Raw genomic sequence first — 72089 nt, forward strand, 5'->3', positions numbered from 1 at the left:
CCGTGATGATCTCACAAACTTTCTAGGATATGGAGAAGGACAGCTGTATCAGTTTGAGATAAGGGCCCCTGTACCGGAAACGAACGAGTCGAAAGTTATAAGCGAAAACCGTTCTGATACCTCTGATAGTGGGATCCATGTACTGGTACTGTTGTTGCTAAGACTGTAGAGTGGGTAACTTTCAGAGGTGGTAGTATGGGCGCTACGAGCACTTGACCAATAGAAGTGTTTCACAGTAGTGAAGATGAACAAGTGCTGATAGCTTGTCAGGTATGTATTTTAGAGCCCATGGTTACTGGACATTTTTTCATTGTTTTGGTCCACACTACCACCTCTGAATGTAGATACCCTACACTCTTAGGAACAACGGCATCGGTACATGTACTCCATTTACAGAGGTATCAGAACGGTTTTACCTTGTAACTTTCGACTTGTTCAGTACAGTCCTTACCTCAAACTGATACGTTTATACTTCTCCACAACCTAGAATGTTCGTAACATCATCATGAAATCGCCCTCTATATACATACTTACATTTACAGACATCGATGCTTATGACTTTGACGCTCAAGCGTCGTTGGATGACGTTTCTGGACATGGGTTCCAACGTAAAACTTGATCTATTAAGCTTCCTCTACAACCTCTAGAAGTGTGTAACACGAATTGTGACAAATTTTGTAGATATTCCGCTTTTGAAAACACAGAATTCCATATCCTCCCATTTTTTTACGAGAACGCCAGAAAAGTTTGAAAATGAATCTATCTGACAAGTTCCAATCCACCTCTGCCGATGCAGACAGAAGACTGGTTAATAATTTTTCAGAAAGTTGTCAGTGGTTATTTTGTTCTAGGAAATATGTCTAGTACTTAAAGATTCTCGCTGACATCACGCTGTAATTCCAAATGCTTGGCGCTTTTCGTACGACTAACTTCTGTCTCGAGAATCCAGCTCGTCCAGGTTGATATTCTCCATTCACAGCCGGCCGAAGTGGCCGTGCGGTTAAAGGCGCTACAGTCTGGAACCGCAAGACCGCTACGGTCGCAGGTTCGAATCCTGCCTCGGGTATGGATGTTTGTGATGTCCTTAGGTTAGTTAGGTTTAACTAGTTCAGAGTTCTAGGGGACTAATGACCTCAGTAGTTGAGTCCCATAGTGCTCAGAGCCATTTGAACCATCTCCATTCACAAAAAATGACAATGTTACAGCAGATGCGGAACTAATGTAGGAAGACCGTTGTGTGCCAGATCGCTAGGCACAGCAACTCTGTACCTGCGGTTCACACGATTACGCAAGACCGCAATAAAGGAAGAAAACCTTATCCTTTTTGGACCCATATTCCTTATCCGGAATTGATAAGTGTGCGTTGCAGAACATTGTTAGCTTGATATTTAGCTGTATCCATGTATCGAGAGGGGTGAGCAGGGAGTGAGCAGGGTGGACCGCGTTCCCTTCATTAGCGTACCTGATTGCCGAAGTATTGTGCTTGTTGGGCACCGGCGAACTGTTTGATCATGAAGTACACAGGGAGAAGCTGAAGAACCACATACTACAACACACTCTGATAAGTAATTACTAACGGCAAAAAAGATGCACTGATTGGCGTTATTTTCAAATGATTAAACAAATGAAACTGTCTCACAAAATTTTAACATAAATTGGTAGTGCAGTAATCGGTATAGTTTTGGAACAGTAAACAACAGGAGAGCAATGAGAGACATGTTTGCAGATGACAAATACGCAATGAACATCCCTTACAAGAACAAACCATAATATTTTTTTTAGAAATAACAAAAAACAGAAACAGTACTAATTGCAAAGTTGTCTATAGACTGCACTAAAAAAAGTCTGGGATGAAAATGGTGTGTTTCATACAACAGCTAAATAACTTTATACAACGTAAAGATCGCACTAAGCAAAAGATCCGTTACTGGTTTCGGATGACTGTAACCAAGACCTGACGTGGGAGAGGTGTCCCAGTGCGTTTCGGTGTTTAAACAATAAGAAATAGCACACTCCACAATCGTTCGTTAACAACTCGTCTCATCTAAGTTAGATTGTTACATCAAATGAACTGGTCAAGCAGCTCAACTGCTACAACAGTTTATCTCAAACGTGACGAGCTGCTAACAAACTAGACTGTTTCCTAACGTCGAAGTGATGAGTCTCAATCAGCCTGCGAGCAATCCTCTTAGATTGTTTGCAGATGATGCTGTCCTTTACCGTCTAGTAAAATCTTCAGAAGATCAAAACCAATTACAAAATGACTTGGACGCGATATATGTGTAGCGCTAAAAGTGGCAGTTTAACTAAGAAATAGTGTGAAGTCATCCACATGAGTACTAAAGGAAATCCTTTAAATTTCGGTTACACAATGAATCACACAAATCCATAGCCTGTCAATTCAACTACGAGGGTTGTAGCTTCAATAGTGGCAACTAGCCGGCCGAAGTGGCCGTGCGGTTAAAGGCGCTGCAGTCTGGAACCGCAAGACCGCTACGGTCGCAGGTTCGAATCCTGCCTCGGGCATGGATGTTTGTGATGTCCTTAGGTTAGTTAGGTTTAACTAGTTCTAAGTTCTAGGGGACTAATGACCTCAGAAGTTGAGTCCCATAGTGCTCAGAGCCATTTGAAGTGGCAACTATTTATTTACAGCTCGTACAAAATAGATACGTGTTTCAAAGTTTTACTGACCTTCAGAGTAGTCACCAGCATTCTGTATAACGCGTTGCCAGCGATGTGGAAGTCATAGGCTAAGCAGTGCCAGTCGTGTTGACAGTTCGGGCGGCGCGGTCTATAGCCCGACGAATTTGTAGCAGTTCTGAAGCGAATGCCGTGAAGTGTTTCCTTCTGTTTAGAAATCGAGTTGAACTCACGAGGGCTTAAGTCAGGGGAGTTCAGTAGGTAGCATAGCACTTAGCAGCCACATCAGTGAAACAAATCAGTAAAAGCTCGCACTGTGCTTGCTTGAGCATTGTCCTGCAAAATGATGATCAGGTCCTGCAGAAAGTGTCATCACTTCTGTCTCTATGCTGTTCATTTTTGGAACACAACCTACGACCAGCCTGGAGGCAGAAGTGATGACACTTTCTGCAGGACCTGATCATCATTTAGCAGGGCAATGCTCAAGCACGTACAGTGCAAGCTGTTACTCATATGTTTGACTGATGCGGCTACTAAGTGCTATACCACCTACTGCACTCCCCTGACTTAAGCCCTGTAAGTTCAACTCGATTCATAAACTGAAGGAAACACTTCACGCCATTCGCTTCAGAACTGCTACAAATTCGTCGGGCAATAGACCGCGCCGCTCGAACTGTCAACACAAATGGCACGGCTAAGAGTATCCTATGACTTCCACATCGCTGGCAACGAGTTATCCACATTGCTGGTGACTACTTTGAAGGCCAGTAAAACTTTGAAATACGTATATTTTGTACGAGCTGTAAATAAATAGTTGCCACTATTGAAGTTCCAAGCCTCGTAAATACCTAGGAATTAGAGTTACTTACAACTTTACTTGAAACTATTACACAAATAGTGTTGCGGGGAACACAAACTAAAGACTGCCTATTATTGGTAGAACATTTAGAAGACGCAACAAGTTTGCTGGAGAGACTGCCCACACTACGCTTCTCCGTCATCTGCTAAAGTACTGCCGTGCTTTATCACATCCTTACCAGATAGAATTGACGGAGAACATCGAAAAAATCCAAAGAAGGGCAGCTCGTTTTGTACTATCGCGGCACAGGGGATAGTGTGTTACGTATATGATAAGCGAGTTTGGATGGCAATCATTAAAAAATGGCGTTTTTCGTTGTGGCGGTATATTTTCACGAAATAACAATCATCTAGTTTTCCCTTCGAGTACTAAAATATTTTTTTGGCTTCTACCTACATAGGGAGAAACGATCATCGTCATAAAAAAAAGGAGCTCTTACCATGAGTTAAGCGTTCATTTTTCTCATGCGTCGTTAGAGTTAGAAACGATAAAGAAATACACTGCTGGCCATTAAAATCGCTACACCACGTAGATGACGTGCAAAGACGCGAAATTTAACCGACACGAAGAAGATGCTGTGATATGTAAATGATTAGCTTTTCAGAGCATTCACACAAGGCTGGCACCGGTGGCGACACCTACAACGTGCTGACATGAGGAAAGTTTCCAATCGATTTCTCATACACAAACAGCAGTTGACCGGCGTTGCCTGGTGAAACGTTGTTGTGATGCCTCGTGTAAGGAGGAGAAATGAGTACCATCACGTTTCCGACTTTGATAAAGGTCGGATTGTAGCCTCTCGCGATTCTCCAGATCTCTCAGCAATTGAAAACATCTGGTCAATGGTGGCTGAGCAACTGGCTCGTCACAGAACGCCAGTCACTACTATTGATGAACTGTGGTATCGTGTTGAAGCTGCATGGGCAGCTGTACCTGTACACGCCATCCAAGCTCTGTTTGACTCAATGCCCAGGCGCATCAAGGCCATCATTACAGCCAGAGGTGGTTGTTCTGGGTACTGATTTCTCAGGGTCTATGCACCCAAACTGCGTGAAAATGTAATCATATGTCAGTTCTAGTATAATACATTTGTTCAATCAATACCCGTTTATCATCTACATTTCTTCTTGGTGTAGCAATTTTAATGGCCAGTAGTGAATCTTTTGAATGATACTGCCTCCATTTGACTGTAATAATTTCTATTTTATTGTTATACGATCCAGATTTCGTCCTTAGCGCATTAACAAGTACAAAAACTTATTTATATGTCAAAGCAATATCAGACTGATATGAAATACAAGTCATTGACAGAAAAGTATATCTTGTCATAAAGGCCAGATCTGTCATTAGTAAAAGTGAGAACACCTCTGAAACACTGAAGTATGTTGCACACTTTTATTTCTGGACCCTATAGCTGAGCTGTTATATGAAACTGCTAACTAATAAACAGGCATAGTTGACGTTCAGACACAATAGTGTAGAGCATACCTGTTTATTGGTTAGCAGTTTCTTGTAACAGCTGAGTTATAGGGTCCAAAAATGAACGTCTGAAACATATTTAGCCACTCTTGAGATGCTCTCACTTTTACTAATGTCAGATTTGGCCTATTTGACCAGGTATGCTTTTGTGCCAAGGATTTGTATTCCATACCAGTCTGATGTTTCTTGACTTATAAATAAGTTTTTACGGCCAAAATTTGGACCGTACAAAAACAAAGTAAAAATTACTGCAGTCAAATGGCGGCACTATTATTCAAAAAATTTACCACGACTTTAGCTCCAGCCAAAATAAAAATTATCGATAAAGAAATAGTCTGAAGGTGGTTCGATGAATCCTCTGTCAGGCACTTAAGTGCTAACTGCAGAGTAGTCATACAGATGTAGGATGTGGAAATTTGTATTTGGACAAATATTCACATCAGAAGACTGCTATAGTCATCTGGTATCGGTAACGTGTGTGTTACCCAGAGGTATCGTGTCCGCGAATAAAATTATTTATAAGAAGCTGAAGGTGACGAAAGGATGTACATAGAAAACGACACTGTGCAGTTTCGCAGCTTTCCTTACCGGCGACTGTGTGTGAAGTTAGAAAGCTTCAGGGAGGATGCCCAGACGGCAGCTTCGGCAATCCCAGAACGCCGGAACCTGCAACAGCGGTGGAGCGGCGACAGCGGCACGGCAGCGACTGTGGCGGGGTAGCCGCGTCCTCCAGTTTTGAGCAGCCCCGCGCCCTATCTGCGTCGTTAGGCCGCCGATAGCTGCGACTCCACCAGCTGGAGCGTATCCGCGTTCTTTGCCGAACGTGCCTTCGTTCCCCGGGACACGGAACCCCCATCTTAGCGGAACACCACTCTGTAATGGGTTACACTTCTCCTTTTTCTTATTCTTTTTTTCGTAACTGAGGTATGCGTCGTTCGCTTTTCACTTCCGGCCTGTCAAGAAGTGTCTTTCTATCACACGACTGCTCATAACATACAACATTATTCAAAAAGTATCACATACACGGGGTGTTTCACACTTCAAATGGTCATACTCGTTCAGAATACGTCTAGAATAAGAACAACTTACTCATCACAAGAATAATGACGTTGTCTATCCTATGGGAACCTGTCATTCGACTCTTATTACCGGCTGATGATATCATGTTGTATGTACATCAACAAGTACTATAGTCCGATTAAAATTACCTGATAGATGACATCTGCCACTTGCCACTACAGTATTGCCACATCGGCTGCCGGCTACCACAGGGTTATAGGTGACGCACAAACACGACGAGTCTCTTCAGAAATGCTGTTCATCGATAAGGCGAGGTATGACGGAAATGGAAGAATCTCTGTCATCAACTGAATTTAAGTGATCAGTGACTGTACTGCGGCAGACGACGCATTTTTGTAGCCATGAATTCTAACTCGTGTCCTAACTTAACCACATCTCGTGATATGAAATGTATCTGAGAAAATGGCGGTCAACAGTCAGCGGCCGAGCTAAAATCACGATCTCTTTGTTCCGGCCTCTAAAGCTTATTAACTCTGGCAGCTAAGTCAAGACAGAAAAATTTCACTTTCAGCGCTAAAAACTTAACTGTAATTTCTCGCTGTCATTCGTTGACTGGCTACACGAACTGCCGCTTTACCAGCCGATGAGCACTGCTGGTTGGCACTTTGTTGTAGATTATAGACGATATAGGCAGATTTCAATCGAAAAAAGAACGACAGGAAGAAAAATAGCAACAAATGCCGGCCGGAGTGTCCGAGCGGTTCTAGGCGTTTCAGTCTGGAACCGCGTGACCGCTACAGTCGCAGGTTCGAATCCTGCCTCGGGCATGGATGTGTGTGATGTCCTTAGGTTAGTTAGGTTTAAGTAGTTCTAAGTTCTAGGGGACTGATGACCTCAGATGTTAACTCCCACCATAGTGCTCAGAGCCATTTGAGCCATTTTTAGCAAACAATACAAAAGTTAATACGATAACGAAAATGACGCGACAAAGTATTAGAAACCTAAAAACTGCATTTAAATTAATTAAGTGAATAAAAATAATAATGAAACTCTTTTGATTAGATTTAAAAATAAAAAAAAGTTCTTGCTATGTTTGAACTTATTGCTATCCACTGCACTATCGCTATCCACTGCACTACGACACTATGCTGCGTAGAGTTGTTACATTTACGACTCTGGTATCCCAGTAGCAACGATGAATTGCAGCCTTCAGAAATTCGGCTTCATTAGTGTTTCGCGAAACTTACCTGATGTACTCCGATCTCTGTGATTATAGTAACTGCATATGTGATGCTGAATCGCGTCTAGTAGTGTTTGGTTAGTGCTGCGTTTAAAACGGGTGTATATCGTTAGCATCGTTATGTGTGTGTGTGTGTGTGTGTGTGTGTGTGTGTGTGTTTGTATGTGTGTGTGTGGCCATCTATTTCTGGATATCGTGAATTCGTACCTGAGGTATGAATTTACGTCATCCAGAAATAAGCAGCTGCAGCATGCCAATATCGATAATTTTTTAGAGGTCCATATGGGGCCTGAAGATGGCATATCGAATTGCTGAATCGTACCGAAATTGAAATACAGTAACTTCTCAGTTTGCACGGATGTTTGGCGAATTTTTTTAAAATAAAGACACTCAGTTCATTTCCTCCTCCTCCTTAGTAAGAACCTTCTTCCGTTTCAAAGTACAAGATGGTAAGCGATCGACGAAGTATGGCTTAACCGTCTACTGGTTATGTAACTAGTTTCCAAAATATTCAGGATGTTACCCTCCACAAAACTCTGTAACCGATGAATTAACAATATCCTCCAGATAGCTTTAATGTATTATACAGCACTTAAATATGTAGAACTAGTAATATTTAAAACACTGCACAAATCACAACTACAAATACAACAGGAAATGCGCAGCGCGGGATTAGCCGAGCGGTCTAGGCGCTGCAGTCATGGACTGTGCGGCTGGTCCCGGCGGAGGTTCGAGTCCGCCCTCGGGCATGGGTGTGTGTGTTTGTCCTTAGGATTATTTAAGTTAAGTAGTGTGTAAGCTTAGGAACTGATGACCTTAGCAGTTAAGTCCCATAAGATTTCACACTAATTTTTTTCAACAGAAAATGCCGGAAACTGTTTATCGCGTTTTCTAGAAATCATTCCTTCGGGTGATTCTAAAATCAGTCACTAGACTGAAACAGCGAGCAGGAAAAATCATGCGTTTCTAGGTTCACTACCCTCCAGTTACAACACTCTCCCGTACCGACGAAAGATGCATTTTTTTACGCTCAAAACAAAATTCTGCGTGATTGTAGTAGCAGATCAAACAGTGAATTACATGTTATTAATTGCAACACCATCTTGAGCCAAAACTATAAACAGGTTACCCAGATGTACAGGGTGTTCCACAATTCCTGTTACAAGTTTCTGGGGGGTTGCAGAGGGGACTTAGTAGATCAAGTTTTACATAGTAACCCATGTCCGGAAACATCATCCAACAACACTACAGAGCGTCAAAGCTTTAAGTGCCAGCGCCTGTGAATGTAATAATGTTACAAACTTTCTAGGATGATGTAGAAGAATGATTGAATCAATTTGAGGTATGGGCCCCTTTATCGGAAAAGAGTCGAAAATTATAGGAGAAAAGCGTTCTAATACTTCTGACAGTGAAATACACGTACCGGTGTTATTGTTGCTAAGACTGTAGAGTAGGCAACTTTCGGAGGTAGTAGTGAGGACCAAAACAAGAAAAAAATGGATAGAAAACACGGGCTCTAAAATGCATACCTTAAGGGCTATGAGCACTTGTTCAGTACCAATGTTTCACACTAGTGAAGACGGACAAGTGCTCACTTCTTGTTTTGGTACATACTACCACATTTGAAAGTTGTATACCCCAGTCCGCAGCTCGTGGTCGTGCGGTAGCGTTCTCGCTTCCCGCGCCCCGGTTGCTAGGTTCGATTCCCGGCGGGGTCAGGGATTTTCTCTGCCTCGTGATGACTGGGTGTTGTGTGATGTCCTTAGGTTAGTTAGGTTTAAGTAGTTCTAAGTTCTAGGGGACTGATGACCATAGCTGTTAAGTCTCATAGTTCTCAGAGCCATTTGAACCATTTTTTTTGTATACCCTACATTCTTAGCAACAACAGTTCAGTACATACGATGGTCATACAATAATTAAAGAGACAAATAGGTCTGGAGAAAAAAGCGTTTATTTTTGCAAAACAATACTTTTTCTACTTTTCAACATAATTCCCTTGAACATTTATGCACTTGTTCCAAAGGGCTACAAGCCTTTTTATTCTGTCTCCAAAGAACTTATTATCTTGATATTTGAACCAATTTCCCACAAACCTTTTCACGTCCTCGTTGTCCTTGAACCTCTTCCCACGTAATGCCTCCTTCAGTGCACCAAACAAATGGAAATCACTAGGTGCTAAATCAGGACTGCAAGGGGAATGAGGCAGTACTTTCCACCCATTTTGTCGATAGTTTCACGGGTTATTTGACAATATGTGGACGTGCGTTGTCTTGCTGGAGAATTACACCTTTCCTCTGAGATCCACGACGTCTCTCTCTCTTTCTCATGGCTGACTTCACCTGGTTTAAAAGCAGATCCGAGTAGTCTTGACTATTCATTGTACGCTGCTCTTCGAGATAATCACAAAAAACTGGACCTTCAGCATCCCGAAACACTGTCAACGTGACTTTTCCTGCTGATGCTTGAGTTTTGAATTTCTTCTTGACTGGTGAGTTCATGTGCTTCCACTCCATGTTTTGTCTTTTTGATTCTGACTCGTAATAATGAACCCAAATTTCAGCACAAGTTAAAATTTTGTTGGAGAAGTGCTCACCTTCTCTTTCATAACTTTCCTTTAGCTCTGTGCACACTCTCAACCTTGTTTCCTTATGTAGCCGTGTCAGCTCCTTTGGGACCCATCTTGCACATGTTTTGCAGTACTTCAGCTTTCTACAGATAATGTTATGAACTGTACCAGTACTAACTTGAACCTTATCAATTATCATTTCCACAGACACAAGGCAGTCGGCACGAATAATGTCAGCAATTAGACTTTCAAGTGAGGGAATTGAAACTGCAACTGATCGGCCAGAACGGTGTTCGTCAGTCACTGAGTCGCAACGATTTTTGAACTGCTCTACCCACTTGAAAAATTTGCAAGACTCATACAACCCTCACCATAAACTTCAAACATTCTATAGTATATACTCACTTGTTTCTCGCCTTCAGCAAGTAAAAAACGAATAACAGAACGTTGTTCAACTAATGCAGACTTTCAAGAGGACTCGACATCTTGAAATGTATTTTTGAGATTATAAAAAAAAAAACAATGCTGATACGTCAGCTGACGAGGGCTCATCCCAATGATGCCAACTTAAAGCTATAAAAGTACCAAACTTGCCCTACTAACAGTTTTTCCCCAGATCAATCTGTCTCTTTAATTATTGAATGAGCCTCGTATATTGCACTGTAAGAGGTATTAGAATGATTTTCGCTTGTAACTTTCGACTCGTTCATTTCCGGTTCAGGGTCCCTTACCTCAAATTGATACATTTATCTATCTACATCATCCTTGAAACTTCGACGCTCCGTAGCATCTTTGGATCAACTAAGTCCCCTCTACAATCTCTGGAAGCGTGTAACATGAACTGTGAAACGTCGTGTTACATATATGCAAAATTACTTTTACTGAATGACTACATCTGTATCTTCATGATTTCTCTGCGATTCACAGTTAAGTGTCTGGTAGAGGGTTCTTCGAACAACCTTCAAGCTACTTCTATACTGTTCCACTCTCGATCAGAGTGCGGGAAAAACGTACACTTAAATTTTCCCCTGCGAGCTCTGATATCTCTCATTTTATTATGATGATCATTTCTCCCTATGTAAGTGGGCGCCAGCAAAATATTTTCACACTCTGAGAAGAATGTTGGTGATTGAAATGTCATGGGAAAGTCGTGCCGCACCTTTTTCTTAATGAAAAAACACCTTTGTCTCAATGACTGCCACCAGCAATTCGTATATCATATTAGTGGCGCTCTTTTTCTCTATTTCACGCTAATACAAAACGAGTTGCTCTTCTTTGAAGTTTTTCGACGTCCTCCGTCAGTCCCGTCTTATGCGGATCCCACGCCGCACAGCAATACTGCAGAAGCGGGCGAATTAGCGTAATGCAAGCAGTCTCTTTAGTAGACCTGCTACATTTTCTAAGTGATCTGATAAGAAATAGCAGGCTTTGGATTGCTTTCCCGACAACATTATCTATGAGATCGTTCCAGTTTAAGTTATTCCTAATTGTAATCTCTAAGTATTTAGTTGAGTTTATAGGCTTTACATTTTTGTGGTTCACCATGTAACCGACTTTTAGTGGGCTGATTTTAGTACTCAGGTGGATGACGTCACATTTATTACGTCACACTTTCATTATTTAGAGTCAATACCAATTTTTGCACCATACGTATATCTTGTCATAATCATGTTGCAATTCGTTCTGATCATCTGATGACTTTACAAGACGGCAAAAAACAGTATCGTCTGCAAACAATCTAAGAAGGCTGATCGGATTGTCTCATAAATCGATTTTGTAGATCAGAAACATCAGAAGGGCTATAACACTTACTTGGGGAACGCCAGATATTATTTTTGTTTTAGTCGAGCCGATGTCTTTCCGTTTGTTATTATGAACTGCGACCTTTCTGACAGTAAATCACAAATACAGTCACACAGCTGAAACGATACTCGTTAGACGCGCAATTTGATTAGAAGTCGCTTGGAGGAAAGGCGTCAAAATCCTTCTGGAATTCTAAAAATATGGAATCAATTTGGGGTCCCCTGCCGGCAGCACTCATCAGTTGTGTGTTTCACAAGAGCGATATTTTCTGAATCCTTGTTGGCTGTTTGTCAATAAATCGTTTTCTTCAAGCACAGTATCTGTTCCAAAATCCTACTGAAAATCGACGTTAGTGATGTGAGTCTGTAATTCAGGGGATTACTGCTATTGCCTTTCTTGAATTTGATATGACATGCGGACCTTTTCGGTCTTTGCCAACGGGTCTTTTTATGACCGAGCGTTGTACATGATTACTGATTGTGGAGCTATTGTAACAGCAAACTCTGAAAGTAACCTGAATGGTATATAATCTGGACCGGAGGCCTTGCTTTTATTAAGTGTTTTAAGCTGCATGCTTTACATACGACCAGAACCTCTCTGGGTTTTCTGCCAAATTTCGAGAGTTTGGTTGCGGAAACTACTAAAAGCATATCTCACTGAAGTTCGTGCTAAATTTCGAGCTTAGCTTTCTTTTAAATTTGTTTTGCTTTTTTCGTTGCTTCTGCAATAGTTTTCTGACCTGTTTTGTGTACCACAGAGGATGAGTACCATCTCTTATTAATTTATTTAATCTATATCTCTTAACTGCCGTCGGTACTATTTCTTTAAATTCAAACCACATCTGGTCTACGCTTACATAGTCAGCCTGGAAGAAGTGAAGACTGTCTCTTAGCAAAGTGTCAACCGAATTTTTATCTGCTTTTTTAAAAAAATATATCTAATTTGTGTTTATTTTTGGTGTCTTTGGATGTTACGGTGTTTAGTCTCGCTATACCAACCTTATGGTCACTAGTCCCTATATCAGTCAGGATTATTTGCTGCTAAGAGATCAAGTAGTGTTTTCGCAGTTATTTGCTCTTCGAATGGGCGCCTGAATTAACTGTTCAAAACAATTTTCTGAGAAAGCAATCAGTACGATTTCAGACGACGTTTTATGCCAACCACTGTCTTTTCGCCAATATACAGAGGGTACAGCGAAGTCACCACCAATTATAATTGTACTCGTGGGGAAGGAAGAAAGAAAAGAATGATGGCCGTAACGATCCGTCAACATCGAGGTCATTAGAGAAGGAGCACAAGCTTGTATCAGGATTGGGGATGGAAATCGACCATGCCCTTTCATAGGGATCATCCCGGTACTTGCCTGGTGCGATTTAGGGAAATTATGGAAAACCTAAATCTGGATGGCCGGCCGCGGGTTTGAATCGTCTTCCTCTCGAATGCGAGTCCATTGTACTAACCACTGCGCCACCTCGGTCGGTGTATCGATGGGGTACATTCGCTGCATTTGAAATAAGACTTAAGCTTCCTTTGACCTGTTCATGTCACAGTGCCTCATGCTTGAAAATATGTAGCTCCGCCTTAACTGTGCAAATAAGTTGCAAATGTACGGTGTTCGTAACCCAGTTCTTACATAAATTTGTAACTATTCATTATAAGATATCCAATATGTTTCAAAAATTGTAAATACATCCACTTGCGAGTTGTAAAACAAACACGTAAAAAAAATTCTGTGCAGCGTTTTTGTGTACGATTTGTGGACGGGAAAAAAGATTTGTGTGGACAAAATAAATTTGAAAAATACTGGTTTTGTTAGTAGGGCCTTATTTGAACTAGAAGATAGTGTCTTCAAAATTTAGTTGCTGCTGATGGTGCAATCAGAATACAGTCTCGTTACGAATCGAGTTAATCTTAGGATTATTGTTAAAACAGTAGAGGCGCGGTGAATGTGGACACGTTATCGGAGTGAAGAAGATAGAATTCGCGAATATTTTGTCCAACATCATTCACAAATACATTATGGCTGATATGAATAGATGAGAATAAGCTTTACACATGTAATGATTTTGAACTCTTTCATGATGAAGGGCTTTTTGCCATCATATGGAGTTTTACCAGCAGATTTACGTGAAACTGGCCAGGGCCATCTCCATCATAATTTCGAGATCCACTGTATTCGAGTGTACTAGTTACAAAACGACGGAAAATATCTATGAACTCTATCAGAGTAAAAGCTTCAACTGCTGTAACGACAAATATTAGAGGCAATAAGTGTACCAGTAGCTGATGCACTGGAAGAATAATTTGATGCGAAAAGCTAAAGATATTATCAAACTCACTTAAAGAAAAACACGCTGCCACAAACCACTACTTTACAACAATGTGTAATGGTGCAGTTTCATAGGTCACAGGATACAAGTCTACAGTTTACTACTGACATTATGAATGTTTACAGTGATTGGTCTACCCAACTTACGTCACCATTATCAATAAACCCGGACTTTTATGTAATTACATATTCATTCCCTTTGCTCTTATGCACATGAACAGTATAAATGTTCACGAATTACGTTGCTAGTGTTGATATATTTCATTTTATCTTTACTAAACTGCTAAGGTCGGTATTACACTATCATATCTTTGACAAAGAAAAATGATCAAGTACTCGTCAAATTTCTTTAACAAAGTTCTTTGACGTGGCGCTAAAAGGGGTTTTACACTGTCGCCATATTTCTCGTCAAAGATCCAGATGGCGGACAACAACAACCTGTTACTATGAGCTGAAGTCGCTTGTACCACAATTCCATTGTGCGTGCCTTTGGAAGAGAAGCGGCAGCGAAAAGAAAAAGAAAACATAGTTGGTTGACGCCGTGGGTTTTACGTCGAAGTAATAAAAGTGTTCAGCAAATTTTTTTTACGAGAGCTGCAAGTGGAGGACGTCAAGTCTTATATAAATTACCTACGAATGGATGAGAGTGCATTTCAGTATTTGGTCAGTAAGGTGGCTAATATTACAAAACAGAATACTCAGTTCCGAAATGCTATATACGCACAAGACAGGCTCACTATAACTCTGCGATTTCTTGCTACAGGAGAGCGCTATTCTAGCTTACAATACAGCGCTCTAATATCACAGAGCACATTAACCAAAATACCTGAAGAAACGTGTGAAGCGATTTATATAGCAATGAAGGAGGAATCATCGTCATCATCATCATCTCAGCCTTTTCCCACGTCGTGTGGGGTCGCCGTTGCTTTGCTGGATCCTTCTCTTCCATAACGCCTATACAGTGCTTCTTCTCCGAGCCATCCTTTCTCCCGTAGGTCCCCTGCTACTTTGTCCTTCCATCTCAGTTTCGGTCTTCCTCTGCTTTTTGGTCCTTCGATTTGCATGAAGGAGGAATTTCTGAAGGTAAATAAATGTTTAGTATACACAACATGGACAATAAGAACTATTTTTATTTTTGAATAATTTAATTAACAGAATTAGTGTTCCAACAACTACAAACATAGTAAAAAGTACGAAACAGATGAAGAGCATTTTAAATTGTGGCATCCAGAGTTCAAAAATAGACAAAGTAGAGTGGAGACCTACGAATTTTTATGTTAGAGTGTTTCCATCTCCACTATTCCGGCTTGCTGAAAAGCTGCCTGGATCTTTCCAGAAGTAGAGGTGGATGGCTGCAGCTGTGACTGCATTTGAAGTCGCCTGCAGATATCCCACCTGCCCATTAGCATACGATTAATAGCGTGCGTGTCCCCTTGCTCAACCCCCCCCCCCCCCCCCCCCCAAGCAAGGTTATTAAAAAGAGTCGAAGGAACATACGACCTAAAGTCGAAGGAACATACGAACTAAACTTTGCAGTTATGATTACAAACACACTACAGACGTCAAATAGCTGTAGCGATGCAAGAGCGCTCCAAACGGGTATATGTCACGCTGCGGTGGACGGAATACAGACGACTTTAATGTCAAATCTTCTGTGAGGCCCTAGATTTGGCCAAATTTATTTGACGAAAGGCGAGCTTTGGCAAATTTCCCTATTACACTATCAAATTTCTTTGTCATAAGTATTTGACTTATCAACTTCGACAAGAAATATGATAGTGTAATACAGGCCTATCCCGGTGCACGGTTACCCGGTCACTATTGCAGTTTACTTATCTAAACGCTTCCAGGGGCAACAGAACCCAAGGTTTTCAATGTTTCGTATAATTACTGACCGAATGTAAAAATTTAAAATGCTGTCATATGCTCATTAAGAGATATAATTTTATGTTTTCGGTTTAATACAGGAAGACAGACTTTATTCTTCCAGCATTTGAGAATGAAAGCGCTTGGCGACTTCCAACAAACTTTTCGCAGCCATGTTTAAGATATTGAAACTTCAAACATAATTTCAAGCATTTTCTAAACTTTTTCTTGTTTACATGCTTAAGGTCAAATAACTAAAACATCAACTCATTTGTCAAGTAATCAAAAGTTTGAAGTTGTTTTGTAAATGGAAGCTCGATTATTTAAAGCATTTTTTACATATTTCACTATAATTACAAGTTTTGATGCTTCACAAAAGTCCACATTATTTAGTTTTTATTCTTCTTCATATTTTCTACATCCTCAGTAGTCCGCTCTACCAGAAAAAATATCCTGTCATAAAAGATTAGGATAGGAAATAAATCTATTTAGTGCTGTCATGGTCGCCTTTGACTGCAAAATTATTTATTTGAAAAAACCACAATTGCAGTTTTGACAGTGTTGCCAGTACCAAGTGGAATATTGCGTAATGGTCACACTACAGAAATTACGATAATGTGTTTCACAATCAAACACTTTTGCAGTGAGAGGCGACAGTGATGTCTTTTAAAAAATTACGTACTTGGGAACATCAGATACGAGAAGTTATTAAGGAAGTAAATCATCTCTGAAAATCACGTTCTTGCGCAGTAAAACTTTATTAATTGCATTCTGACTTGGATTTTGAAGGACGTGTTCCTGCTTAATTTTCTATGATTCGTACCTTCAGTTCACTAAAGCAAAGTAGATACAACAAAAACACCTGTGTGTAGGCCCCTAAAGTAGATGACATTCCCTCAGAAGTGCTGATATCCTTGGGAGAGCCAGCCATGACAAAAATATTCCACCTGGTGAGCAAGATATATGACACAGGAAATACCCTCAGACTGCAAGGAGAAACTAATAATTCCAATTCCAGGGAAAGAAGATGCTAATGCTAGCGAGTGGGAATATTATCGAACTATTACTTTCACAAGTCATGGTTGCAGGATACTGACACGAATTCTGTACAGAAGAATAGAAAAACTGGTAGAAGCTGACATCGGGAAAGATCGGTTTTTGTTACAGAGACTTGTTGGGACATGCGAAGCAATGCAGTCCTTACGACTTATCTTAGAGGATTGGTTAATGGCCGCGCGGGATTAGCCGAGCGGTCTAGGCGCTGCAATCATGGACTGTGCGGCTGGTCCCGGCGGAGGTTCGAGTCCTCCCTCGGGCATGGCTGTGTGTGTTTGTCCTTAGGATGATTTAGGTTAAGTAGTGTGTAAGCTTAGGGACTGATGACCTTAGCAGTTAAGTCCCATAAGATTTAACACACATATGAACATATGATTGGTTAATGAAAGATGAACCTATGCTTATACCATTTGTTGACTTGAAAAACGTTTTTAACGACATTAACTGGAACACAATCTTTGAAATTCTGGAAGTAGTAGAAACAAAATACAGGGAGCGAAGGGTTATTTACAACTTGTACTGAAACCACATCACAGTTATAAGAGCCGAAGGGTATGAAAAGGAAGCAGTGGGTGAGAAGGGAATGAGACAGGGTTGTAGCCTATCCTCGATGTTATTCAACATGCACATTGAGCAAGTGGTAAAGGAGGCCAAAGAATAATTTGGAGAAGGAATTAAAATTCAGACAGAGGAAATAGAAACTTTGAAGTTTGTCGATGACACTATAATTCTGTCAGAGACAGAGGACTTGGAAGAGGTGTTGAACGGAATGGACGGTGTCTTGAAAGGAGGATATAAAATGAACATTAACAAAAGCAAAACAAAGGTAATGGAATGTAGCCGAATTAAATCAGACGAATTTTTCTACACTACTGGCCATTAAAATTGCTAAACCACGAAGATGACGTGCTACAGACGCGAAATTTAACCGACATGAAGAAGATGCTGTGATATGCAAATGATTAGCTTTTCAGAGCATTTACACAAGGTTGGCGCCGGTGGCCATACCTACAACGTGCTGACATGACAAAATTTTTCAACCGATTTCTCATACACAAACACCAGTTGACCGGCGTTGCCTGGTGAAACGCTGTTGTGATGCCTCGTGTAAGGAGGAGAAATGCATACCATCACGTTTCTGACTTTGATAAAGATCTGATTGTAGCCTATCGCGATTGCGGTTTATCGTATCACAACATTGCTGCTCGCGTTGGTCGACATCCTGCAGAATATGGAATCGGTGGGTTCAGGAGGGTAATACGGAACGCCGTGCTGGATCCCAACAGCCACGTATCACTAGTAGTCGAGATGTCAGGCATCTTATCCGCATGGCTGTAACGGATCGTGCAGCCACGTCTTGATCCCTGAGTCAACAGATGGGGACGTTTGCAAGACAACAACCATGTGCACGAACAGTTCGACGACGTTTGCAGCAGCATGGACTATCAGCTCGGAGACCATAGCTGCGGTAACCCTTGACGCCGCGTCACAGACAGGAGCGCGGCGATGGTGTACTCAGCGGCGAACCTTGGTGCACGAATGGCAAAACGTCATTTTTTCGGATGAATCCAGGTTCTGTTTACAGCATCATGATGGTCACATCCGCGTTTGGCGACATCGCGGTGAACGCACATTGGAAGCGTGTATCCGTCATCGCCGTACTGGCGTATCACCCGGCGTGATAGTATGGGGTGCCATTGGTTACACGTCTCGGTCACCTCTTGCTCGCACTGACGGCACTTTGAACAGTGGACGTTACATTTCAGATGTGTTACGACCCATGGCTCTACCCTTCATTCGTTCCCTGCGAAACCCTACATTTCAGCAGGATAATGCACGACCGCATGTAGCAGGTCCTGTACGGGCCTTTCTGGATACAGAAAATGTTCGACTGCTGCCCTGGCCAACACATTCTACAGATCTCTCACCAATTGAAAACGTCTGGTCAATGGTGGCCGAGCAACTGGCTCGTCACAATATGCCAGTCACTACTCTTGATGAACTGTGGTATCGTATTGAAGCTGCATGTGGAGCTGTACCTGTACACGCCATCCAAGCTCTGTTTCACTCAACGCCCAGACGTATCAAGTCCGTTATTACGGCCAGAAGTGGTTGTTCTGGATACTGATTTCTCAGGATCTATGCACCCAAACTGCGTGAAAATGTCAGTTCTAGTATAATATATTTGTCCAATGAACACCCGTTTATCATCTGCATTTCTTCTTGGTGTAGCAATTTTAATGGCCAGTAGTGTATTTGAACAATAAAGTAACTGATGAGTTTCTGAGTAGGGAGGGTATCAAAATGTACACTGCCAACGTCAAGAAAAGCGTTTCTGAGGGGAAATGCTTTAACTTTGATTATTAATTTATATAATTTAAGTGTCAGAAGTCTTCTCTGAAGGCATTTGGAGTGCAGCCTTGTACGGTAGTGAAACATGAACGATTGGACGATAAGCAAATCAGACAACAGGTGTATGTATAGTAGTTTCTCAGTTGTGGTGTCACAGTAGAATGCTGAAGTTTATATGGATAGATCGCGTAACTAACGAGGGAGTGCTGAGCAGAACTGATGGGAAAAGAAATTTTTGGCATAACTTGAATAAAAGAAGGGATAGGTTTATAGGACATATGCTGAGACACCAAAGAATCGTTAATGTAGTATTGGTGGGAAGTGTATGCTTGGGGAGGGGGGGGGGGGGGGAGGGTTGCAGCGAGCAGGTTCAAATCGATGTGAGTGGCAGTATTTATTCGGAGATGAAGAGGCTAGCACAGGACAGACTAGCGTGTAGAACTGTATCAAGTCAGTCCGAAGATCCTGAAGAAGAAAAGTAAAATATTACAGTAGCCATTATTCCGTGTAGTAAAGGACTTCGTGTGCTGTCGAGATTGTCTGTAGGGCAAACTAAAGAGTAGCGATCCGAACTTTTCCATGAGCGACTTTTACCGATTCAGAATAAGGAATGCGTGCAACCGAATGGAAACACTTGATTCAGACGTTCTTGGAAAACAGTCGACTCCTTCAATTGTAATTTCATGTATCTGTTGAATTATTCGTTCTTTATTTTATTGAAAACAGTCTATGGGAGCAACCAAATGAAACCTTGAGTGAAATCAGTCCATGGGAACAACCGAATGGAAACAATCAAATTTCGGTTATAGTTTTACATATACGTGTGACTATTATTCATTCATTTATTTCGAGTGAAACCAGTCTGTTAGCGCAACCAAATGAAAACAGTCGGCTGAGTCCGACGCTTTCGTTCTGAGCGGACATATTCCATCCTTTTTCTGTTGTTAAATCATGTCTGTGGGAGCAACCGAGTGAATACACTCTATCGTCGGTTGCATTTTTACATATACGTAGGGCAATTATTTATTCATTTCTGTCGAGTGAAACCAATCCGAGGGAGCAAACAAAAGGGTACAGTCGATGCAGTCAGGCGCGTTCAGTCCTGAGCAGCTGCATTCGATCGTTTTGCCATTGTTAAATCACTATTTTTGACGGCAATAGGCTATCGCCTATAGTCACTGTTACTGTCGTTCGGATATTTCCTGTTTATTGAGTGCCAATAAGTAGCTTTTAGTTCAGGTTTTCCTCCATGTTTATGAGTAGACGTTTTATTGATAGAGAATTTTGTGACTGAACCAGAATGTCGTAAAGGCCTGTAGTGTACGACTGAAAGGAGACATGACTGGATAAAAATGATCTTCAAGATAAATTCAGCTCGATGTGCAGTATGTGCAAGAATGATTCATATTATCAAACTAAATTAAGGAAATTGAAGGAAATTAAACAAATGATCACAAATATTTCACGCAAAGAATAAAAAACTGCAGCCAATTGACAGTATATGAGTATACTTAGGGAGCAAGTAATGAAGTCACCAAACAATTTTTTTAAAATGTTCCTTGTATGGTTTCTGTTCACGTCACCTTAGCACTTACCTAAATTGAGTTATTGGTGATGCGTGCAAACCAGCGGAAATACAGAAACAGAACTTCAATCGATTTAAGCAACGTAATTGTTCCCTTATTTAAACCTAAATTTATAAAGAGGTACCAGTTATGAACCTTTTAAAACCAACCAGAAACATATATTTAATGGCAAAGGTACGAAAAATACGCATGTAAACAAATAATTATACATTTTGAAGATACATAATTTTTAGAAATATACTTTAACTCACTTCTCCTTGAAATAAGATACATTATTCGTCTAAAAAAAAATTCACAATTCTAATGAATCACCGAAAAGGCTGAAAAAGTGTGATAATGAAGTCACTCAAACCCAGAGACTGAGTGAATGAATGTCCTGTGACTAGGGCCTCCCGTCGGGTAGACCGTTCGCCGGGTGCAAGTTTTTCGATTTGACGCCACTTCGGCGACTTGCGCGTCGATGGGGATCACATTATGTCGACTAGGACAACACAACATCCAGTTCCTGAGCGGAGAAAATCTCCGACCCAGCCGAGAATCGAACCCGAGCCCTTAAGATTGACATTTCATAGCGCTGACCACCTTTTTTTCCATTTTGTTCGATGTAGTTCATTGTGTTTGGTCTGGGCGGACGTCACAAGACATCCGTTTAAATTGATCGTTGATTCTTTGACTCAGTTTTTTTATTACAGAGAGCACGTAGTCCTCTGACCGAACACGTTGAGCTACCGTGCCGGCAGTGAAACCACGCAAACAAGGAGAAGCGAATGAGAAAATCCATATAGCTGACATAGCTGAAACTAGTTTCATTCGGTTGTTTCATTCAAATAGAGAAACCGACTGAACAAAAAACAACCAGCTGGCCAGTCGGTTGTTGAAACCAGTCGACTGTCCCATCACTACGTGCGCCAAGAAAAGTTTGTCAAATACTACTTCTTAAGAGTTCATGGTGCCTGCTGTTACATCATAATTATCATCTAAATCAATAACTTGGCTTACGACGGACGAAGCTTTAACTAGTAATGGGAAGTGTTTTTGTTGAGCGTGCAATAAGCAGATCGGATACACTCTGAAGTCCCAACTTCAGCAACGTATACAAAAGCAATTATTATTGATACAGATGCAAAAGACTCCAAAATGAATTTTTTTATTATATCTATTTGCTCCGCTGCGAGCGTTCCATGGTACAAACATCAAGTTCCTGAAAATCGTTCCTTCCTACAAAAGTATTGCGGTGAACAGTTTCCTTACGAATCGACATTAAGGAAAAATTACTTTGTTTTCAACAGAAGATTTCAAAAAGAGTGTGACGCTATGTAAGTAACAACCACTATAGGTAGCTCTTGGCAAACTCCACGGCGAAGAACCATCAATGCCATTATTGATACATGCAAAGTGTTAGTACGCGTAAATCATGCAACAGTAGTTCGTTTTGTAAATGAATGTCTTAAAGCGCTATAGCCTAAGGGAATTCAAGAATAAAAAGTTCTTGTTATGTACTCTAATGCTGTGCCCTAGATCCTGACTGCAGCAGCTGTCCTATGTGCACCGTACCCGCATTTAATCCACTTCACCTGTGTGTCCCCTACAATGCAACGTATCGCCAAAGAAGTAAGCGGCAGCAATCCAGAAGTAAATCAGTAACGATTTCGGAAACCAAGAAAGTTTTCCTCAAAGCACACATCGTATGTTGCTCTATACAGATCTGATGGTTCAAATGGCTCTGAGCACTATGGGACTTAATTTCTGAGGTCATCAGTCCCCTAGAACTTAGAACTCCTTAACCCTGACTAACTTAAGGACATCACACACATCTATACCCGAGGCGGTCTCGGGGTTCCAGACTGTAGCGCCTAGAACCGAACGGCCACCCCGGACGTCCTATACAGTTCTGAAATCACTATAGTGTATAACTAACGAGGAATTGCTTTACTGGACATCACTTACACTATCGATTTGCTTATTAAACAGGCAGATCCCCATAACTAAATAACTAACTGGATACTAACAATGTAGTTTCCGCAGAAATAGCTCCAAATTAAATCATATATTCACTCTAAGACAAATAACTGAGAGGGCATGGAACTTCAATGTAGATGTATGGATATTATTTCTAGATTCCTAAATGGCCTGTGACTGCATTTACTGACACTCCTTTACGCACTGATGAGTCAGAACATTTGATCACAGCCTATAGCAATGTTGGATGCCGCCTGGTGGCGTTTGTGCGCACTTGATGTGCTACCAAAAGTAATTTAATCAGAGCAGACTCGAGGGATCACGCTAGCAAAGATATGGGTCGTAAACGGGAACTTCATTGGCATAAGCGCCTTTAGAAAGGGCATATTATTATTATGCAGTGCCTGTGAGTGACTATCCCGAAAACGGCGAAGCTAGTGGACTGTTCACGTGCTACCGTCGTGAGCATGTACGGAATGAGGTAAAAGGACAGTGGAACTACCACTGGGCGCTAAATGGTGTGGCGTCCACGACTCTTCACAGAACGTGGGATTCTGAGGCTTGTCTGTTCTGTAAAGTAGGGCAGATGGTGATATGTGGCATGTAGTGAAATACCCTAAAAACTTATCAGTTTAGTTAAAATGTGTATAGAGGAAGATTTATGTCGCGTAAATACACCTTTAGGAGAAACTGAAAATTTTAAGTTGTAAACTGGGCGGGAACACGTGGACCCCATTTCACTTGTTTTATTTAACCTCGTCTAAGAGAAAATCGTCAGAGAATCTACTAAAACAAATCCACAAGGATCTGACTGCAGGGGATGACCATTCCGAGAACTGCCTACACAAGTTAGGTAGCATTAACATGTGGTTCCAAAACAGAAATAATCAGAATGATGCAAAATTACATGTGTTATAAAGTCACCAAGAAAACAGGATGACATGTTAACGAAGAAGAGAGAAAATTTTTGGTGCTAAGTAAGAAAATAAGAAGTTATGCACCTTTGGCACTAGATGGTTTCACTTTTAAGGTTTCTAGTTTATTTTTTGTGTTCAAGGAATGTGATGTGAGCTCTGTGTTTTCATTCGATGCGCCATACTTCGTGTCTGTACTTTGGATACTTTAGAAGCAATAGTCTTCGCCATGTTACGTCACAGACGTTCTGAGCTGCTAGTAGCATTGTCGTTGCTGTAGTATTCTGTGAGAGGTGAGCGAGTGGGGTGTTGGTCACCCTGCTGAGCGTTCGGGGAATAGTTTGCAGAGCACAGAGGTAAGGATACAGAATTTTGGGAATTTGATTTGGTAAAGATTAATTTGAAAAGTGAAGATTTTGAGATAACTTTGTCGCTGCATAGCTTGCCAACGCATAATTAATGATGTGTTTGGAAAACGAAAATGTTGTTAGCATTCTCCTTTATTGGTCCGTTTCAATTACTTCAGTTATTGAGATCTGATTAAGTAAAGCTATCTCTTCACATAGCTTGCACTCCGAAGGTATAGATATACCACACCTTAACCTTTTCAGTAACTAATTTCATGACTGGGTCATTGTTGTAATCAGAAATAGTTCTTAAGACAGGTATAAAAGTTTCAAAATAGTTTTTGAATGCTAGTCTCTTTACATTATTCGGTAAATGCAATATCCTCCACCGTCTGCTCACGTATGTTATTTATTGGCTGTGTGTTGCACAGCACTACAGAGTGGAACACAGTTGCACAAAAGTAAAGCTCGAGCTTAATGTGCTTAGGAAAGTTGCACGTCCTTGCATTGCACTTGCGCAAGACTTTTCTTTTTTAAGCTGTTTGTTACTGCCCTATATTTTAATGTTCATCACATGCGTGCAGCATCGAGTTTCCGTTGCCACAGGCAAGCCATATAAAAATTAGTTAAGCCCAGTTCAACATCACAGTCGAACAATTAGCGTTGCGTTTAAAAATTGTTATCATGATCAGTATAGGCAAAAATCAGTTTAGATTTCGTTTCTTATCCAGACAGACATATTCTTTCAGTGCAATATTACATTTGCATGTGCGTTAACTAGCGTTTGGAATTTTATTTAGTTACTTGCTTACGTAGATTCACAAGGCATTTTTGGGAAACATTTTTCGTTACTTATTCTTTCAAAATTCCGTTTGCAATTTCATGAAGCATTTTTATTATGTTAATTTTGTTCGCTGGAATTGCAAGTCACTCACTGTAGCCCTGCCCATTGCGGTACACATAACAGAGCTTCACAGGACAGTTTATTTAACATACTGTTTTACGTTTTTTAATTAATTTGGTAAATGTAAATTCAAATACAGTTATACAGTTTGAGATACCTTTGGCGGTCCATTCTTATTAGACAGCGTTTCCATAATTACACCACGTGTTTTGTTCAGGGTTACAACACGGACGCGCATTAAGCGTAAGATAGGAAACTAGTTCAGTCCAGTACTGTTATTGTTCACAATATTCAAATTATTATTTATTTTTTATTCAGAAAAGTTACACACTTTCAAGACCGTTGGCCCTTCGAGGAGTTAGGGAGTTTAAGTGACAACTATAGAACGGAAATAGAAATAAATGCCCGTATAACAACAGTGAACAAAACACTCTTTAGTTGTTTCATCAATATCTTAAGGAGATCACTTAAAATTAGTACAAACTTCAAAATTCGCTTGTTGCAATCGACTGTTACATCGGTGACGTTGTACGGATGTGAGGAACTAATACAATGACGAAAACAAAACAAAATCGCGACACCCAAAAATAATTAGTTACAGTAATGAAATTTCTGCTATACGTTTGTCAAGGTAACACATTTTAGTGATTAACATTGCTAAATTATAGGTTAACGGGAGGGCGATACAAGCCATTGCAAATGTGAAATGCTGGTACAATAATATCTAGTGTACCGGCCAGAATGTTGAACACAAGCATGCAAACGCGCATGAGTTGTGTTGTACAGTTGCGGGATTTCAGTCTGTGAGATGGAGTTCCATGGGTGTTGCACTTCATCCGTCAATACAGGGACGATTAATGCTGGCTGTGGATGACGCTCTCTGCATTCCTTAATGATATTGTTTCCTTTGTCAATTTCCATTTTAACTTGCATAGATGTTTCGATCAGGTTACAGTCTTGCATGTTGAAATATTGTATCTAACTCTTCAAATATGACGTTTGGCTCAGGTGCATTTCTCGTCAATTTCCATTTTAACTTGCATACATGTTTCGATCAGGTTACAGTCTTGCATGTTGAAATATTGTATCTAACTCTTCAAATATGACGTTTGACTCAGGTACATTTCTCCTTTGTTCCTTGACATCTTGTTTCCCAAGTACGATTGTGATTTCCCAGTTTCTTTTGCGTTAACTTACGTCTCACTCTGTCTATTTCCTACAAATACTAACAAGGAGATAGAGGGGCTGGCCAGTACTTCAAATGGTTCAGATGGCTCTGAGCACTACGGGACTGAACATCTGTGGTCATCAGTCCCCTAGAACTTAGAACTACTTAAACCTACCTAACCTAAGGACATCACACACATCCATGCCCGAGGCAGGATTCGAACCTGCGACCGTAGCAGTCGCGCGGGTCCGGACTGCGCGCCTAGAACCGCTAGACCACCGCGGCCGGCGGCCAGTACTTACCTCAGCTCAGTACAGCCGATAGATACACAAAACAGAACAAAATTTACGTTCGTAGCTTTCGGAACTTTGTTCTTTCTTCAGGGAGGAGAGAGGGGAAGAAAGGGAAGAAGGGAAAGTGGATTTAGTTACTCACAACCCAGGTCTCTGACAACCATGCCTCCATCCTTGCTACCCTCCGTGTTTACCTTTTCCTGTTGCTTCATAACATGGATTGTGAGTAACTGAATCCACTTTCCCTTTTTCCCCCTCTCTCCTCCCTGAAGAAGGAACAAAGTTCCGAAAGTTAGGAACGTTAATTTTCTGTTCTGTTTTGTGTATCTATCGGCTGTACTGAGCTGAGGTAAGTACTGGCCAGCCCCTCTATCTCTTTGTTAGTATTTGTTTCAAATCTTTATATGAGATTTTCCATTAATTATTCGGTATATTTCCTCTCTATTATTTCCTGCCATCAGAATATCATCAACACAGGGCACAATGATGTAAATGTCAAGTTCCTTTAAAATAATACAGTAAAGACATTTATCTGTTTCTGACTGAATGAATCTTATAGAGATAAGAAATGTGAGAATAGAATGATTCTATGCTAGTGGTGCCTATTTTAAATCTATAAAGGACTCTGTAATGCGTAAACCAAACCAATTGTGTTTTTCAGTTCTTCAGAAATACCTGCTTCTTCAGGAATAACCATGTATATGTTCTCCTTGAGTAATCCATGAAGAAAAGCATTGTTGACATCAAATTGTTCCAGAACCAGTCCTTGTTGGATTGCAATAACTAGCACTATTCTAGCAGTTGCAAGTCGAGCTAAAGGTATTAATTTTTCCTCGTAGACAAATCCTGTTTTCTGTGAACATCCTTTAGCCACTAGTCTAGTCTTGTTTCTTGTGATATTTCCATCTGAGTACCCACTTATTGCTGATGGCCTTCCTTCCAGGATGTAATTTAACAAAGACGCAAGTCTTGTTTTCCTTTATAGAGTAAGTTTCATCCAGCATAGCTTTATGGTAGTATTCCGTACTTGAAAAGTTTCAATTTTCTTGCAGCTTTTCAGTACATCATCAACAGATGATTCAGTGTTCAGTGCAGGAACTGTGTAGTCATCCAGGTATTTAGGAGGGTGCCTCTTCCTGATAGAATGTTGAACAGCTTCCTTTTAAGTTTCATCTTTCTCACTGATCAGTTCTGACATATGTAAGGGAATTCTTTCACGGCCCCATCATGTGATGTAACATTTTTTTCAGTGAATTGTCCTTCATTATCATCTTTGTATTCCTTCTCTGAAGATTCCTGTACATGTTCTGGAATCCAGTCCTCAGTCACTGTACTTTCAAAGTCAAATCTTTGTTCATAGAAAACATTGTAGCTTCCTGTGACTATTTTTCCTTTCTCTGGACATCAAAGTCTGTAGCCATAGGAAAATAGCCAGAGAAGTAGCACTTCAAGGACTTGCTGTCATATCGTTCTCAGTTCCTTTGGTACCAGATAATAAGCAATACATTCAAATACTCTCACTTTACTCAAGTTAGGGTTCTCAAGGTACCACAAAGCTGCAGGAATCTTTCTTTCCAAAGCCATAAAATTATGATTCCTGTTAAGTAGGTATGTTCCCATATACATATAAACCCAGATTTGAATTTGTTGACTCACAGTTATTGATCTCTGCACCTGAAATATACTTAATTAATGCTATAATGATGCAGGTCTTTGAAATTCACCATTGCTGCAATCTTGAGAATGCTGGAAGTTAAATACTTCAAAATATATGGAACTGTCCTGAATAAATGTGGAGGGTACTACTATAAAAATGACCTATAGTGTTCCCAAAATACAAACACTTCTACTACTGCTCACAACTATGTGCTGTAGGGAGAATCACATAAAACGGTATCTGTAAGACTGTATCTGTCAATTTGACAGCTTGAAGCTTCCCAGGATAGTGAAATACATGCTTCAAAAAGATTTCTTTGTTTGCTTTTATCATTTTTCCTGTTTTTGTGGGCTGCTCTTTCTATAGGGCTGATGCCCTTTGTAATCTACCCCTTCCTTCTTTGTTGTTGTTAGGCCTACTGTACTCTACGGTAAAGTCTTTTCAGAAGATTCGAGAGGAGTAACATTTACAATAAATTTTTTACTTATCTTTCCTCGCACAGTTGGCTCTAGGGCTTCATGTCTAGGGGTCTGATTCTTGAAGCTGAAATTCTCACAGTTTAGGTTCTTATGTTTCAATTGATCTAAATAATTTTTAAGAATGTCATTGCAGAATTTCTGTTTTTATGATAATTTATTGTCTAACATTTTACTATGTCACACTGTCTTTTGAATTTTTTAACATTAACAAAGCTGAAATTACATTGTTCATACAAAATACAAAAATATGTCCCATCACATCAGAGGCATGCTTAATACTACTTTACTCTGAGGTAATAACATTATTCCAAAGGATTTACAATTTTCCTGAACAAAAGAATTCCTATTAGTTTAGATTATTATTTTATAAATGAATCCAGAAATAAACATAATAAACAGTAATTGATTGCATAGTCAATAATATAAATTCGTAATTTCAAATGTTTCTAAGAAAAAAACAATTTTAACTGTACATTCAGAGCTAGTACATATTGATTGTAACAACGAAAGTAAAGTAATTCCTTTTCATAAATTTCAGCTTGAAATATAACATATTGTGTATAAAATTATATGAAACTTTTCAGAAAAACAGCTGAGATAACACTGACCTATCCAAAATGTGAAAAATTTACTGGTATCGACTACTACTGTTGAGGAAACGTAATGCTATATGAGGATGTCCCTTTATAATATCTCCCTCATATAATATCGAAACAATGTGTTAACAATATTTTGTGACCTACTATGAGGTTTGCCAAATGGTGTACAAGTGATGCCAAAAGATAGAAAATATAAGTATCTGATACATAACTAATTAAAAAAAAGGAAGAAAAATATGTACCACATAAGTCATAATTTGTGCATATACACACAAGTTTTGCATCACCTCAATTCTGAGAGTTTTGGAACCTGTACAAAAAATTGGAATAGAGATCAACATAAACATCATTTCTGCCTTTTTAATTGCTCTATAAAACCACACATTGCATGTTGTACTGCCATAAAGCAAGATTTTCAGAGATGGTGGCCCAGATTGCTGTACACAGCGGTACCTCTAATACCCAGTAGCACATCCTCTTGCATTGATGCATGTCTGTACTCGCCATGAGATACTATCCACAAGTTCATCAAGGCATGTCCAGATTGTCCCACTCCTCGACGGCCGTTCGGCATAGATACCTCATAGTGCTTTGTGGGTCACATCATCCATAAACAGCTCTTTTCAATTGAAAGGCAGAAACTGATGGGCAGTGCATGCGCCGTGTACTGAACGGTGGCCTATACAGTAAGTTGATTTGCAACCTGGCGTCAGTTCTTAGCGGGACTCGTCAGCATAAGCAGCATTTTCCTGAAGGTGGCGAACAGTTGGATCGCCGAAATATCGAGTCAAGTTGATTTTAGGATCCGGCAGCAAACCCGAAGAGACTTTCAAGACTTATTACGCCGGGAAAGCCTACGTAATCACATATCCCAGGCATGTTTGATAGGGTTCGTGTCTGGAGAACATGCTGGCCACTCTAGTCGAGTGATGTCATTATCCTGGAGGAAGTCATTCTCAAGATGTGCATGATGGGGATGCGAATTGTCATCCATGAAGACGAATGCCTCACCAATAGGCTGCCAATATGGTTGCACTATTGGTCAGATGAAGACATTCATGTGTTGTACAGACATTATGGCGCCTTCCATGACCACTAGTGCTGTACATCGGCTCCACATAGTGCCACCCCAAAACAGCAGGGAACCTCCACCTTGCTGCACTCTCTGGACAGTGTGTCTAAGGTGTTCGGCCTGACCAGGTTGCCTCCAAACACTTCTCCTACAATTGTCTGGTTGAAGGCATGTGCAACAATCATCAGTGAAGAGAATGTGATGCCAACCCTGAGCGCTCCATAGGCATGTTGTTGGGCCCATCTGTACCACACGGCATGGTGTGGACCTTGCCATGGACGTTGGGAGAGAAGTTGCACATCATGCAGCCTATTGTGCACAGATTGAGTTCATAACACGACGTCCTGTGGGTACTTGAAAAGCATTATGCAACTTTGTGGCATTTCTGCCAGGATTCCTCCAAGCCTTAATCCATAGGCAGTGGTCATCCAGTGCAGTAGTAGCCCTTGGGCAGCCTGAGCGAGGCATGGCATCAACAGTTCCTATCTCTCTGTATCTTCTCCATGTCCGAACAATATCACTTTGGTTCACTCCGAGAGGCCTGAACACTTCCCTTGTTGAGAGCTCTTCCTGGCACAAGGTAACAATGTGGGTGCAATCAAACCACGGTTTTGACCATCTAGGCATGGTTACAAGCTGTGTACCTCCTTCCTGGTGGAATGACTGGAACTGATCGGCTGTTAGACCTCCTCCGTCTAATAGGCGCTGCTCATGCAAGGTTGTTTACATCTTTGGGTGGGTTTAGTGACATCTCTGAACAGTCAAAGGGACTGTGCCTGTGATACAATATCCACAGTCAACGTCTATCTTCAGGAGTTCTGGGAACTGGGCTGATGTAAAACTTTTTTTGATGTGTGTATGAGGACAGGGGATTCAGATTTCAGATCTGTATAACATTCTGCCACAAGACAAACGATACAAAGTCAAAACTGCAACATTACAACACTAAATTATAGAAATAAGTGCAGAGACAATGTAAATTACTAGAATTACAAATTGGAAGTTTACATCTATAAAGTCACACCTTCAAAATCATCAAAAGAGAAGAAAAAAATTCAGAACTCAAGTGTATGATGAGTGAGCTGACTTGAAAAACTCACAATAACAGGTACAGACCAGAAGAATGTGCTCAACCATGAGTAGAAGTATAGCACAAAATCAGCCACATAAACCAGAGTATGCAAGGATATGTTGACTCATGAAAGGAAAAAATAATGAAAAAATATTAGTGCCTAAGCTTACGAAGAGGGGACCTACCCATGAATCCAAACTGCACTGGGTACACATCAGCAGAAATCTTTTGACACAACAAAACAAATAAAGTTCATAATCATATATCAATAAGTTCAGTCATATGTAAAATAATTTTAGGGAGCATCTAGCCTCAATAAGTAGTTGCACACTCTCTTTGAGTACACACACACACACACACACACACACACACACACACACACACACACACACAGTCACAATGACCAGGGGTACCCAGAACAGAGTTAAGCATGAGTTTGCCCACAACTCAAGTTCCAACGAGATACAATAATGCAGTACTCAGGATACATACAGGTAATCAGAGTCATAAATAGCTTTGAATGATGATATAATCGAATAGCCTGAGGATCAAAATCAGTGGGTGAAATCAGAAATGCAAACATCTTGTTATACAGTCTATACTCATAAATGTCTTCCACACTAAGATTTGCTAATTGTTCATGCAAAGTAACCTACATGCATAGAAGCCTAGAAGATTCATTTACAATTGATAAAAAAACACATACTGAGTTTTGAGAAAAAAAAATTCTTTGAAATTTATGACTATTAACCTAATAGTGCTTAATTTTATCAGATTCTGATAATTATTTACAACATGGTTCATAGAATTAACTCTTGAACTTTTTAAACTCTCACATAACTAATTATCAGTCATATGACATCAACCTTTCACAGCATTATTTAAAGTAACATAGTGTATTAGCCTCTCCCTGATGTTATTCAGTCTGTATATTGAGCAAGCAGTAAAGGAAACAAAAGAAAAATTCGGAGTAGGTATTAAAATCCATGGAGAAGAAATAAAAACATTGAGGTTCGCCGATGACATTGTAATTCTGTCAGAGACAGCAAAGGACTTGGAAGAGCAGTTGAACGGAATGGACAGTGTCTTGAAAGGAGGATATAAGATGAACATCAACAAAAGTAAAACGAGGATAATGGAATGTAGTCGAATAAAGTCGGGTGATACTGGGGGAATTAGATTAGGAAATGAGACACTTAAAGTAGTAAAGGAGTTTTGCTATTTGGGGAGCAAAATAACTGATGATGGTCGAAGTAGAGAGGATATAAAATGTAGGCTGGCAATGGCAAAGAAATCGTACCTGAAGAAGAGAAATTTGTTAACGTCGAGTATAGATTTAAATGTCAGGAAGTCGTTTCTGAAAGTATTTGTATGGAGTGTAGCCATGTATGGACGTGAAACATGGACGATAAATAGTTTGGACAAGAAGAGAATAGAAGCTTTTGAAATGTGGTGCTACAGAAGAATGCTGAAGATTAGATGGGTAGATCACATAACTAATGAGGAGGTGTTGAAATGGATTGGGGAGAAGATAAATTTGTGGCACAACTTGACTAGTAGAAGGGATTGGTTGGTAGGACATGTTCTGAGGCATCAAGGGATCACCAATTTAGTATTGGAGGGCAGCGTGGAGGGTAAAAATCGTAGAGGGAGACCAGGAGATGAATACACTAAACAGATTCAGAAGGATTTAGGTTGCAGTAGTTACTGGGAGATGAAGCAGCTTGCACAGGATAGAGTAGCATGGAGAGCTGCATCAAACCAGTTCAGGACTGAAGACCACAACAACAACAGTATATTGGGAAGTTAATCCCCCTACTTGAAAAAACTTGCCTTTACGTAGAATAACACTGTCAATAGCAGTAACGACTTTTCTAAACAAATAGTTTCGTGAATTCTTGATACAGGATAATTTCATGGCTAACCATTTACAAATTTCAGTCACAACACTGATGTAGTTGACAGGTGCTCGAGTGCATTACCCATGTCCTATGATCTCTTGTAAGTTGACTAGACCAGCAATGGTGCAGCCATACAGGCATGTGAGAGTGGATCCGCTCACATCTGTCAGTTTACCCCCTAGGTTTCTGATCTCACACTCCAATCGATATGTTACTTTCTGTCTAGCTTTCACATCAAATCCTGAAACATTGTTTTGTTTGCTAAGTCTGCTGTTCAATACCTTCATCATATCGCACAGCATATGTTTTGCCTATCTACAATGAAAAAATAAGTATACAGGGTTTATGTCAGAATTGATTAAAAAGTGTTCACATATGGAAATTTAATAAACAGAGCTATACACAATGGAAAAATGAACTATTAACGTGATACACACAGATATACTAAGATACTATTCCTAATTTTTATAGTACATGTGAATAAAATGAGTCTTCATTCAATTTACCACAATACCCATGACTTCATCCAAAACAGTTTGTGACAAATTTAATTGTTCTCCGCAGAATACATAGGAATAATAGTAATATTTAACACTAATAGTATTCTAAGATAAGAAAATTTATTTCAGTTATTTAATGCTGTTTTCCCATTTTAGAACTGTAAAAGGATCTATTCATTTAGTCACATGGCATATATTCATCAAAGTCTAAAGCACAAGTCTATCACAAAACAGAATTATATAGCCATTGGAACCTGCAAATATAGTGTGGCGTAGATATAAACTCAGTCAGTAGATAAGACAGAACTTTAGCAACCACATCTTACATACTACATTCCTGACAAACAAAACAGACTCATATAGCTGCTTGAACCTGCAAATATCATCATCATCAGTTATCTGCTGTATTAGCAGGTCCTTTGCCTCTCCATTTCCTGCAATCCATTGCTTCCTTCTTAAGGCTGCTGTATGTTGTACCGTCCATTATGTTATCCAGTATCTGGACTCTCTTCCTTCCTCACTTCCTTTTCCCTTCTACATAACCTTCTAAAACTGTTTTGATCAGTCCATCATTCTTTCTTAATATATACCCAATCCAATTTCTTTTTCTTCTCTTTATTACATCTAGTATCTGTCTTTTCTCTCCCACTCTTCTCAATATCTCTTCATTTTTTACTCTGTCCATCCAACTTATTCTTTCTCAAAAGCCTCCAGCCTTTCTCTGTCTTTCTTCCTCATAGTCGATGTTTCAGCGCCATATAGAAGAACACTCTACACAAGACATTTTATGAGTCTCTTCCTGAGTTCTCTGTCCAGACCACTGCAGAAAATTCTCCTTTTCTTATAAAACGCCTCTTTTGCCATTGCTATCCTTGTTTTAATTTCTGTGGTGCACTTCCAGTCGACATCTATCCTGCTTCCAAGATACTTAAAATTTTGCACCTGTTCTAGTATGTCTCCATTCAGCATAATTTTTATTTCCTTATTTCCTCCTAGTGCCAATACTTTTGTTTTATTTGTGTTAATTTTCATTCCATATTTTTTCCGTTAGTTTCAATGGTGTCCACCAAATCCTGTGATTCTTTTTCCCCTGTGGCTAGAAGGACCATGTCATCAGAAAACCTCAAACACCCTTCTCTTCTTCCTCCAACTTCTATGCCTTTGTCATCTAATGAGCATTGGTCAATCATGTTTTCCAAGTAGAGGTTGAAAAGAGTAGGTGATAGACAGCATCCTTGTCTTACTCCTTTTCCTAGTCCAATCCAGTTTTTACTTTCTCCTCTCACTTTAATTGAAACTTTTTGATTAAGATATAATGAGTTTACAAGTTTTCTGGTTTTCCAGTCCACTCTCTTTTCCCTCATTATAGTTGCCAGCTTGTCCCAAACCACATTGTGAAATGCCTTTTCTAGATCGATGAAGCATATATATACATCTCTTCCTTTTTCAATAAACCTCTCTCCCAAGATTCGTAGGAGCCCTATTGCATTTTTGGTGCCGGTATTCCGTCTAATGACAAACTGCTCCTCGCCAAGATTCTCCTCCATTACTTTTTCGAGTTTTTTATTAATTATTCTTAACATCACTTTGGCTGCATGTGAAATGAGGCTGATTGTCCTGTGATCGCTAAATCTCTTGGTTCCTTGTTTTTTCGGTAATGTAATCATTACTGTTGTCAGAAAGTCCTCAGACCATTCAACACTGTCATATAATTTATTACATAATCTCAATATTTCTCTTATTCCATCTTGGTTCAAGCATTTTAATGTTTCTCCCAGTATCGTATCTATACCTACCGCTTTGCCATTTTTCATTGCAGCTATGGCAGACTTTACTTCTTCCATTGTGATGGTTGGTCCTTTCTTGTCATCACTTACACTGTTGTGTGATTCAAGTGCCAGAGTTTCTGGTTTGCTATTTGTGTCATATAGCTCTTTTAGATATTCTTCCCATCTCTGGAGGAAATCATCACGATCTTTGTTTTTTTTTATTTATTTATTTGGTATGCGTATTCCATAGATCCGTACATGCGAGTGATTCGCCTGGATGTGGGACGTGTCAAGACAATTGTGCAAATATAATTAATGCTACAGAATAGTAATATAATACAATGATATAGATATTAATAAGTATCACTTTTTCTCATTTACAAGCGGTCATTTAACCAGCATAGCAATTCTCAATATAACATTATAACTATAACATTAACACTATAACATTAACATAATATTGTATCGTCCATCTAATAACTAAGAGACTAAATACATCTATTATTAAGGGAGGACATTACTTCTGGAAAAGAATTCATATAACGAGTACAGTGGATGGTCAAGCAGGTATTTTTTTAATGTACCTTTGAACAGCGTTTCATTTTCTCTTGTACATTTAATATAATTAGGCAATGCATTAAAAGTCTTTATAGCAGCATACTTTACTCCCTTCTGTACAAGTGTTAAATTTTTTAGTTCAACATGTAGATCATCTTTACCTCTAGTATTGTAGTTATGGTATGAACAATTTGAAGCATACTGAGCATAGTTTTTATTAACTACATTCATCAGAGAGTGTATGTACTGACATGTTGTGGTCAGAATACCTAACTGTGTAAAACGTTTTCTACATGAGGTTCGTGGAGGAACCCCACACATGATTCTGACTGCTCTCTTCTGAGCAGTTAAGATTTTTTTTGAGGCTGGTGAGTTACCCCAGAATATTATGCCGTAACTCATTAATGAGTGAAAGTACCCAAAGTAAGCTGATTTTAAAATGTTGATGTCCCCAAAATGAGTAATGATTATTGGAGCAAAAGTTGCTGATGAAAGCATTTTTAGAGTAAGGGACACATGCTGTTCCCAGTTGAGCCTACTGTCAATGTGAACCCCCACGAATTTAGTGGAGTGCACCTGTTCTAGTTCCTGATTGTCATGAGCAATTACTATATTTTCTAGAGTTATATTTTTTGTGTGGAACTGTATAAAATTAGTTTTTTTTAGTATTGACTGAAAGAGAATTAATTGAAAACCAAGCTGTAACTTCTCTGAGTATATCATTGACATCAGTCTCCAGATCAGCAGTAGACTTACCATCTACAGCAATGCTTGTATCATCAGCAAACATTGTGAATTCACAATTTTTACTAATGGACAGGGGTAAATCATTAACATATATTAAAAACAGCAAGGGTCCAAGCGCAGATCCCTGGGGAACTCCATGTTGAATTTTGCCCCATTCAGAATCCACTAGATTAGAAGATCCTTTGTTGCAGCCATTTAGAACCACCTTTTGTTTCCTGTCTTCAAGATATGATTTTAGCCATTTACCTATAGGCCCTTTGATTCCATAATGATAGGCCTTCTCCAAGAGTATCTTGTGGTTTACACAATCAAAGGCTTTGGAAATATCACAGAAGACACCAACTGGTGACTTCTTACTATTAATAGACTCCAAGACATCATTTGTGAGTGAATATATGGCACGCTCTGTGGAAACCCCTTTTTGAAAACCAAATTGTCTGTGGTTAATAATATTAAGTTTATCAAGATGTGCCACAATCCTGTTATACACTGCCTTTTCAAGAACCTTTGAAAATGTTGTTAAGAGAGAGACAGGACGATAATTTTTGACATCTGTAGCATCGCCAGACTTGAAAAGAGGTCTCACAATGGCATATTTCATTCTCTCTGGAACAACTCCCTCATAAAGAGACATGTTGCAAATGTGAGCAAGTACTACACTTACATCATTACTGCAGGCTTTCAACAGTTTACTGGAGATGTTATCTACACCTGAAGATCCTTTACTTTTCAATGAGTGAATTATTTTTTTAATTTCATTAACAGTTATGGGTCTAACATTTATATCATTAAAAAATTGTGGGAGGTTAAGTTTCAGAATATCTGCAGCTTCCCTTAGGTCACCACTGCAACCTATTTGAGAGGTGACATTTAGAAAGTGGTTGTTAAATGTGTCTGCTACCTGTTTAATATCAGTTATTTCCAAATCGTTAATTTTTAGGACAGCAGTTTTTTCATTGTCAGATGGTGCAGTACCTGTTTCCCTCTTTATTACATTCCAAATTGTTCTAATTTTATTGTTTGAACAGTTAATTTCAGATTGTATGCACATACTTTTAAATTTTTTAATGACTTTAGTTAAGATTTTGCAGTATGTCCTATAATATTTCATTTGGAGGGGATTATTGGATTGTCTGGATATTATATACAGTTTTCTTTTTCTCTGGCATGATATTTTTATGCCCTTGGTGAGCCATGGTTTTTTGCTTGATTGCCTGTTCTGTAGTCTACAGACCTTTTTTGGAAAGACATTTTCAAATATACCTGATAATTCATGAGTAAATAAATTATATTTTGTATTAACATCATTTGCAAGATAAACATACCTCCAGTCAGTCTCCCGAATGCATAATTTGAATTTTTGGATATTTTCCTCATTCATGTTTCTAATGGTTTTCCACTGTGCACTAGCTTTGTTCTGATTTGTATTAAAGTTGTCAATTGTGAGTATTTGTCCATCATGATCAGAGAGACCATTTATGACTTTTTCAACTTTGATGTGATTAGTTTTACTCATATCTACAAAGATATTGTCTATTAGAGTGCTGGAAGTGGCAGTGGTTCTTGTGGGAAAACTGACAGTGGAGACAAGGTTGTAGGTATGCATTAAACTCTGTCTTAGAAGATGAGCTTTCTAGGAAATCTATATTAAAATCTCCAGTCACTATAATGTCCCTATTTTTTCTTGTGAGATACGATAGCACAGAATCTAATTGTTTCATGAATACTTTAAAATTACCAGATGGAGCCCTGTATACTGCTACGATTACCAGTTTCTTGTTAGCTTCTACTATTTCTGTGACACATGCGTCAAAGTCTTTCTCTACACAATATTTCTCTACATCTATTGTATTAAAGGACAGGCTGTTTTTCACATAAATAACTGTCCCACCTTTGCAAATATGCTTTCTACAAAATGTGGTAGCTAAAACATAGATTGGTATATTGAGCATTTCGATGCCAAAAGTGACATGGTGTTCTGTCAGACAGAGAATATGAGCACAATTTGCGCCTGTTGTTTCATCAATATTTACAAGAAATTGGTCTAACTTACAGAGCAGGCTTTGAATATTTTGGTGAAAAATTTTGAGCTTATTTTTAATTACATGATTGGTTGTGGTGCTGCCACTGTTGGGACTGAGTTTTATTTCTTGTGACATACCAGTATTACAGGAACAGTTTTCTGCAGGGAAGAGGGAGCTGTTGTGCTGGTAACACCCACATTTGTTGTTATTAACTACATTACTTACATTCTGATTGGAACTTTCCCCCTTCTGCCCCACTACCATAAAAAATCCCCATTTGCAGCTGAGGACTTTCCTGATCACAGGCACATCCTATGTGGAGCAGCTGCAGTCACTACTGTGCTCCTTTTTGCCATAGAGGGTGGATCTCCTGTTGGTGAGGTTTCTACACTGCCAGCTTGTACACTTGATCCTGTGGGGGTTGGTGCTGCTGTTTCTGCTACTGATGGCTGTTCTTCCTCCTTAAATGCTGCTGCATCACACGTTGGTAGTGGACGAACGTTTCCCACTTGAGTTGTAACTGCTGATGCTGTCTTGCTTTTGTATAAAAGACCTGTTTGTGTTGATTCACATACAGGTGCTGCTGCATATGAAGTCTTCCCTTCAGCTGTTCCATTAGGTTTGAAGGAGTATTTTGATGATACTGTCTGTATTTCTTCCAATGGTACAGTTTCAATGGGCGCAGGTGCTTTTAGAATGATTGGAGGAGTGGTATTTTCAAATAGTTTGAATGTTTCTGCTAATAGTGCTTCAGCGAGTACACGTTTTCCTAGCCAGTTCCTGTGCATTCCATGTCGAGTAAAATGGTTTCTCTCTTCAGAATTACTGTCCAAAAACTTCACGTCCTTGAATGCTTTGCATACCTTTTGAAACATTCTGTTTGTGAATTTGTATTCATTATTTACACATGAACTGTTTATTAGGTCATGTCTATGTGGGATGCCAACGACGATTGTTTTTCTTGGCGAGATTCTTTCCAGTGCATTTCGCAATGCTGTGATTGGATTTTTCGACTCATTTTTATAAACATCGTTAGCTCCAGCAATAATTGCACAAACATCGTTTGGTTGAGGGCTTAAATCTTTAATTATTTGCTGGAAAGGAGCCGCGGGTTTTACTGTGGCAGTAAAGGAAAATTTAGATTGCATATACGTAAGAATAGTGGCTAAATCTCGTCCATGGCTGTCTGCAAAGATACAAACTTTTGGTTTTGTCTCGTCTTCTCTCAATAATTTCATTTGTCGGTGTTTCTCTTGTGCAATGGGCGCAAACGAGTTTTTCATAACTATAGCAGATATTGGAGCACTTTGAATTTCAATAACGGTTTCTTTGAGAGTGTTGTAGTTTTCACTTTGTACATTTTTCACACAAGGATTAAAATCGACATTCAATGAATTAATTAACGATTCGATGTCATTCATATATTTTTTAGCTATTGCGAGTTCTCCTTTCAGCACATCAGAGATGAGTTCTTCAGTACCAGCATTATACATCTTGACTGCACTTTTTCGACCACTGCACTGAACTTTTCTCTTCTTCATACACGATAGATGGATCCATATATGTGAGAAAGAGCACAAACGGATACCGCTATGAACACTGTTTTGGCAGACTATGCACTTTAAACTAAATGTAATACGATTTTCTACGGCGCGATTTACTACTGCTTGCATACTCGACGCCATCTTAAACTTCGTCTTTACTCAAAATTTCCATAGTAGCACTTCCTGCTCTGTTTTGTTCTCATGTCATAGTCTTTACTCTGTTGTATAGTAAGTCATATCTTCCCTTCCTGCCCAGTTCTTCAATTTCATCACATTCCTCTTTTAGCCATTTTTTCCAAGCCTGCTCTGTTTCTCTTCGCAGTTCATTATTTAACCTTCGGTATATCTTTTTTGCATCTTCAGTGCTCTTGTTTTTCAATTTTCTTCTCTCCTCCATACTGGAAATCATTTCTTGTGTGACCCATGGTTTTTTTTTTGACCTTTTCCATGTTACATATCCTATATTTTGCTGTCCTGCTTTAATGATTCCTTCTTTCAGCATATTCCAGTACTCATTGGCATTATAAGGTGGTTCTTTGTCTCGTAATGTGTTGAGAAACTCCCGAGACAGCATTTCTGTAATTTGTTCTTTTTGGATCTTATCTCCTCTAGATCCCAATTCTTCACCATGGTCGTCTTCCTCAGTTTTTTCATTCTTAGTTCTATTTCTGCCATAAGTAAGTTGTGGTCACTATTAATATCTGCACCTGGAAATGTGTGCACCTTCTTGATTCCATTCCTGTCTCTTTCTTCTATCAGTATAAAATCAATTTGGTTTCTATATTTATCCCCTGGTGATTTCCAAGCGTAGAGCCTCCTCTTGTGGTTCTTGAACCATGTGTTTGCCGCTATCAGCTGCCTTTCCCTGCAGAAGTCAATTAGCCATTCATCTCTATCATTTCTCTTTCCAAGACCATGACTGCCTACTATGTTTCCCTCTTTCCCTTGTCCCACAATGTCGTTACAGTCTCCCATTACTATTTTTATATAAATATAATGTATACTTTCTTCCAGACTGGGGGTCACTATGCATCCATGTCCAAAGGTCTTGTCTTCTATACTAAAAGTTAAAAAGATTTTACCAGTTTGCTGTGCTTACCAACAGTTCCTATTATCTTTACATGTACAGTGGACATTTACACAAAATTCTTACTGTACTTGATCTTGTCTCTAAATTGTTCAGATATACCGCAAACCAGGCTACCTGTTTCAATCAAACAGTTACCTTCCCATTGATCAATCTTAATTTTAATGTAAGGACACACAAAATCTGAATCCTTCTCTCTGTTATCAGAGACATTATGCAAAAGCTCACTTTCAATTTCATCATATGCTACATCCACACTGTCTTCAAAGCGTTTTATCTACTTTACAGGTATCATACCAATACTTTGGTTACTCATGTTGCCAGGTAAAGATTGAACACAGTGAATAGATTCCATGGCACAACAAACATCAGTTGTTACAGAAGGAACACAAAACACATTACTGTCAAAATTACACTTCCTACTTAGATGCTCTTTCACTTCATACATCCATTTGGGATGCAGATACTGACTAACCACAGCTAACATATTCCAGAATGCAGCTTTATCTGTCTTATCATCAACCTGGTCCAAGCAAACTTGAAAATGTTTTCCCCTTTATTCTCCAGGCTCACAGATATCTCATCTTTACTGCCTGGATCATTACTCTGCATGAAATTAATGAAAAAGTGCTTTGATTTGACTGGTATTTCATGACCCTTACTTACAACATCACATACATCACTTACTTTACCTGTATCATCAACTTCATTTACAAGCAACTCTGAAACTTCATAATTCTTGAACTCCACAAATACCTGATACTCATATCATCATAATTCTCCAAAGTTACTTCATCAACAACATCACTAACAATAGAAGTCTCGTCTCCACCAAAGTCACTTACCTCAAGTACATTCATCTGCAATAAGCCACAAGTCTCAGACTTACCAACCTTAGTTATTTCACAGTTCTCATTCACATCTATATCAAAAATACCAGCTAGTTCAGATCCAATACAGTCATCACCTGATTTTCATACATCAACAACACTGTTTTCCAACCAAGAGGAGAAATCATTAGTACATATTACACCAAAATTATACTACTCTCACATTCTGGTTTGTTATTAGCACCTACATCACCATAATTAAACATTGTATCCCAAACTTTTGATCAAAATAAATGAGAAATCTGATATTCCTTCTGTTCAATATTAGATACGTGTGCCACATCATTAACACTGTTACTACTGCCTAATCGCAAGTGTAACTTGGGGGTCCTGTGCTTGTTATGTTTCCTTGCCCAAAAGCTGTGGATCTTAGTTGAGGTGAACTGACATTGCCTGAGTAGTTATTTCTGTGTGTTTCTTCTATTAAAATGCCCATGGTTATCCCCATTATTTCTATCCTGCTGGTGTTCGAAATTTCTCTCTCTATTGACACTTTGATCCAGATAGAATTTACTATTACCTCTGTTTATGTGATTATTCCCATTGTGATTTACATCATTCCAATTATTATGGTACATACTTCTTTCTGGTTCCCAATCCATCCTGCCAACATATCGTACAAATTGTTCAAGACAGTTGTCAGGCCTGTGTACTAAATCCCAATTCAACCTCTCTGGTAATCTCCTTTCAAGTGCACCAGTCAAGGTCATTTCATCAAATGATTTATCAAGGTTCGTTAATTTTTTGATATGGTTCTTACAAAACTATTTCAAAATACTGTCCCCATTCCTATGATTAGGACCATTCAAAAATTCACTTTTCATTCTGCCCTGTTCAGCTTCCAACCAAAATTTATTTAAAAAACTTTTCCTGAAAATCAGATATGTTTCCCACTGACTTAAATTTAAATTTCTCCATGAAAGAGCTTCCCCTTCAAGTCATCTTTTAACAAATTTAATTTTTTGCTTGTCACTAATGCCTGACACAAAACTATCTCTGCTGTGGTGCAGAAAATTCACTGGATATAAATTGTCTGATGGAAAACTTTCGATAGGAGTGTTGGACTATGCAATACCATTGTTTGTACACAGACTTTGGTTCAGACAAATTTCCCTAACTGCTGAATTTTTTTGACCGAAAGCAGTTACATTAGTTTGTCTATTGTTTTCTACATTTAAAATGTTTTGGTTTAAACTGGCAATATTTTGTTGCATTTTTTTCACTATGGCCTTCTGTTCAATTCTGACGTCATCAACATTCTTTGATTGCTTTGCTGACTCAGTGGCTTCCAAAATAATAAATTTATTTTCTAAAACATTAGCTTTTTCATTCACCTTTTTTGGTTTAAACTGGCAATATTTTGTTGCATTTTTTTCACTATGGCCTTCTGTTCAATTCTGACGTCATCAACATTCTTTGATTGCTTTGCTGACTCAGTGGCTTCCAAAATAATAAATTTATTTTCTAAAACATTAGCTTTTTTCATTCACCTTTTTTGAAAGCCTCTGACAGCCCATTTTTTAGCTAAGTTGATCCATTTGATTTTGTATTCTGTTCAATTTGTTATTGTTATCTGTAGTCATTTCCTCTAGTTTTGCCAAAATGAACTGCAAAATATCAGTTTTTATTGTTTCTTTACTGACTACAATATCACTCAGCACAGACATGTCCTGATTCGATCCTGCAGCTTTCATTTCTATCTCACTCTTACCTTTGTTCCTATTCATTTTGTTAACAAGCACACAAGTCCACAAACAAATTAGTTTGTACTTATCCCTCCTTTTTGATGTCCCTGTTGTAGCTGCAAAGTCGTCTTCACTTTCATTCAGTTTGGTCTGTCATTATTGGTAGTACATCGTCACTGTTGGTATGATTTGCTTTGTTGGGCAGCCTTCGGTTTCTTGCTTCATGTGATAAAAATTTATTAACAAAATAAAGCACTTTCCTTTCTGCAACAGACAAAACTTCAGTATTAGTCAATTAATGCTGGATTATGCCCACACTTGTAATCTACCTATCCCTTCTTTGTTGTGGTTACTATCCACTATAGTAAAGTCTTTTAACAAGATTTGAGAGGAGTAAGTTTTACAATAAACTCTTTACTTATCTTTTCTTGCACAGTTGGCTCCAGTTCTTTATATCTAGAAGTCTGATTCTTGAAGCCAAAATTCTCACATTTTACATTCTCATTTATCTAAATAATTTTGAAGAATCTCATTGCAGAATTTTTTTAATGATAATTTACTGTCTCATATTTTACTATATCACACTGTCTTTTGAATTTTCACATTAACAAAGCTGAACTTGCATCATTTGTCCAAAATACAAAAACACATCTGATCACATCAGAGACATGCTTACTACTATTTCACTCTGCAGTAATAACATTATTCCAAAGGGCTTGCAATTTTTCTTGACCAATGAATTATATTAGGTTAGATTATTATTTTATAAATGAATCCAGAAATTAACATAATAAACAGCAAGAGATTGCGTAATTATAAAGAAATTTTAATTATGCTAAATATTTCATAATTTCAAATGTTTTTGAAGAAAAGAAAAGTTGAACTGTATGTTCAGAGCTAGTACATATTGATTGTACAATAAAAATAAAGTAATTCCTTTTCATAAATTTTAGCTTGAAATTTAACATATTGTTTATAAAATTATACGAAATTTTTCATAAAAACAGCTGAGACAATACTGACCTGTCAAAACTTGAAAAATATTACTGTTATCGACTACTACTGTTGAGAAAAAGTAATACTAGAGGAGGATTCCCTTCACACTTTCTTCAACATGGAGTTACGGTAATGGAAATATATACAAAAAGTGCAGTAATTGTGCTCTCCTAAATAATAATAAATTATTATGTCTTCCTATGGGTCCCAAACATCCTTCCTGGGCAATGTAGAGGTAGGGTTACACATCACATCAAGAGTGATATATGTAACATCACATATTCCTCACTCAGTCAAATGATTCCATAACAACTTGTACATATTTTATTTACATATCAAGTCTGGCACAAAAATAAGTGCTTTTACAAATGCATTTAATATCTTATATAAAGTTTCTACTTACTACTGTACAAATCTATTTACTGCTGTAAAAATTCTCTTAGCTTTTGTGCAATTCTTTTCTAACTCCCCCAGTTTTATTATGAATACTGTATTACTGCAAATGAAAAGTTTTATTAGTCCTTAAGGATCCACACAACATCTTTTAACAAAAATCATAGTTACTTTTTTTCCCTATACCCAAATAACGATTTTGTTTTGTTTGTATAAAATACTTTTTATCGCTCCTTTTCCATAGCATTATTAAGCAATTTTAGCATAGTTTACATAATGCTCCTTTTCAAATCTAAATCTAAATTATAATTCTTTAACAAAAGGCAGCGTTTATGATAACCTAATGAATTCTCATTTCTGTAAACTTCAGTAATACTTTGTTAGACCTTTCTGTTTCATTAATCATTTTGATGGAGTTACCTTCTAATTGCTTAGAAAATGCTGAGTTTTGTACATAGTCATTTTTCTAATTCCTAAACTTTGATTATTGTCAACATACAAACTCCAGCACTTTCTTAATTTTTTAATACAACTCCATTTCACTATATTTTGCTGTCCACTACAACTGAGGTAAGTTTCTTCTCTGCAGCATTGGAATAAATCTCAAAACTTTAGTATTCTGCCTCTGTGGAAACTATTCACAGCACCTTCTTTCTCAGAAGGACAGTTTGTGGAAGTAGGTATTATGGCTTAAAGAAGTACACAAAGATTCCACATGTAGAGATAAGTACTTTAGCAATCATCTTGATATTGCTATAAATAAACACACAGTCACTCCAATGATCTGAAGTTCCGTGCGCTATTAACTGCAAACCCAAAGAAGCCAGTCCAAAGAGGAGACACTCGACCAATTGCATGCCGCCACAGCCCCCCCCTCTGGCAGTGTGGAACACTTGTGCAATTATGCAGGGGGGAAGGCACCAGGGACACTGCACGCAGACAAAGATCCAGGAACAGTGGGTATATCTAGGTCTGCAAGCAGGGCCTGTGCAAGTCACACCTGATGGGTGAGGGAGGAAGGGAGGGGAGGAGCGATGTAGTCCTAATGCCACTTGGGGGGGGGGGGGGGGGAGTGAGTGGGATGGTTACAGTTAGGAGGTCTGTAGCATCAATGAAAGAACAGATCACATTGATCTCCGCACCTGGTGGGAGTTGGAGGTGTTTGATTATAGAAATGGAAGAGATGGAAGGGTTGTCGGCTATGCGGGGAGGAGCATAAAGGATGAAAATGAAATTGTCACATACCTGTAGAGAGATGCCATCTGGGACAAAACGGGACACATCTGTTTGGGGGGTAAAAGAGCTAGGAGAGGAAGGGGAAAGGTGGGTGAGTAGTGAGGAAGGGGAACTCTCACCATCGGACTCAGGCAAGCTGGAGTTGGAGCCAGTGCTGAGCAGCCATCTGGTGGTGAGATGTCAGTGTCGGCGGAGACCTCATGCAGTGATGTAGGTGGCTTGACAGGAGCAGGCTCGTCCACAACGTCATCTGCAATGGTCCATGCTGGCTTCAGTCTTTGAACTGAAATGGTGAGAGATCGGCCATGTAGGAGGATACCAAATATGTTTCTTGCATGTGCTAGCACTTTTATGTGGGGTGGACTATGGGCATTGCAAAGCTGTGTGCACTGAGTCATTGCGTAACATCACATAATTGCACTTGTTTGGTTCCTTATGGATAAACATGGTCAGAGTGGAGTGAGAGCCAGAAGGTGGCCATACTGTCGAACTGGGCCGGAAGGACCAATGGTTCGCCATACAATATTTTGGGCAGGGAGGCCTTGAGGACCTCCTTGAATGATGTGTGGATACCCCAGATACCCAGGGGAACTCAGGATGGTGCGTCAACCATGAGGAGTTGTGGCACATGACAGCAGCTTTTAAGGTCTGATACCTCCACTCCATGAGGCCGTTACTTTGGGGGTGGAAGGTAGTAGTCCGTAATTGCACCCCCCCCCCCCCCCCCAAGAGTTCAATAATTTGGAAACGAGTATAGATTTGATCTGTTGTAACACAGGATGGACAGCCAAGTCGAGAAATCTATGTGGCTATGAATGAGTGAGCTACATAGTCTGCAGAAATGTTCACCATAGGGGTAGCCTCCACTCAACGGTTTGCCCTATTGATAATTGACAGGATGTATCTATAATTTTCTGAGGGGGGCAGTGGGCTGGCCATATCGAGGTGTGCGTGTCTGAAGCGATCTGGAGGTACATCAAATCTGCCTGTCGGGGGCTGCGTGTGCCTACCGACTTTGGAGCATTGGCATGCAACACATGCTCATGTCCAATTGTGGCACTGAGCTTTAATTCCAGGCCACACAAAGTGTTCGGTGATGAGCCTGGTCGTGGCCTTGATGCCTGGTATGGCATCAGAAATCTGTTATTTTTGAGTTATTTCGTGATTTCTGCATGATGATGCTGTGATCGGGTGAGTGCATCAAAGTCAATGACACTATGTATGGCAGAGATGCGGGAGACATAATTGGCCATGACGTTGTCTGTTCCCCATGTGTAGCGAAAGTCGTTTGTTTATTGGGCAATAAGGTCCATATGGCGAGACTGGCGGGGAGGGGGGGGGGGGGGGTCTACAGGTGGCTTGCGTAAAGCGTCTGTGAGGGGGTGGTGGTCAGTGAAGACTGTAAAGTCTTTAACCTCAGTGTCTTCACGGAAATAACATATAGCCTCGTACACAGCAACTAGCTCCCAGTTGAATGTCGACCATTTCTTCTGGGAGGGTGATAACTTTTTAAGAAAAAATGTAGGGGTTGTACTTCATCTCCAGCGTGCTGTTGCAGGACGGCCCCAATGGAAGAATTGCTGGTGTCCTTCGTGACAGAGATTTTGGCGTCTGCAACCGGATGAGCTACTGTGACGGCTTGTGCGGGGGCCTGTTTCTAATCCGCAAATGCACGTTCCATTTTCTCAGTCCACGGTACTTGGCGTCTGCTTGTTGTATGTGGGCCTGACAGATCAACAGTCATTGGCATTTGTCGTGATGCAGCCTTAGTGATGTGGTGACGGAAGAAGGTAATTATCCCCAAAAAATGATGTAAGTCGTAGTAGGTTCCAGGTGGGGGTAGCTGACTAGCCAATGCAATTTTGTCCGAGATGGGTCTAATACCTGCATCCTACACTTTGTTCTCAAGAAAAGTAAGCAAAGTGCATCAGAGTTGCATTTTGTCCTTATTGATTACCACACCATTATTGAATAGGAAACAAAACACTGCCTTGAGATGATGTTCATGTTCTTCTGCTGATGATGAAAAAATTAGAATATTGTCAATGTACGCATAGCAAAATGGGAGTGCAAGAAGGAGGGAGTCCAATAGCATTGGCATGTCTGCACTGCATTCTTTAAACCATATGGCATGTAGCGATACTCAAAAAGACTAAAGGGCGTGATGAAAGCAGTTTTATGAATGTCATCAGGATGCATCGGGACTTGATGATGTGCTTTCTTGAAATCTGCCATGCTGAACATCTTAGAACCACTCAGTTGTTGTGCAAAGTCCTGTATATGGGGAACTGGCTAATTGTCCAAAACAGTTATATCGTTTAAGCTATGGAAATCCCCACAGAGCCTGAATGAGCTTTCATATTTTGGAGCAAGGCAAGTTGGTGATGACCAATCGCTGGATGAGGGGCGAACAACCCCTGCAGTTAAAAGTTCGTGAATAATAGACTTAGCGATCTTGAGTTTATGAGGGTTCAGTCTCCGAGCTTTATGTCTAACAGGGGGGCCTTCAGTAGTTTTCAGTTTATGGCACGCACCATTGGTGACAGCCAAAACACTTTGCGGCTGGGGGTGGGGATCACACTGGTCACTAGGTGAGGCAGAAATACTAACCTTAATAGCATCCATCACACAGTGGTCAGTCTCAGCAGCAGGTTGCAAGGCAAACAGCTGATTCGGCGAAGGCTGGAGACCTCACGTCTGTTTGATTAGTTTGGAGTTCATTAATCTGTTGGCGTTGAACTACAATGTCACAAGCTGCACTTGCGAGTTTAGCTGTAAGCAGAGCACACTCGTCTGTCAAAGAGCTAAGAGGACTGTCACGAGGGGGCGGGGGTTGTGCGAGAGGCAGACCTGAGAGGAATAGTCATATCAGTAGGTAGATGATGCTGATGCACTGATGGAAAACAAGTGGTGGCGTAGGAAATCAATGCCTAGCACTGGCTAACTGACTTCTGCTACTAGGAATGTCCATAGAAACTTCAGAGAGGCAGAGAATTTCAAGGTGAATGGAGCTGTACAAAGCATGTTAAAGTTTGAATCATTTTCTGCCCATAGTAATGTAGGTGAGGGTCACAGATTCAGGGGTGTAAGTGGTGGGGCAATGACGCTTGTGTCAGCCCCACTGTCAATCAAAAACTTTTGGTTGGTGGTAGCATCGTGCACAAAGCGACATCCACCGACAGGCGAGGTGATATGTGCTGTCTGCTCATGACTGTGGCACTGTGTATTTTTTGCGTAATGCAGGGTGCTTAACGCATCTCACATTGCATGTTTTCCGCCGCACATGCTGAATGACAGTTGGGAGCAGTGTTGTCGAATGTGGCATGAAACCAGCATAAGGGATAACGTGGGTGGGGTTGAGTGGCCGTAGTAGTACTGGAGGCTGCTGCTATGCAGCACTGCATGTCACTCAAGGCTGCTGGAGGGGGGCCAGGCTGCAGCGCAAGAGGTTTATGGTTTCGGTCGCAGGATCAAAGCACTCACACTGGCTGCGTGGACGAGCGCATACGATACCGGGTGGTGGTGGGGGCAGTACTGTATGGACGTCACTCAACTGTATGGGGGTAGCTGGAATATGAAATGAAAGTTCACACCGGCGAATTATCTGGAAAGTGCGGTCTGCCACTAACAGTTTCTCATTGAGTGAGCTTGATATGGGAGATAGGAGTTGCAGTTGTAATGTTTCCTGTAGTTTCATTAACCAGATCGACCACAGTGCTGCATCTGGCAGAAAGTCACGTGTTGCAAGGACATGTAGACGATCCCACAGTGTGGAGGGAGTGAGATTGCCTAAATGTTCCTTGTGAACAATGTGGTGAATGATCGAGTCAGAAGATAGCGACAAATGTTCACAGATAATACGTTTAGCATTTGTGTAGTGTGGATGGGGAAGAGGGGAGGGGGGTAGATACACCACAATGTCACTGATTTAAGTCCAAATGGTCATATAAAAGGCTGGCGAGGCACACGAATTTCGATTCCTTGGAATGGACACCAGCAACGCAAAAAAGAGAGTGTGTGAGTGCAAACTAGGTATGACGCTGGTCCTTTACAAATGTTGACAATTTTGGAAATTTAGCTCGTGGGACATCCAATAACACAGCGTTACTTGGGGGTTGATTGCGCATAACTGTTTATTTGGTAGTGGTAACATTGGGGAGAGGGGGACATGGTGTCCCACAAACTTGATCAGGCAGGCTAGGTTCCTGTTGCAGCCAGGGCATTGGGAAATGTTGTGGTGTGGCAGTAGCATCTCCCGTATCAATAATGCACTGCTTGGAATTTGTGGTAGGCATGGGAGAGAGTTGTAATTTGGCCGGAAATGCAGCTGGCATGCACAGCCCAGCAGACTCGACCTTGGCTGAGGCAAGACGGCACACATCGGCTAACCCACGCTGTACCAAATCGGATGAAGTACATATAGGAGCACATGGCACAGTTCGTGATGCATCACTCTCTCGTTCGAAATGCCCGTACATGTATGAAGGCACAGTCTGAGGCAATATGCTGGTGGCTGCGTGGGCCCTATTAATCATAGCACTCATGGCCACAGTAGAAAAATTATGAAAGTTCATGATCGGAAGCTCTGATTGCATAGGCATGGGAGAGAGTTGTAACAAAAGATGATACGGAAAACACGAAAACAGTTCAGAGCACTTGTCATTGGAGTCACCAGTGTGGAAGTAGGTACGATGGTTTAAAGAAATATGCTGATTCCACGTGTAGAGATAAGTACTTTAACGATCATTTCAATATCGCTATACATAAATACACAGACACTCTAACTCAAATCTTCACAATGAACTGAAGGTCCACATGCCATCAGCCACAAACCCAAAGATACCATTCCAAAGATAGGTCACTTGACTGACTGAATGCCGCCACAGGTTCATACACAATTCTGTATTTCTCATGGAGATTGTGTCCTTTTCCATTTTACTCCTTTATTCCAATTCAGATGTTGAACATCCTTCCTTGGTACACCTACCCTGCCTCGTTTTGTATTCCATATATTAGGGTACAGCATCCTGATTGGACCCTAATACCTGTCCTTTTCCTCTATATTTACTGTCTCGAGAAAACCTTACTCCTGCTTTAACCATGAAATTATTCTTGGTTGCCTGATTTCACCTTATGTTTGTGTTCCAAGTAACCATCTAAACATCATCTTAGTCACTTATTGTTGTAACTGACTTATAAGTATATTATTGTAGTTAGCATTTAGTATGAGTGAATTACTAATTACAAAAGGACTTCACAGAAAAAAATATATTCCAAATATATTATTTCACAGAACACTTTCTCACTAAGTATTTTTGTTATTTTTTTCTGTTCTGCAAAAACTTACTTCCAAAGATACGCAGAGCATAATACTGACACCATGTCCTTTTTCTATCCTTATGAGGGATGCTGACTCAGTTTTTCGGGCTTTTGGATATTTAGGACACAAAACGAAGATCAAGCATCATTGCTATAATCCATACACCAGCTTATAGGGTGTGTAGTGTTACATTATGAAATAATGTGTCTAGTGTGCACAGAGACTGTGAGTGAGAAATGAATGAACAGTGTAGCATTAACCTTTTAAGTTATTAAATAAAATTGTAAAACAGTGTTGTACACTAGGAATAAACTGTGTTAGCTAGCACTGTTTTAAACAGGCTGGCCTTGCACTTGGAAGGGTGGAGCCTCTAATCTTCATCCAGTCATACTAATTTCCAGTATTCATGGTTCCCCTAAATTAATAAAGACAATTCTACTAGAAGACTGTGATGGACTACCTGCTTCATCAGTGTCAAACTAGACCTGAATGTAAGTATGAAAATGACTGTACATATGAATTATGTTGTCTTTGTTGTTCCTCAATTTTAATATCAGCACATGTCCAATATCATTGTAAAAGTGATCTATGAATGAACAAAGCTACAACCTCTACCACTAACTTTCACTGCTATTTATGTGGACAATACTCTTATGACGTAATATCGATGTTAACATATCAAAATCTATTCTGCTTCAAGTACCTTGCACTTCATCTAATGTTGCCTTCATCAACATGATGATGCCAACATTTTTTATGTACATTGCACTGCATTGCTCAAATGTTAATCCTGATATTGGGGAAAAGATCAAATGGTATGTAATAATATAATTATATGTTACTTGGCAAAAATTTTAAACAATGTGTAATGCTCCCAGCAGTTGTTACCACAAATAACATTTCTCTACATGAACTTTTAGTCCTGGTAAACTTCTCCAAAGGAATAAATTCCTGGGGAACTAGATTGGCAGAAAAGAGAAGGATGCTCACAATGAGGACTATTGACTGTAGAAAGAGGAAGAATAGAACTGGTACAAAAACTGGGAAATAAGGAAGTAGATAGAAGATCAGAAATGTTGAGATCTAAGAAGGATAGACATCAACCTATAATGAAACTGATCTGACTACATCATGTTCTATGTACCAAGTATAATTTCCGATAAAATATGTTTTATCATGCATTTTGTGATACCCTTTTTTACTTGTCATGAATTTTGCATATATTTCTTATATAAAAAAAATATCTTGATTATTTTGATGAATGTAAATGTCAGAGAGGTAAGTAAGCATGGAGAAATTCAATAATATTTGACCAATGTGTATAGATATGTTAGTCATTTCACGATTTAAGCTAGATTCCTTCTTCTGCAGAGTAGATATGGATGGAGGATGAGTTGCCACATTTATTAAAAACTGCCATAAATTCAAGAACACTGACATTAACAAATTCTGTTTAGAGCAGCATCTAGAAGCATGTGCAACAGAAGTAGAGTTCCATAACAAATCGTATATAATAGTAACTATTTACCGAGCACCTGCAGGAAATTATAATCTATTCATAAATCATCTAGAAGCTCTTTTGGGTTATTTAACAGGAAGAAACAAAGAAATTTTGATTGCTGCTGACTTTCATACTGATTTTCTAATGCAATCTTCCAGTAAACATTTACTGCAGTTAGTAATGTTGTCTCTCAATCTAACTCACATTGTAAACTTTCCAACTATGATCACTAAATCCTCAAGGACAGCCATTGATAACATTTTTATAGACAAATCAAAGGAACAAAATCATATCATAAAACCTGTAATAAATGGACTATCAGATCATGACATGCAGCTCCTTGTTTTAGATGCAAATTCTAAGCAGATTATCAAGACTGCTAAATCTGAGTATAGGAGAATAGTCAATCCACCAAAAAATGAGTATTTTAGTAACTGCTCAAAGATATGAACTGGAAATATGTTTATAGTGCTCATGACATGAAAGAAAAATATAACACATTCATGAACAATGTCAGTCCATGTTTGAAAACTGTTTTCCTGTAATAGTTACTCAAATTAAACAGAAGTCTATAACAAAACCATGGATTACACAAGGAATAAAGATTTCCTGTAAGACAAAAAGGAAAATGTATTTGTCGACCAGGAATAGCTCCAATGCTGATGGTTTAGCTAAATACAGGGAATACTGTAAAATATTAAAAAAAGTAATTCAGACATCTAAACAAATGCACTACGAGAAGAAGATAGCAATGTCAGGGAACAAAATAAAAACAATATGGGATATAGTGAAAGAGGAGACTGGTAGAACCAGAAAGGAACAGGAGCAAATAGCATTAAGGGTAGATGACTCATTAGTAACCGATGGGCATAGTGTGGCAAATCTATTTAACAAGTACTTTATATCTGTTATTGATAGAATGGGATTGTCAGGACCAGTAAATAATGCCCTTGAATATCTGAAACTTGCCTTTGCAAATAGCTTCAGGTACATGAATATGTCACTCACTTCACCAAAAGAAATAACTTCCATAATCAAATTTTTAAAAACAAAGCATTCTAGTGGTTACAATGAAATATCAACAAAGTTAATTAAGGCATGTTCTTGTGAGTTAAGTACAATTCTAAGTTACTTGTGTAACCAGTCAATTATAACTGGGACATTTCCTGACTGGCTAAAATATGCAGATGTTAAGCCTCTATTCAAGAAAGGGGATAAAGAGATACCATCAAAAATTCTCAAAAATTTTGGAAGAAGTAATGTACCGGGAGCTTCTCAACCATCTGACCACAAATAATATGTTATCGAGAGCATAGTTTGGATTTCTGAAGGGTTCTGATATTGAGAAGCCTACTTACACTTACAGCGAAAATGTACTTAATTAATTGAATAACAAATTACAAGCAGCAGGTATTTTTTGTGATTTGTCAAAGGAATTTGATTGTATGAACCACAACATCCTTTTAAATAAATTAGAATTCTATGGTGTCATGGGCAGTGCTGCAAAATGGTTCAAGTCATACCTCGCTAACAGGAAACAAACGGTGTCAGTGCAAAGGACTAGAGAAGTAAGTCATCAGTCATCATCAGAATGGGAAGAAATTACATGTGATGTCCCACAAGGATCCATCTTAGGGCCATTGCTTTTTCTTGTGTACATTAATGATCTCTCATCAGTTACACTGCCAGAAGCAGAGTTCGTGTTGTTTGCAGATGACACAAGTATTGCAATAAATAGTACGTCGAGTGTAGTTCTAGAAAGATCTGCTAATGATATCTTCATGGATAATAATAAATGGTTTAAAGCCAACTCACTGACATTCAACTTTGAAAAGACTCGCTATATGAAATTCAGAACCTGTAAGAGATTTCCACCCAGCATATGCATATTGTATGAAGAAGAGCAGATAGAGGAGGTTGACAGTCTTAAATTCCTGGGATTACAACTTGATAATAAATTCAGTTGGGAGGAGCACACCACAGAACTGCTGAAATGCCTTAACAAATCTGTATTTGCAATTTGACTGTTAGCTGACATAGGTGACATAAAAATGAAAAAGCTTGCATACTTTCCCTACTTTCATTCCATAATGTCACATGGTATAATATTTTGGGGTAACTCTTCAAGTCAAACAAAAGTTTTCGAAGTCCAAAAGCGTGTAATATGTGTTATTTGTGCAGTAAATTCATGGACGTCCTGTAGAAACTTCTTCAAAGAACTGTTTATACTAACTACTACCTCTCAGTATATTTACTCCTTAATGAAATTGGTCCTAAATAACATATCTTTTTCTCCAGCAAACAGATCAGTTCATACATATAACGCTAGGGACAAAAATGATCTGCACAAGGACTTCAAAGCACTTACTTTAGTTCAAAAAGGGGTCCACTACTCAGGAACACTAATCTTCAATAATTTGCCAGCAAACATAAAAAATTTAGTTACAGATAAAGATCTGTTTAAAAGGAGCCGAAAGACTTACTAGTGAACAACTCGTTCTACTGCATTGACGAATTTTTTAATAGAAACAAATGATATATTATATATACTCATAATATTAGTACTGTTAATTCAGCTTAAAAATGATGTATTGTGTATACTCATACTATTAGTATTCTTATTTCAGCTTAAAACAAAATGACATGTTCCACATCCATGAGGATCTCCTCAGCACGGATCTACTATACTTTTGGTGCACCATAAATGAACTCCCATTTCTTTTACATTTATCGTACTATAGTGTTTTAACATTGTGATTGCAATGTTTTCTCTTATTTAACTAATGAAAAACTAATTAGTCAAGAATCAAGAATTTTATTCGCCATAGATCATTTTAGAATGATATTGGCTTCATCATACATAATACAGGATGTACTAGTACATACAGAATAATAAAATAAACTAGTGTCAGTACATTATAGAATACATTTTAAGCATGGCAGAATACCAAATCACACCAGGATAGCTTCTAAAAGTTAATGCAATAAATATAATGGAAGGAAACATTCCACGTGGGAAAAATTATATATAAAAACAAAGATGAGGTGACTTACCGGTCTTTAAATATGTCTGCTTGTGTCTGTATGTGTGGATGGATATGTGCGTGTGTGCGAGTGTATACCTGTCCTTTTTTCCCCCTAAGGTAAGTCTTTCCGCTCCCGGGATTGGAATGACTCCTTACCCTCTCCTTTAAAACCCACTTCCTTTCATCTTCCCCTCTCCTTCCCTCTTTCCTGATGAGGCAACAATTTGTTGCGAAAGCTTGAATTTTGTGTGTATGTTTGTGTTTGTTTGTGTGTCTATCGACCTGCCAGCGTTTTTGTTCGGTAAGTCACCTCATCTTTGTTTTTATATATAGTTAATGCAATAAGCTATACTATAATCTAATATAATATAGTATTGTACTGTTTATTGTATACACTATGTAATTACACATGATTAACCACAGCACACAACAATACGAGGGTAATCCAAAAAGTAAAGTCTCCTATTTTTTTATAAGTACAGAACTCTGTTTGTGTGGCAGTTGGTCACACTGTTGTTAAAAGTGCTTCACATGCTGTGTGTAAACATACACATGCCGCACTCAGGCACTCAGTCTTGGCTTGGCAGCCATTGAGAATGGAGCTCCCATTGGATGTTACCGCCAAGTGCAAATTGTGCACAGTTATTCAATTTTTGAACACAACGGGCACTGCACTGATTGAAATCCATCACCAATTGACAGAAGTGTATGGTGAATCATGTTAAAAATGTTCGTAAGTGGTGTAGAGAGTTTGCAGCTGGTTGGACCTAAATTCACGAAGAACAAAAGAGCGGGAGACCATCAATTTCTGAGGAGACAGTGTTGAAGTAGAGAAAAGCATGCGTGAAGATTGGCATATCACCCTGTATGATCTCTGCACGTTGGTTCCTGAGGTTTTCTGAAGCACTGCTCACAGAATTTTAACGGGAACATTGAACTACCGGAAGGTGTGCGCAAGATGGGTGCCACGCATGCTGACTGAAGACTACATGCAGCAATGAGTTAATGTTTCCCACTCATTTCTTCACCGCCTTGCAGCTGAGCAGGACAACTTTCTGGACTGATTAATGGAACATTTGGCCAGAAAGCGATTCAGCTCTGACAACGAGGTGAAAGAAGAGGTTCACTTTCTGAACAGCTTGGCAGCGAGCTGGTATGACATGAGCTTACAAAAGCTGCCACGGTGTCAACAAAAATGCATCGACAGTAATGATGATTATGTCAAAAAATAGCTAAATGTTCAAGCTGTAAACAATTGTAGAAATAAACAGATCTATGTGCTTATAAAAAAATAGGAGACCTTACTTTTGCAATTACCCTCGTATGTTTAACTACAGACAACTTTAAAATGCTAATATCCTCCTCAGGCATCTCAAAGAATTCTTTAATGTCATAGAATGGATGATCTGACAGCTAGCTGCACCACTTCATGAAAAAAATTCTATCTATAGACTGAACATGAATTGGCAGTTTATTGAACATTCTGAATGGGTTTACTGCGTGAGAATTTCCTGTTCGTGCTAATCTGGGTATGTCTAGTTTACCCTTAGCCCTGATGTTGTTTTCATGTATTTCCCCTCTGGCAATAAATTCTGAAATATTATTTTTAATATAGAGTACAGACACATAGGTGTATAAACTTATAATTGTAAGTATTTTGAGTCTGGAAAAAAGAGGATGACAGTGCTCCCTATGACCTCTTTTACATATTATGCATAAGACTGTTTTTTTGTAATTTCAAGATGTTCTTGATGTGATGGGAGTGCCCCCATATAATCAGACCATATGAAATATGTGACTGAAATAACCCAAAGTATATCATCCTAAGGTATTCCAAGTTCACTACCTCCCTTAATTTCAAGATAAGGTATGCCACCCAAGATATTTTTCACATACGTGATTGACATGTTCCCTCCAATAGTGCAAAACATGTTCCAACACAAGACATTTGCTTTTATACGTAATTAATGGAAAGCACTTTATTTATCTCATTATGTAAAATATAACATGCTTTCACTTTAATACTGTTGCAAATGACTCACATTCATTTAATGTACTCAGTAAAATATTTACTACACTGGAAAACTAAAGAAAAAAAATCAGATACTGTTGTGAGGAATAAATATAAGGAACAGCCATTTGCCATAAAAGTAGCGATTTTGTAAGTAAGCAGAGAGTATGTTCTCTATTGTGATAGTCTCGATACTAAATATACTTACATGACAGAGAAGCAGAGAGAATGGAAAGGAAAAGAAAGTAATATTTTTACACCCTGTGTATACTGGAAAGTAAAGTGAGACTAAAACTTTTGAGGAGACTTGAATAACTTGTTGTTAATTAACGGGTTTACTGTATGCAGAAAAAATAATAAAGATGTTATTGAGTGCATTTGAGATACAGATGATGTATTTGTGTACTATAATGAAGAAATGTTGTGCTAGGGTCTTAAGAAGATTGACAATGATTTTGGTGCTTGTTGCACATGTATTTGTGAGATTGTGATGGTTTGCCTTCTTTATTTCTTCATTAGTTGTCCTCAGTGTTGATGGACTGTGTTGTGATACAGGCTGAAAAATGGGGTGTGGAAGTACAACACTGGCTACTTTAAGTATTGTAGACGACAGGTTCACAGTTGTGTTCCACAGTGGTTTACTTTCACTGTTCACATCCCCCCAATAATACATAGATATATATGGCCAGTGCAACTATTGTTTTAACTTTCCATAAGCCTGCTATGATAGTTTACTATTGAACATCTACGAGCAGTAAAACCCTAACCACAAAGTTCACAGTTCTTGAAGAATAGAAAGGTACATATGGAGCAGATACTGTCATTGTCACCCCCCCCCCCCCTCCACGAACCATGGACCTTGCTGCTTGTGGGGAGGCTTGTGTGTCTCAACGATACAGATAGCCGTACCGTAGGTGCAACCACAACTGAGGGATATCTGTTGAGAGGGCAGACAAATGTGTCATTCCTGAAGAGGGGCAGCAGCCTTTTCAGTAGTTGCAGGGGCAACAGTCTCGATGATTGACTGATCTGGCCCTGTAACACTAACCAAAACAGCCTTGCTGTTTTGGTACTGCAAACGGCTGAAAGCAAGGAGAAACTACAGCTGTAATTTCTCCCGAGGGCATGCAGCTTTACTATATGATTAAATGATGATGGCGTCCTCTTGAGTAAAATATTCCGGAGGTAAAATAGTCCCCCATTCGGATGTCCGGTGGGGGACTACTCAAGAGGACATTGTTATCAGGAGAAAGAAAACTGGCATTCTACGGATCGGAGCGTGGAACTTCAGATCCCGTATTCGGGCAGGTAGGTTAGAAAATTTAAGAAGGGAAATGGATAGGTTAAAGTTAGATATAGTGGGAATTAGTGAAGTTTGGTGGCAAGAGGAACAAGACTATTGGTCAGGTGAATACAGGGTTATAAATACAAAATCAAATAGGGGTAATACAGGGGTAGGTTTAATAATGAATAAAAAAGTAGGAGTGCGGGTAATCTACTACAAACAGGATAGTGAATGCATTATTGTGGCCAAGATAGACACGAAGCACATGCCTACTACAGTAGTACAAGTTTATATGCCAACTAGCTCTGCAGATGATGAAGAAGTTGATGAAATGTATGATGAGATAAAAGAAATTATTCAGGTAGTGAAGGGAGATGAAAATTTAATAGTCATGGGTGACTGGAATTCGACAGAAGGAAAAGGAAGAGAAGGAAACGTAGTAGGTGAATATGGATTGGGGCTAAGAAATGAAAGAGGAAGCCACCTGGTAGAATTTTGCACAGAGCATAACTTAATCATAGCTAACACTTGGTTCAAGAATCATGAAAGAAGGTTGTATACATGGAAGAACCCTCGAGATAGTAAAAGGTTTCAGATAGATTATATAATGGTAAGACAGAGATTTAGGAACCAGATTTTAAATTGTAAGACATTTCCAGGGGCAGATGTGGACTCTGACCACAATCTATTGGTTATGAACTGTAGATTAAAACTGAAGAAACTGCAAAAAGTGGGAATTTAAGGAGATGGGACCTGGATAAACTGAAAGAACCAGAGGTTGTACAGAGTGTCAGGGAGAGCATAAGGGAACAATTGACAGGAATGGGGGAAAGAAATACAGTAGAAGAAGAATGGGTAGCTTTGAGGAATGAAATCGTGAAGGCAGCAGAGGATCAAGTAGGTAAAAAGACGAGGGCTAGTAGAAATCCTTGGGTAACAAGAGATACTGAATGTAACTGATGAAAGGAAAAAATACAAAAATGCAGAAAGTGAAGCATGCAAAAAGGAATACAAACGTCTCAAAAATGAGATCGACAGGAAGTGCAAAATGGCTAAGCAGGGATGGCTAGAGGACAAATGTAAGGATGTAGAGGCTTATCTCATGAGGGGTAAGATAGATACTGCCTACAGGAAAATTAAAGAGACCTTTGGAGAACAGAGAACCACTTGCATGAATATCAAGAGCTCAGATGGAAACTCAGTTCTAAGCAAAGAAGGGAAAGCAGAAAGGTGGAAGGAGTATATTGAGGGTCTATACAGGGGCGATGTCCTTGAGGACAATATTATGGAAATGGAAGAGGAGGTAGATGAAGATGAAATGGGAGATAAGATACTGCATGAATAGTTTAACAGAGCACTGAAAGACCTAAGTTGAAACAAGGCCCCGGGAGTAGACAACATTCCATTAGAACTAGTGAGAGCCTTGGGAGAGCCAGTCCTGACAAAACTCTACCATCTGGTGAGCAAGATGTATGAGACAGGCGAAATTCTCTCAGTCTTCAAGAAGAATATAATAATTCCAATCCCAAAGAAAGCAGGTTTTGACAGATGTGAAAATTACCAAACTATCAGTTTAATAAGTCACAGCTGCAAAATACTAACGTGAATTCTTTACAGATGAATGGAAAAACTGATAGAAGCCGACCTCGGGGAAGATCAGTTTGGATTCCATAGAAATGTTGGAACACGTGAGGCAATACTGACCGTACGACTTATCTTAGTAGAAAGATTAAGGAAAGGCAAACCTACATTTCTAGCATTTGTAGACTTAGAGAAGGCTTTTGACAATGTTGACTGGAATACTCTCTTTCAAATTCTGAAGGTGGCAGGGGTAAAATACAGGGAGCGAAAGGCTATTTACAATTTGTACAGAAACCAGATGGCAGTTGTAAGAGTTGTGGGACATGAAAGGAAGCAGTGGTTGGCAAGGGAGTGAGACAGGGTTGTAGCCTCTCCCCAATGCTATTCAATGTGCATATTGAGCAAGCAGTAAAGGAAATGAAAGAAAAGTTCGGAGTAGGTATTAAAATCCATGGAGAAGAAATAAAAATTTTGAGGTTCACCGATGACATTGTAATTCTGTCAGAGACAGCAAAGGACTTGGAAGAGCAGTTGAACAGAATGGATAGTGTCTTGAAAGGAGGGTATAAGATGAACATCAACAAAAGCAAAATGAGGATAATGGAATGTAGTCAAATTAAGTCGGGTGATGCTGAGGGAATTAGATTAGGAAATGAGACACTTAAAGTAGTAAAGGAGTTTTGCTATTTGGGGAGCAAAATAACTGATGGTGGTCGAAGTAGAGAGGATATAAAATGTAGACTGGCAATGGCAAGGAAATCGTTTCTGAAGAAGAGAAATTTGTTAACATCGAGTATAGATTTAAGTGTCAGGAAATCGTTTCTGAAAGTATATGTATGGAGTGTAGCCATGTATGGAAGTGAAACATGGATGATAAATAGTTTGGACAAAAAGAGAATAGAAGCTTTCGAAATGTGGTGCTACAGAAGAATGCTGAAGATTAGATGGGTAGATCACATATTTAATGAGTAGGTGTTGAATAGAATTGAGGAGAAGAGGAGTTTGTGGCACAAGTTGACTAGAAGGGATCGGTTGGTAGGACATGTTTTGAGGAATCAAGGGATCTCCAATTTAGTACTGGAGGGCAGTGTGGAGGGTAAAAATCATAGAGGGAGACCAAGGGATGAATACACTAAGCAGATTCAGAAGGATGTAGACTGCAGTAGATACTGGGAGATGAAGAAGCTTGCACAGGGTAGAGTAGCATGGAGGGCTGCATCAAACCAGTCTCAGGACTGAAGACCACAACTACAACAACACTGCCATTGTTTTAACACATGGCCTACTTGTGTTACACTTATATCAAGGTTTCTCATCTGAAACTCGACTGTGGACTGACTGTCTTGGGACCAAAAATTGGGCCCTTATAAATCCTCACAATAATAGGTACTGAAACTCCACATTGTTCAATGTTTAATTTACAGAAATTACAATTAAAACTCAGCTCATTAAATTAACTGAATACATTAAAAAATTCTGTCTTTTTAACAGTTTCTTCTACTATAAGAATTAGACCGAATTATTTATTTAAATCATGAAATCAACGAATATAAGTACACCAAAAATACATATGACAAAACTTTTAATTACTTTGGAATTAATTAAGGGCTGGCTTTGCTAACATGTTTTCGAATAGATCCAAATGGATCCTTTAAGAATACTATTAGTTGTTCCTTCAAATGTTTATAATTAGTACAGAATTTATATTTTTTTATAAATCAACAACAGAATTTAAGTTATGAAACAATTACTGATTTCACCCTATAACAAAAGATACCAAACGGAAATAGTCGAAATAAATTAGAAAATCAATTTCATACATAAAACTAAGCACAGAACTAGACCTGTTGGTATATTCTTTTAAACCTGAGGGCCTTCCTTTCTCTTTTATGGAAATGCAGATTATACTCATGTATGTTAAAGGTAATTAGCCAGACATGAAAAAATGAATTTTAAGGAGGCAGATGGCAAAGCAAAGTAAAAAATACCCTAGCTTGCTTCTTCACTTCACCCCTCGTTGGATTCACCAGACAGATATTGCAGATAGCTAACTGGGCAATTCAGTGCCCACGAGTGATCCCAGAAATTGAGCTAAAAGTCTACAAAAAAGTATTACATAAGAAATCTTATCAAAACTACAGTACATAAGGGTTTTTTTTTTTTTTTTTTTTGTAATAATATGAACTGGCCATGTGAATATCCCCTTACAAAGTATTTACATATAGTATATTGTACATTTGCACAAAATATCCACAAGTAATAATTTTAATAAAAATTAGGCACCTTCATCATAGGTGATGTCTTTTTTGGTTAAACAATGGTTACATTCTAAGACTCGTATACTTTATACAAGTCCTGTCTTGCTTAAAAGAATAAATCCTCCTGGGTTGCAATAAGTTAAATTACACTGCATGTTGCAGTTCACTTTAGACTGACAGAATTTTAGACAGAACATTTCACTTTCTCGATGTTTAGTATTTTTCACAAGCACTTTCACACTTTTAATGAGCTTTAACACACTTGCTCACCATGTTGTCCTTCCACAGATCCAAGTGGCAGTTAGTAAAGAAATGCACTGCTATCAGTTCCCTTGAAGAGTTTCTCCTCCACCACAGTACATGAAAATATTAGAAAAAATACCCTACTTTAGTACACTTACTTTTACTTCTAACTTAAATCAAGGAAAAAAGTTGTTTAACACTAATGGCAAATAATAGTCATTACATCATAAATAAATACATAGTTCTCATAACTTCACAATAATAAATTTCATTATAGCATGAAAGGTGTGGACTAGAAAATTTTTTAAATCAAGTGCACATACAGTACAAAACATTACGCTAAGTCATAACTGTCTGAAACTGGTTAAACTTGAAAGACTTTTGTTTCTTTCTGATTTGCAAAATATCAAAAATGCAAGATGTGCAGCAGCATAGATTTACTAATCATTACATTATGAAAAAAGAATAGAGTCACCATCACATAACTACTCAAATCAAAATCGAGGGGAAGGAAGTTGTACCAAATCATTGCCCTATTTCTCCACTTAACTCTGAGCACTACTCTCATTCAACCAGAAAATTAAACCCTCACAAAATCACAAAATGTTACTAAATATTTGACCTGTCAGAAATATTCACATCAGTCTAGCATCACAGTTAGCAGTTAATCAGCAAAACTAATTTTCATTGTTCCAGCATTACCACTTTAATTAAGCTCATAATTCCTAAGAACACAAACAGAAGTTTTCATATCACATATAGATCCTATAATGCAGCATTATATGACTTGTGAATATTGCTCTTTCTCTTGGTCTCTCATTCCCAACTGAGTTTCATGAATTGCACGATATACACAGTAACCAATGTTGCCTAGTTCACAAACACATCCTCAATACAGTTCACCACATTTGTTGGTATACAGTTATCTTTTGCATGAATCATGTCTGTCAGCATTATTAATTTAATTACACTTCTGACTTTGTTAGCTAGTGGAGTGCGTTGTCAAAAAATATCCCTCCTGCAGAAACAGGCTCCCTAACCATTAAGACCCTAACATTATTCATTGTTTTATCATTTCATTATCTAGTAAATAAACACCTGCTCAGCTTATCTAATGCACAATTGATTCTACTGAAAAACACTCCACAGTAACAGATCCTCATGCTAAGGCAAAATTAACTCTCATTACTGATCAGACAAAATTATCACTTAGAAAAACTATTATTTCACTGTATTCCACCAAATTGCTTAATATTCTAGCCTTAAGGGTGATATACATACAAATCTTGCTTATTATATCCATACATTACTCCAAGCAACTATGTTTAAAGTTTTAATTCCTTAACATTAGAAAAGGCTGTACCATGACACACTTCTATGGGTAGATAGTTATCTCCCTATACTGATTGCACTGAACATAAACACTTCTACTATACCACAATTAATATTAAGACGTGGTATCCAAGATCATTGTTACTGTGTATTGCCTCCACTGCTGCACCAATGAGCTGAATACTTCAGATTTTAATTATAGTTTTCAGATAACATGGACCTTCTCCTCCACATGTACTGACACCTTTCATTTTCAGTTTACCTTACCTCTTCGTTAGACTGAAATTCTTTAATCATGGTACCAATTTACTTTCTTCCATCCTCTTATGACTCCATTTCCTTATAACTAACACAATATAATGTATATAGATATCACTAGAGAAACTTTTTCTAACATATCCCTATACTAAAGTATCATACTGTACAAAATCACATGAAAGTCAAAGCTAGAATGTTTCTGATTCACTTATAAACTACAGATAGGATTGTAGAAGAGTTTCACTGCCTCAGGACACATGAAAAATGACACAGACAGCTGGGGTAAGCTTTATTGCCACATAATGAATCCAACTCAGAATTTTGAAATCCCTACTTGCTGGTAGGTCTCAATTCTAGTTTAATGCTCACTCCATTCTCCTAACAAAATCAATACCATCCAACCTCAGAAATGTTTCAAACTGTTGTGGATCAATATTCAAACATCTAATGGGTGATATGTAGGGTTTCAGGTCAATAATATTCTTTAACTCAAAAGTCCTGTTAGTCTTTGTGTAGGCCAACTCATAAGAGTTGTCATGGGCATTGCATACCACTCTGAAAGGACCATGATACACATGCAAAAATTTCTTTATCTCATCATTTAATTTGCTAAATTTTTCTTTGGTTTTAATGAGGATAAGGTCACCTATTCTCAAAAGTCAGATTCACTCCTTTGTCATGCCTTCTCTTCCTTTCTGCTGCTTTCTTTTTCATCATCTCTTTAGCCAATCAGATCTTTTCATCCTGTGCTACTTCACTTACCTGAGCGAAATCCACTTCTTCTCTGATGATGTTACTGGATCTATCGTTGAACATAAGCTCACATGGGGCATATCCTATCGATTCGTTCCACTGGTTGTTGATAATGTTTTCAAAATGTCGAATATGACCTGCCCAAGCAGTGTGTTTCATACTATAGTAAGTCCTGCACAGCCTATTAATCTCCTTCAAACACCTTTCACTCAAGCTACCTTGTGGAAAACAGGTAGAAATATTTATGTGTTTAATCTTGTGTATTGCCATACAGTGTTCAAACCTCTCTGAAACAAAATGTGGACCATTGTCTGACAAAAGTGATTTTGGTACCCCTTCATTGAAAAACTAATCAGATGTCAACTTCTCAATTTTAGTACTAGTATTTGCATTCTTAATTGGATTCAATTTTACATATTTTGAGAATTTATCCTAAACAATGAAAATATATTTACAACCTCCTGTAGATGCAGGTAACACTCCTAGAAGGTCCACTGCTATAAGCTCTTTAGGATCAGTAGGAAGGACAGAATGCATTAAGTCTTTTGATGGCACACCAGTTGCCTTAACTCTGACATTTATCACACCTGTCTAGTTTCTGCTTAACCTTTCTCCAGAAGTTGTTAAATATTACTGTCTCCTGCATCTTAGCTACTATTTTCCTCATTCCATAATGTCCATATCTCTCATGCAAGTAGTCAATAAATTTATCAACATGTTGGTCAGGAAAGCATAAGTCCTGATTTTTCAAATTTTTCCTCCTAAACAATCTTTTATGTATAATATAGTACTGTTTCACCTTTGGCATGTTGACTGAATTGTAGTACCGCTTAACCAACCTTAAATTTGGATCCTCATACTGCTCTCTTCTCATTTGCTTGCAAATTTTCCTAATAAGCTTCTCATCCTACACTCCCTGTAAATAAAACAACCTTATTTGTTCTTCATGGTTTTCACTATTGTCAGTAAACTTCTTCCCTGCTGGCATTCCAGATAATGCATCAGCCACAATATAGTCTTTTCCTTTCACATACCTTACCTCCAAATCAAGTTGCAAATACAAGGCACACCTAGTTAACCTGGTGTGTTTCAGACTGCACTTCTGAAGGTAATTTGAAGCCTTATGATAAGTATACACTATGGTCTTCTGTCCAAGCAAATAGTAAACAAACTTTGAAATCCAAAAATAATTGCCAAAGCCTCTAATTCTGAAATGTAGTATTTCTTTTCATGTGGCAGTAATGTTCTACTAGCAAAAGCAATAGATTTGTGTTCACCCCCAATCTCAGAAGGTACTATCTGGAAAATTTCTACCCCCAAACCACAAAAACTTACATCAGTACTCATTCAGAAAGACAGAAAAAATTTGGATGTCCTAACATCTTACTATTTACTAATTCTTTTTTTAAACTGTGAAACGCCTCTTCACATTCCTTCGTTCAGTTCACACAATGTTCTTTTTCAGCAAATTACCAAGGAGAGGACAGTTAAATGACTAATCTGATACAGACTTCTGGTAGAAGTCAAACAAGCCAAACATAGCTTTAAGATCCTTCTTGTTCCTTGGGGGTGGGAAATCCACAATAGCAGCAAGCTTTCCTGAATCAGGCTGTATAGCTTCCTCATTAATCCTGAAACCCAAAAATGAAATTTCCTTCTTTAAAAATTCAGATTTACTTAATTTTAGTTTCATACTTCCTCTGTACATAGCTCTCAGTACCCCAATCAGAATCTTACAGTGGTTGAACCATTCTGCACTCGCCACGAGGATGTCAGTGACAGAGACTGTGATTTCATTGGTTAATATCTCACCTAGCACCTTGTCAGTAGCTCTAATAAACACACACAGAGACAAGTTCAGACCTAATGGCACCACACAGTATTGGTAACATGTACCTTCATTAAAAATGTTGCACATGGCCTAGATTCCTTGGCCAAACTGGTATTCCAATAACCACAAGTCACATCAAAAGAAGTCAGAAATTTACATCCATGGGACTTTTGCAAAATTTCATCTCTGTTAGCGGATCTGTCACTCTATTACAATTTCATTCAACTTCCTGGCATTCAGAACCAACCTGACACCACTATTCTTCTTCTTTACTACCACAAGTAGGTTATTATACCTGCTGTTTAACCTTTCAATAATCCCCCATGAGACCATCTTTTGAATTTCTTTCCTCACCGCTTCCTTTTATGAAAAAGGAATAACATAAGGTTTTTTGGAAAATGGTTCATGATCCTTAAAATTTAATTTGCACCCAAAATCTTTTACCAAACCTGGCCTGTCTGAAAATGCCATATAGTTGCTCGGGATAATACCTTTTAAATCCTCCATTTGACTATTTGTAATACCTTCAATTTCCTCAGCTCTCTTTATTATTTCCAACCTTACTGCCTCCTCCTCGTCTTCCCAGTAACCTGCTCAGTTGTCAAAACTCTTAATGGCAAATCTAATTCAGTTTGCACACACTTGTCTGTACCTTCCAAAAGTGATACTTCATAACTTCTTCCATTGCACTTAAAACTAAACTTACCACTAGCAAAATCAATATCTACACACCATTTTCCCAAGAAATTAGTCCCAAATATTACGTCAATGCTGAGATTTTGAATCACCAAGAAACTGCACTCCAACAGCTGTTCTGACAATTCCACAGTTAATAGTACCTCTTGTTTCACAGTCTTTGATAGCTTACCAGAAGCACCAATAATTTTTATTCAGAAACATGCATCACTACTGTACCCTCTATGTCATAAGAGATTCAAAAAATGCCTGTGAAATGCCATTCAAATCACTACCACTATCCAGTAAACACTTAATATGTATACCTTGTACACTTGCTGTCATTACAGGGTGCCACACTTCCTTTTTATTTACCATTGTGATCTTCTTCATACAACAAATCCTCATTAATCCTTGCCCAAAAAAACTATCATCCTTTCCAAAACAATTATCATACACAGTCAAATGACAGATAGCGTGGCCCTCTTCCTCATTACCATTCTCATTAAACTCTAACCTTCATTAGGCCTAATACTATCCTTCCTAGTTATTTCTTTACTTACCACATAACCATCATTAGCAATTATAAATTCAAATACCTCATCCTCATCTCTACTGGATTCGTCACTGCTATCATCATTACCACTACTGTTAGAACCAGATCCACTGTCACTTTCACTGAGCTCAGATATTTGCCTAATTAGTTGATCTTTGTTTCTGGTATTAGACCACAAAGCAAAACACTTGAATTTTTTATGTTCTCTTAAAAATTTAACATCCATTTTGACACTTTGGACATCCTGAGCAACAGCAACACACTCTGTTTAATCACTTAATTTTATTATAGTAACTTTCTCCTCTCTTTTACAGGATAACCACTGCTACGTGATCTGTCATCCAACATGTCACTAGAATTAGAATTTACACTTGTCTTACTACTATCATTTACGTTACCCTTACTTGCTGTTACAGCACATTTATATAAATGTGTCTCTCCATCCCTACCTGCTCTAGTGCAAGCCAAAACTGGAGAATTATCTAGTTTAAATGGTTTGATCCAGAATTAAAGTCATCTCCTCCATTTATTTTACCTGAATTTCTCCTACCATTTCCATGCCCATTCTGGTTATCCTCCACCCAACCATTCCTTGAATTTCTATTGTAATTGGTCCTAGTCATCCTATTTACCAGAAATTCTCTGCCTGATTGATTATTGTCATCAAAATTCCTCGTATGACCTTCCACTGAGGGATTCACCCTCTCCACTTTGTCAACATAATTCAAGAAATCACTAATATTACCCCTAGGGGCAGGTACAAGCAATTCTCTAACTTTCTGAGGACACTTAGTTTCTAAACCCATAATTATTGACTCACTATCTAGCTCTTTGTCCAAATATTTCAGTTTGTTTATCCAAAGCTGACAGGTACCTTTCATAGTACCCTTCTTAGAGTCAAATCTGTCTCCTCCCAAAATTCACTCAAATTTATCTGCTGCTTCTCTTTGGACCAATATTCTTCTAAAAATGTTTTCTCAAAGCTGTGCCACAAAGTACAACTATCATCTACCTGAGCTGCCTTGCCTCAAGCATCTCCTTTCAAAAAACCTCTCACAAATGACATTTTCTCTTAGTCATTCTATGTTTCAGCAAACCATTAAATTCCCTAATGAAATCAATGGATGCACTTCCCCATATGGTACAAAATTATTAAATTTCTTGCAAAGAACAAATGAAGGATTATTTAAGACACTACATACGCCATGCTTTAGATTTTGTACCTCTTCCATCTTTTTCTCCATTTCAGCCAATTTAGAATCTACATTTTTATTTATTTTTACCAGTTTTTCCTCTACCACTACTGCACACTTGGTTTCTACCTCCGTCTCTAAATCATTTTTAATCTGATCGATATGGTTCTCAACTTTAACCCCATATTCAGCACAAAATTTCTTGGCAGCTTCGACTTCATCTTTACACTGTTTTTTGGAAGCTTCCATCCTCATATAGCTATCACAAAGTTTCTTTCTCTGTTCTGCACATCTACTACTCATTAATGTTACTTTATCATTAGTGCTATGTACTACTTTCTTTATCTTTTGATCACAATCTTTAGCCGCTGCCTCAACTTTGTCATTTAATTCTGAGAGATTACAGCTAACTACCTGAATCATCTTTTTAATTTCTTCCTTTGTCCATCCTTTAAGCTAACCATGTCAGTTCTATTGCTATCAGTTTTCTTTCCCACCCTATCAATGTCTTCTCTCATTCTATTTTCCACCATACTAATGTCTTTTTTCATACTACTAATGTCTACTTTCGTACTAATATTACTCAAACAACTCAAACTACTCATAATTTGCCTGAACATCACTTACAAATTTTCATTTGCCATAAACTTTTGCCCTTACTGACTTTCACTACTAGGTTCCTCCCTCTTAACCTTAATGATTTCAATCACTTCAATATTGTTTTAATCCATTTCACTCACATTACCATACAATGTGTATGATGCTTTTATCATTCCGTCTACAAGAGAACTTTAGTCCCCATCATTCAAAGTTACATTCATGTCTGATTTATAATCACTATTGTCTACAGAACCAGTCTCACATAAGTCTTTTTGTTCATTCAACAACTTAACCTCTACAGCTACCTCTACAATCACACTGTCTTCTCTATTAAGGTCACTCATTATGTATCACTTAATACCAAAACAGTTTTTGCTATGAAATGAATTTATTCTCATTCACTTTTCTTCTGCTGCTCTGCTGCTGCTGTTGCAGTTTTCATCTGGATCTGCACGGCTGCAGGAAGTTGTAATTCCTCAGCAAGGCATTTTGTTTATCTCCACTACGATGTGTCCACCTGCATGCTGATTGGCTGCTCCTGTACTCAGTGGCTGCTCCCATAGAATCCACTCACTGATGGGCTGCTGTTATATTGTGACCATGAAACACACTCACTGATTGGCTTTTGCACCACTTCACTGTAAACCACTGTTGAGTTCACTGTTCAAAGTTTGCAAGTTCTAGTTGATTTGGCCACCTACAATAGTCCTCACCCAGGGCACCTTCTTTATTCCTTTGTTAGTTGTCCTTGGTGTTGATGTACTGCATTGTGTTACTGGCTAAAAAATGGGGTATGGAAGTACAACATTGACTACTTTAAGTAATGTAGCCGAAAGGTGCACAGTTGTGTTTCACAATAGTTTACTTTCACTGTTCACAACCCCCCAATAATACACAGTTATATATGGCCAGTGCAACTATTGTTTGCACATTCTATAAGCCTCATTAATAATTTCCAGGCGAACCTCCACATACTGGTACAATAGTTTACTATTGAACATCTACAAGCAGTAAAAACCTAACCACAGAGTTCATATTCTTGAAGAATAGAAAGGTACATATGGAGCAGATGTTGT

The sequence above is a fragment of the Schistocerca serialis genome, chromosome 5 (genome assembly GCF_023864345.2).
Source record: "Schistocerca serialis cubense isolate TAMUIC-IGC-003099 chromosome 5, iqSchSeri2.2, whole genome shotgun sequence".
Lineage (NCBI taxonomy): Eukaryota > Metazoa > Arthropoda > Insecta > Orthoptera > Acrididae > Schistocerca > Schistocerca serialis.